We start from the raw sequence: 72,089 nt of genomic DNA, 5'->3' as shown, positions 1-72,089 counted from the left end.
ATACTGGCAAACCAGAGTAGTGGGCGGGCCTAGTGGGGGTTAACGTGGGTCGCTCTCACTAGGCTGCAGCTCCCACTTGTTTACGTGAGGGCCGAGTATGTGCTGGGCAGAGCCAGGCTGGACTACAACACCCATTGGTTCCAGTGGAAGTCGGGGCTGAAATCAGAACCAACCCAGCAATTGCAACTACCAGCTGATCGGGGTGATGGACTGTGCTGGGCCCTGTACTTGTTAGTACATACAAAAATCTGGTCTGGGAACACCTCAAAGTTTCTTTGGGGATCTCCCCAATTGAACTGCCGGACTCAGAACCCTGACCAAGAAAAGACAAAAGACAGAGCAGGTCAATCAACTACCTCAGCTATATGTTGGCAGTGAAATACTGGGCAAATGGAGACTCTATGATGGACTATGCCAAACAGTGGATTCTTCAACGACCTCATCGTGCTTGGAGTGGCGAGATTAGCAACGATTCATAACTGGTGAACTATCAAAACCACTTGAGCAAGAATCTTGGAGCATGCCCCATATCTGAGACTTGGGGTGGGTGGAAAATCGGGTGGGGCTTCTCCCTCAATATCCCTCTTTATCTCAGATACATGAAGGCAACAATATGGAAATAATAGTCTTACCCACTTTGCTGTAGCCCTTGAACCTTTTTACCCTAATTAACTATGTAAAGATTGTCAAAAATATAATAAAAAATGAAAAAAAAAGCATTTGAACACTAAAATCTTGAGCTAATGGTACTGAAGAAGGTGGGACGTTGGTCCAATTATGCCATCCTAAGGTATGTATCCAGACCCAGGCAACAGAGCTGCTCCCTCTCTCTCTCTCCTCCCTGCTAACAATGTAATTCTTTTTATGCCCTCATCCCATTATATGGCTGCCTCATCAGCTGCCAGACCAATAGAACTGGCTGTTTTGAACTGTGAACCTACAAAACTGTAGGCTGGCATGCACCTTCTTTCCTAAGTAGACTGTTTTGGGTATTTGTTTTAGGAAAGAAATGCTGATAGGACAAAGGAGATGAGCTCTGATTAGCAAAGTCACTTAAAACAGACTTCTTCCCAAAGTCCTCTTAGAAACAAAATCTACCTTCTCATTCAATCCTCTCTTTTCCCTCTAATGCCTCATTTTCTTTTCATCCAAACCTATTTGACCTTTCCCAATCTTCCCATAGCCCAGATTTCCTCAAGTCTGACGCTATTCCTAATCATTCCCTTAGAGCCTGTTTGCTTCTTGTATGCTGTACCATGGGTTCTGTTACTTGCGTTGCCTACCTATGAATAACATTATTTGTTATTTTTCCCTTGCATGCATGTAAAGAGGTATTAAGCATTTATAGCACAAGCAAGGCATTGGGCTGATTTTTCTGTGTAATGTTCTCTTTTCTCCCCTACAGTAGGGTCTGATATTTTCCTTATCTTACAAAAAAAGATAACTGAGTTGAAGTGGAAGTTACCAAACTTTACCTAGGGTCGTCTGATGTCAAAGCTCATGGCTTTAATTGTAATGCCACCCTATCTTCATGTGATTATGACACATTCCATAGCCTGTGTGAGCCCTTCATGTGGGGGGTCATTTCCAACTTAATAGTCATCATGGGAAAGTAGGCTACACCTGTCTCTAAAGAGGGCAGGTGCAGCAGCAGTGGCTGTGTTCCCTGGAAAGCAGAGTAGGTCTGAAGCAGCAGGACCATATGCTCTCCTTTGTGGGAGTGATGCCCAGATTCCTTAATACTGGATGGTGATGTGCTTCTCAAGAGGAAAGGTCAGGAACACAGCAACACTAGGGTCCCCACTGAGTGGGACAGCTTCCAGCAGAAGCGAAAGTACATGCACTGAGGAGGGGAAGATGCTCTTAGGAACAATGACAGGAGATTGGGAGCCAGAGTAGGAGGAATATACCTTAATGGGTGGGAGACTGGTGGCTCAAGCTTGGTCCAGGAGAAGGAGATAAAGGCCAAGGTGCCAAGGGGCAGTAATTGTGGCCATGCGGCTGTGCAGCCCTGCATCTCTCAGGGGGCAGTTCAGCAAGAGAACCTCTCTGGAACTAGCTTGGGTGGCAGCAGTGAGTCATGGAGGGCATCCTTTTCCTGAAAATCCATTCATTTCTATGGTCAGCACATACTTCCTCATGTTGCAGGCTCTTGTCCAAGTATCAGGCAGTCAGAGCTGAAGCAACTGACAAGTATCCCTGCCCTGATGTTTAGTTTGTGCACCTCTTATAGCAATGTGAATGAATCAATGGCCAGAATAAACCGTGTAATAATGAGATATGAATAGACCAATCTGAACAAAAGCACAGTTGAAGCTATCGAAAAAACTGAGCCGACAGAAAATATTCACTACCATAAGCCTATATGCTTTAGAGCCAACAGGTTCATCCTAAAGTCTCTTTTCAGAGAGAGCCCTGAGTATATGTGAAATGAAATCTAAGTTATCAACATGTTTCTTTTTTTTTTTTCCCAGAAATTTGCCTCATATAGAGAGCAGGGTGTTCTAGTGATACGTACTAATAAGGTGGCCTAATTTCTGAGGCTGGCAATATAATACCTGGTGGAGTTACTAATTCCACAAGGTTATGCCAAACATGGAAATCATATGAAATGAGAAAAGTTTAGCAACATTAGCCACAAATTAGAATCTCCATCACTGGCTTTGTTAGTAATCATTCCTGTCACCTTGAACGAGTCATTTCACTTCTGTGGGTTCCATTTGCCTCCTCTGGAAACAGAAAAAGATGCCCAAGTTCCATATGGCATAATCTTTCTGTAAGATTCTATGAAGGAAATCATTCCAGAGGAACAGAATGGAGAGAATGGAGCTAAATGAATGTCAGAACTGGAGGAAAACCCATCAAATTAACCAGAAGGCCCCATATCATAGAGTATCCATCACTGTTATCTTGTATCAGGAGGGTGAAATACATTCTTACATGATCCTGGAGTTATTCCATCCTGGAGAGGTAGTTCATGCTCTGCCCTCTTGGTCTGTCCAAAGATAACCTTGGCCCTAGACATCAAGACATGAGGTACTTCCCAGATTACATTGTGGCATAGTAGGTAAACCTCTCACTACCTGTAATGCTGACACCCTACATGAGAGCCAGTCCATGTCCTGCTGCTCCACTTCTAAACCAGCTCTCCACTAATGATCTTTAAAGCAGTGGAAGATGGCCCAAGTGATTTGCAATTTGCTCCTGACTCCTGCCTTCAAGCTCGCCCAGCCTACCTATTACATTCTATCTGAGGAATGAACCAGAAGATCTCACTCTATTATCCGTCTCTGGCTGGAGAGGGGTAGCCTTCTCGGTAGCTCTGACTTTCAAAAGAAAGAAATCTTAAAATCTTAAACAAACAAACAAAAAACACAAGTATCTTAAGAGCAACTTCGTGTACATGTGAATAATGTTCTTTGTGTTAATGAATTTCTAGGGAATCCAGGTTTATCTCAGTAAATATCAGCACTCTTTACAGCAGCTTCTAGTATTCATTCTTATGGTATGTTGAGCTACAGGGATGTCATGTGGCTTGTTCTAGATTGTAGATCTGACCCCAGATAACTAAGTGCTTTTATTTTTCAAACTTTTACTTATTGTTTACTTGCTTGCCTATTTGTTCATCTTTGTTCTTTCTTGTGCAATCAACTCTCATTGCCTTTGCCTTTTTGTTTTGCTCTTATTTCCTTATTCTACACATTACCACCCAGAAAAAGGATCTCAGAGAATCCCATGGTTTCCCAAATGTATATTACCTGAGCTTTTATGACTGCCTCTCAGAATGAAGGTCTCTGAATATCTTCTCAGTATGAGTCTGATCTTTACGTTGTCACTTAGTTATGAAAATCTGCATTTAGGAATGAAGAATTAGTGGGCAACCAGTGCCATGACTAAGACATTTATATTCCATATTAAATCACTGGTATCCAGTGCCTGCTCTGGCCCCTCACGCTGGCTTCCTGACAGTTCAGACCCTAGGTGGCAGTGGTAATAGCTCAGATAATTGGGTTCCTATCACCCTTGTGGGAGACCTGCATGGGCTTTTTAGTTCCTACATCCAGCTTGAGTTCATCAGTTATTGTAGAAATTCAGGGAAATAAACTAGCAAATGGGATTCTCTGTTTCCTGAAATCAAGGAAGAACTCATGAAATAATTGTTATTATCTGCCATTTTCAATCAGAAGCCATAGGCACTGTGGGGTGAGCTCTGAAGAGGAAATCTGATATTGACAAGCCACAACAAGTACTTACTCAATGAAAGAGGAAGGGACTGCTTCCTCGTGGAACTTCAGGTTTTCTTATCTGTGAAACGAGAATAATAACATGCATCTTAGACTGACTGTGAAGCTCAAATGAGATAAAGTGATTGAAAGCACAGTGAGAAACAGTTGTTATGACACAACATGGCATATGTATGTTTGGGAGCAAATCTCATCCTCTAATCTATAAGTTTTTTTTGAACAGACATTTAGCTTTACATCCAAGATGAAATTCAGAAAGCCTAGCCACTAATACGGAATTGGCCAATTTGAACTGAACACTGGAATCTACACAAAAAGATGCTTGCTGCAAATAACCAAGATGCCTAATCCAATTCTCACAGTAGCATGTTCACTCACCCCTGTGGGAATCTTTTAAAGAGACTGTTAGACAGTGTCATGTAGCCACAGGATGCTCAATGGGTTTAAAGCAGTGTCTACTGCAGAAGGACATTATGACCCAAGAAGGTCAGTGAGCACAGGATTACAATTGGTTGGAGATTGGATAATATTTCTATGAGAACAACTGAATGAATACCTTTTGTATACCTGATTGGATATCATTTGTATGAGAACAGTTGAGTAGGCAGCATGTGAATGAGAACACTTTGTGGAATATACAAAACAAAAGGAGTTCCAGACAAAAGTGTAGAAACAGTTGGTGGGTTTTGTTGATAAGCTCAATACCTCCTCCCTTATCACATATGTATAAAAAGTGTATAAGTCTGATGCCCCTAATAAACTTCGACTTTCAACCATCAGTCAGAGTCCACGTGTGTAATTATTGGCTCCGTGCACCAAGTCCATTACTGCAGGACAGCGACAGTCTGCCTTGTGTAGATTCATTTCACAGAAATTTCCACAGAAAATGAGCTGTATCTTGATTTCTCCAAGACTTTTTAGAGACACATGATCTATCTTGTCCTACTTGACTTCACTGCAGAACATTTTCTCCAAGCTTAGCTCCAGGTACTGGTCCCTAAACGCTTGAAGCCTCTTTTCTTCTACCTGAGTTACAGATTCATTAACCCAGACTTTTTCAAAATGTTATTATTAGAACTTTAATCACCCATGTCCTCCTTTTAAGTTATTTCTAAAATTACTTTCTGGCAGTAATAATTATGTCAATCAGGGGCCAGCCTAATATAGTTGTGGCCCTTGGACCAAATCAAGACGGGAGTTTCCAGTCATACTATTATTTGGCTTCAAACTGTTGTACCAATTTCCTCATCTCTACTTCCCTTCTCTGTCCTGCAGCAAGTGAGTCCTAAGGACCAGGGTAGAAGATTGAACTGAGTCTGTTTTCCCATCTGTTGCCTGTGGCTAGATTCTGCAAGTCATATCTTAAAAGGAGTGTGAAACAGAAATGAGATGGCAGTAGACTCTGAGTTGAGGGCAGAAGCCTTTAGTGGTGTTGATGACAGTATTAAGTGACAGTATAATATGAGCTGGTCTGAAAGAAAAATCATGGAATCCCAGAAACTCAGAGTAGCTGACAATGTGCCTGGGTGTTGAGACTTTCACTGTGAAAAATGAACTCACCCGTGGATGCTTTTGATGTGATCAAGGAGAGCTTACACTAATGTACCAGATTCAGTTTAAAAAGCCACACCAATGGAAGTATTTCAAGAATAGCTGACCTGACTTAGAGTTCCTGAAACCTTCCATCTGTGTTGCTAGAGGCCTGTGTCTCCATCTATAGGTAGAGTCCAGCTCCAGGACTGGAGACCACAGTCAGGAAACATTTAATGATTCCATGTTCATCAGTTATGCTCAGTATAAGGGTAATTACATTGTCCATTTCTGACTTGACTTCATTTATTCACTCAGCATGGAAGAATGGCTACTATTTCATAAGCATTTTGCTAGGCCTAGGGGTGATGAAGATTCCATTATTAGGGTTAAGGAACTGAGTCATCAGAAACATAAGCCAAAGATCACACATGAGGGGAGCAACACATATGAAAACTGAAAGATAAAAAAAGGCAAATACTACTAGTTTGGAATGTCCAGGTTGTGGGGACTAGTTGTTCTGGGGTGGTTTTTTGTTTGTTTGTTTGTTTGACTATGAAGAGCTAACTATGGGAGTGAAGTGCTAAAATTTGTTTCTTTTGTTGTTGTTGGTGGTGGTTTTTTTTGTTTTGTTTTGATTGAGAGACACAGAGAGGGGAGGAATGGTGGGAGGGGAAAAGGGATAAACTTCTATCTCCAAATGCCAAATGCCCAAAATTCCTAGAGCAGGATAGAATAAATCAGGATCCAGTAATTCAATGCAGGGCTCCACATAGAAAGGAATAACCTGGTCACTGCTGCCTTACCAGTTAGCCTTCAGTAGCAGAAAACAGGAGTCATGAATGAGGCCTGGCATTGAACACACACAGTACTGCTAGGCAGAGGGACATCTTAAGCATTAGTTCAAATGCCCACACCTAGATTTGGACTGTTGACAGTTCACAGGACAGCAGCATGGATCAGGGACTTTCTGTGGCCTGTGGCAAAATCTCTGCAAGATTTCAAAGTGGCCTAGACTCGGCTGGTGATGATGAGGATGGATAAAGGGAGTGGATTTGAAAGTATACAGTGGTGAAAAAGAAAATGGCATGGAAAGTGGAGAAGATGTCAGGTAACTATTGCAGCTTGGTTTCCAGCTTAGTGCCCTGAAGGGGAAAAGTAGCAACTCATTAACCAAGACAGGAAAGAAGCAAAAGCAAGTGGGGAGAGAGGGTGATGAGTTGGGTTAAGTAGAGATGTCTGTTGGCTATTGACATTGACATGTCAGTAGGAAATTTACCTGCTCTATACAGTGTTAAGGGGGAAGCAATTCTACCTGAAGGCGAATTAATGCTGTGCTTCCTTAAGAAACAGCAAAACATTTTTCCTGAACTGTACATAAACAGCATGCTCAGTAATATTGTTGATGTAGTTATAATCAACAGTTTATTTTGACGCAAGCTCTTTTGAATTTAAACCAAGAATTGTAGTTCCCTACTGGGCCAAAGGTCACAGCTTGTGAATTCCAGGGTTCACTTAGCAGTTCAGGAGAGGCAGAACTGGAAAGAACACTAGCATATACTGCCCTCCTCATTTCAAGACGATCTCGTCTCCTTCATCAGCTGTCTTCTGCTTTCAACACATAGCTGAATGTTTAGCCACATTTCATTTTCATCTTCAAATCATACATGCCCACTCACTACCTAAGGATAGTAAATTCCTTGCTCCTGCTGCTTTTTTTTTCCCCACCCTCCTACTTCCAGTTCTTGCTTAATGCTGTGAGCTGCCTGCACTTTACTTGCACTTTCAGTAGCTCAATTCAGCAAGCCCCTCAACTCAGCCTCCACCCTCTAAATTCTCCATGCCAAAACAAAGCAAAACAAATCAAATATCCCTAGGGTGTTAGTGCCTCCCACAGTGAGCTCTTCAGTTCACTTTCCCTTTAACCTAAAACTTCCGCAGGCAACAGTTAAACTGCACAACAGTTAAACTGGCAGTTATTCTCTGCTTAAGATCTGCTCTGTTTCTAAAGTTCTTTCTCAGTTCTCTCCACATTTCTCTGATTATCTGTCCACAAACCTTCTTTCTACAAGTGCCGGGAAGATGTGACCATTTCCTGGAGTTATTATCTGAAGTATGTTTCTTGGTAGGTCACTTCAATTATTTTTTTTTCTTCTGCAGATTGAGGTTTGAAGTAAGATACTTCAAAAGTCTGTTCCTGATATGAATTATTATCTTTATTGTATGAATTGTAAGAATTATGGATAGATTAAGGAAATATGCTCAAGAAGAACAGTTACCTCAATAGTCAAATTTCACACACTGCTTACAATCAATCATGTAACCAGCAATTGCAATCACTGTCTGGAATGAGGCAGTACATATCCAAGCAAGTAAATAAGAGTAGAGTTGTTCATTTTTGCTGGTCCAGGAACTAGTCATTTAATGCCTATTCTCTGTGTCAAAATCGTGCTCACTGTATACAGGCAATCAGTCCCAAATCCTCACAATACTCTGGGCGGAAAGATTAATGCTTTCATTTTGCTAAAAATTAAACTGACATACAGACAGGCACTCAATCGGTAGATCTTAGGCTGATACTGAAAAATCTGTGTTTCTTTCCATGCTTTGTAGTGATTTGTCCATATACTAACTTTGCCTATCTGTACCCACACTCTGCAGGCAAAGCGTGGTCTATGCATCTACTGCATGAAATCCTCTGGTGATCAACATGCTTTTACCGGAAGTAGCAGGCAAGGGGCATCCTGTGCGCTGGGAACCAGAGAGGGCATGGCAGAGAGCTATATATTCTCAGTCAGACACTTCATACAATCCCAATAAAAGGCCATGAAAACCGAAACTTCAGGCAGCCCCAAAGATGGAGGAAATTCTTATTTTTAATTTAATTTTATGGCCTGTGGCCTCTTTTTGAGAACTCCATTCCTCTGGCCCTTGTGAGGAGTTAGTGTAATAATTCAACCGTGTGTCAATTAACTTGGTAAAACAGAGGTAACAAGAAATAAATAACCATAAGATGTCAGCATAAAAAAATGGGATTTAAAATGATTTTTTAAACACATGCTATAACATTGAGAAAGCAATCTGTACTTACTATGGAAACTCCTGATGGGCCTCAAAGTCAGGCTGTTTAGATAAAGATTAGATAGGCATTTGGAGAAAAGCAAAATTATTCATATTTTCCTTCCTTCGGGCTGAATGAACACAAATCAGAGGCTCAGAAACATATTTCAGATGTATTTTTATCTTTTCAATCTGCAGATTGCTTTAGAATTCCAAAGCCAAAAGCATCCATGGTTTTTTCTCCTTTCCGTAGTGAATTGTAGGTGAGGGTGAAGTTTTGTCTAGTGGTTAAGATTCAAGTTAGAATGCCCAAGTCCTGCATTGTAGTGCCTATGCTCAACACTTGGCCCCAGGTCCTCATTCCAGCTTCCTACTAATGCAAACCCTGGAGGCAGTGATGATGGCTTAAGTAATTGGGTTCCTGCCACCCACTTAAAAGATCTGGATTGAATTGCTTGCTCCTGACTTTGTCTGCCTCCTAGCTGTTGTGAGCATCTGGTGGAATTAACTAGCACTCTTTCTCTCTTTCTCTCATGCAAACACACACACACACACACACACACACACACACACATCTCTGTGTGTGAGACATTGTCTCATAGTAAAACAAACTATTAGGGGGAGGTGCCTTTTCATTTTTTATAAAGATTTATTTATTTATTGCTTGAATTACAGAGAGAGAGAAAGGCAGAGAGAGAGAGGTTTTTTATCCACTGGTTCACTCCCTAAATGATTACAATAGCCACAGCTGAGCCAGCCTGAAGCTGGGAACCAGGAGTTCTTTCCAAGTGTCCCATATAGGTACAGGAGCCCAATCACTTGGCCATCCTCCACTGCTTTTCCAAGCCAAAAGCAGAGCTTGATAAAAAATGGACCAGCCAGGGCCCCAGAATGATAGCATAATGGTTAAGGTCCTCACCTTGAACATGCCAGGATCCCATATGTGTGCCGGTTCTAATCCCAGCAGCTCCAGCTCCCTGCTTGTCACCTGGGAAAGTAATTGAGGACACCCCAAAGCCTTGGGACCCTGCACTCACGTGGGAGACCTGGAAAGAAGTTCCTTGGCTCCTGGCTTTGAATCGTCACAGCATCAGCCGCTGCGACCACTTGGGGAGTGAATCATTGGACGGAAGATCTTCCTCTCTGTCCCTCCTCCTCTCTGTACATCTGTCTTTCCAATAAAATAAATAAATCTTTAAAAAAATGGAGCAGCCAGGACACAAACCAGTGCCCAGATAGGATGCCAACATAGGTAGATAGAGGATTCGTGTTCTATGCCACCTAGCTGGCACCAACAAACTTGTAGGGCAAAGTTTATTTCCCTTTTGCATCAATAATCCTTAGGTTAGTTTTGTTCAATGTATCCTCATCATCCTGCCAGTATAGCTTTAAACTCTTAGAAACATATGTATTCAAAGATGAGGAGGAATGAATTCAATACTTATTTAGTCATTTATGAAACTTAATACATGGTTGATCTCTCAGTCTTTGTTTTGCTCTAAGAAAGAAAGGAAAGGGAATAGTGTGGTTCCTCAGAGAATTATACCCCAAAGGATGTGTCTACATCTCTATTTCTCCATCTTCTTATTTATCTATGTGAAGGCACTTAAAAAGTTCGTGAAAGATGAAATTAAAGCATTTGTTTTGCTACAAAAATGTTTGACATCCATGCCTAGTTTGCATTTTGACCTTCTGGAAGGCCTCTGTTTACCATTCTGCAGCAATGGACTTGGTGCATGGAGCCGGTTATCACACGTGCGGACTATTGACTGATGGTCAATAGCTGAAGTTTATTAGTGGCATCAGGCTTTTATAGACTGAGGGTCACATAGGATAAGGCTTTAGGAGTTTACGTATCAATAGGGAGTTGACTTGAGACTATGGGAGTTCCCATAAGCCTGTCTATGGAACCCATCAATTGTTTCCATACCCTTGCCTGTAAGTACCTCTCTGTTTTATATATCCAATCAGTTGTCCTTATACGGATATCCAATCAATTGATTGTCCTCCCTCAAACGATATCCAATCAGCTGTCCTATACTCTTCTATGTGTGCAGCTCTGACCATCCCTTCCTTCCCGTCCCTGCTGTTGGAACCCAGTGTCTGCTGAACTCAATAGGACTGTGCTTCAGAGATCCAACACTTTTTGTTACACAGTACTCAACATTCTCCACTCTGTTGCTAGATCCCATGCTAATATATTACACATCTGAAATTGGAGATTTCTGGAGCTGTCACCATTTTTTCCCTTAGTTTCTCTATTCTTTGATTTTTCTTTCGCCAAATAAATACAATAAAAACAAAATGGAGGGGAAGGACCCCGAAAAAACCCTGTCATCTTAGTGTTCCTTCTGCCTTCCTGCCTTTTCTTTCACTTGCTATTTCTTCCTGACAGTTGTGGGATGGGAAGTGGAAAAAAGAAGCTTGACCTTTAGAGAAAGCAGTCATCTGCCAGAAAGGATTAAAACATTCACTGGTACAATATATTGGGCAGCCCTGATGTATAGAATACCTAGGCTTCAACTTCCCTGGCCCATAGTCTGGAGACTCAAGAATTTTGTAAGAATTCAGATTGGGTTAAAGCAACTCTAAAGCTATTCTGTTCTCTATAAAATATAGAAAAGATACTGGTTGCTGTTATAAAGCCGATTTAAAGTTGAGAATGGTACCTCACAGAGTCCTATCTGTTTTCGTACTTCCTGGGAACAGGAATTGCAAATGAAGGTGGCTGGGAATTCCCTGTGGATTAGTGTGTTCCTGTGAAAGGTGACACGTTTACTCCCTCACCCACTCTTGATGCCCTGTGCATTCGCAGGTGAACGAAATACAGCTATTGCTCTCTGGTGGATTACTTCCTAATTCCATCTGTTTCTCTGCATTCTAATTTTTTGTGAGCTGGAAATGTGTGTCATCAATAACATTCCTACCAGAACTAAGATTTTTACTCAATTCTTTTAGGGATTTTTGTCTTATTTGATGAACATCTTGAACTAAATTGATCTCTTTTGACCTGACTTGAATGCATTTGAGCACCTACTGTGTGCCAGAGTGGTATTATGGGCTTAACATTTATCATCTGCAAAGATCAAGAATGTACAACTACAGTGAAATACTCAGCATGGACACTTAAAATAACCCAGAGATAGTCTGCCCAGCCAAGAATGAATGATTGCTTCCATGGTGTCTCTAGTTCAGTGAGCATGTGAGCATGAACTAGAGACACCATGGAAAACACTCCCAAAGCGAGAAATCTGAGAAGACTCCGGCTGCTCTCACAGAGCACCTGCAGAGAGGTGCGCTCTGACTGCTGCTCCCCATCCAAGCGAGAATCAGGACAACAGTTCCTTTTGGAGCACATCCACCAAGAGCATGAACTCATTGACTTTGAGGTGGAAGTATTTGATAATATGCCTTTCTGAAGACAATTGATTATCAGCATCAGTCACATGCTAGGAAACAAACACTGACAGCCTGCCTGTCAGGGAGATTAACACAAGGAAATGCATGAGTCTTTCAGCATTAGGAGGAAAAAGCCAGAAGAAAAAGGAAGATATTCTGTTGGAAGTAAATAAGGAGACAAAGTTTCCTAAACATGGAAAATAATCTTGCATGTGATTTTTCTCTAAGTTTTTAAAAATTATTCTACTTGAGAGAGAGAGAGAAGTATTCTACTGGTCTACTTCCTAAATACCTAGGGACCAGGAACTCAATCCATTTTTATTTTTTTCTTTACAGTGCCCAGAACAAAGACATTAAGTTTAAGAAAAGTGTTAATTCATCCATTCAGTCATCCATCCACCCAAATGAAGCTCACTAAGCTCACACTAAAGGCTAGCTCCTGGGCCAGGAGCTAGGGGTAGAAAAAGCAAGTAAGACACTACCTTGATAATAGAAGTGTCAGTGACTTTTCCTGGAATTCTTTGTTCCACCCCACAGCAACTACTGAACTACTGACACAATTGAGAGTATTATTTAGGATGGTTCTGAAAATATTGTTATGGTTTTCACTTGGTGCCTGATATAGAGGAAGCAGGTATGAGAGTGAAAAGGTTTGCAGACATGATAGACTTGGAGAAATTCAGGAGAAACAGGGGAAGAAGGTGCAAATTCTTATGAAAATGCAATTAAAAATATCCTGAGTGTCTGGAGCCTGAGGGGATGTGATAGAAATTTATAAAATCACGAAGAAGGCAAATCAAATAACCCACAATAGTTAAAAGCAGATGCTCTGGCACCAGATTGTCTGGGTCCAAAGGCTGACAGGGCTGCTTCTGACTGTGTGATCTTGGGCAAATTCCTGAACCTGTCTGTATTGCTGCTGTTCCTTCATCTTTAAATTCCTGCTAATAAAAGTGCATAGTTACAGCTTCCATATGCATGTGAAAGTTCAAATGATTTTATGCATGCAGATCATAGCAATGCTAAGGCCAGAGCAGTGCATGGTACCTATAACCTCCATCCCCCAATTTTAGATTTTTAAACTCAGCTCAAAAAGTATTGAATCATTAAGACCAAAAAAAAAAAAAAGGCACGTTATGAAGCCATTGGTTTGCTGAGAACTTGTTTAAATAGGAGCAGCACAGTGTGAACCAATTAGGAGCGACTGAGGTTTGGTGGATGGCTTAGTGTTAGAATGAAGCAAGGCTTGAGAAGCGTCTGCCTTCCTCGCAGCGTTGCATCCCTCACGCACCTGGATAACACAGCCTCTGAGGTTGAGAGACTGTGGCCCTGCGTGATTCCTTGGTGGCAGAAAACGATGGCTCATCTTGGCTAATGGGAAAATGTTAACAGTGTCCGACATAGACACACATGATAAGAATAGACATCTGTCACACTGGAGGGTGTAGTTGGAGACACAGGCCAGTGAGTTTCCTTTTTGTTGTTTTTGTAAGAAAATGAGTCTATGTCCACATGCATGGAACTGGTTAGAATCTTCATATGACAAGGAGAGTTATGTGTTTGTGAGGGCACAATGGGAAGGGGGCAGAAGTTTGGTTGCATGGAAATGAAGTTTTTCATCCCTTCCTTGGGAAAAGGAGCATATTTGTTCCCTTAGCCAGTCCATTACTTCTGTGTGGCCAGGGAGAAGTAGCATGAAGTTGGAAAGAATGGCACATTATGGCACAGTAGCCTAAGCTACTGATTATAGCACCTTCATTTCATAGCAGAGTGCTGGGTTGAGTGTATCAGCTAATGCACCTTGGAAAGCAACAGAAGTGACCCAAATACTTGGTCCCCAACTACTCATTTGGGAAACCTGGGTGGAGTTCCTGGCTCCTGGTTTCAGCCTATCCCAACCCTAAATGTTGAGGTAATTTGGGCAGTAAACCAATGCATAGAAGATCTCTTTCTCTGTTTTTCCTCCATTCTGTCACTCTGCCTTTTCAAATAAATTCAAATAAATATTAAAACACAAAAGCTCTGATGGGCCCGGCGCAGTGGTCTAGCGGCTGAAGTCCTCGCCTTGAACGCACTGGGATCCCATATGGGTGCCGGGTCTAATTCCAGTGGCGCTGCTTCCCATCCACCTCCCTGCTGTGGCCTGGGAAAGTAATCAAGGATGGCCCAAAGCCTTAGGACCCTGCACCCGTGTGGGAGACCCGGAAGAAGCTCCTGGTTCCTAGCTTTGGATTGACTCAGCACCGGCTGTTGCGGTCACTTGGGGAGTGAATCATTGAATGGAAGATCTTTCTCGCTGTGTCTCCTCCTCTCTGTATATCTAACTTTCCAATTAAAAATAAATAAATCTTAAAAATAAATAAATAAATGAAAGCTCTAAGGCCCAGTTCTGAGGCCAAGTATGGCTTTGCCCTTACCATTGTGATTGTGGTAAGATAACGAACCAGGATTTAAAAAAAAAAAAAAAAATTCCCAAACAGAATAACAGAAACTTAGACAAGAAACAGAAAACTTAGATCTTTCTATAAGGGACGTTTTACTTTGGCTTCTCATAAGCAAAATATGACATATGTGTACATTCATCAGGTGCAGATGGTAGGAGGGGGTGGAAATGTGGCTACAGAGCTCTGTCCCCTTATCCCTGCTCTACCTCAGTCACTCCCAGTTACTCTGCTATTCTGCATTCCTCTGTGTCACCCTAACAATATAACAACTGGCCTAGAAAGGCTCCTTTTTTTTTTTTTTTTCATTTTCTTTGAGAGGTGGAGAGGCAACAATGCATAGACTGAAATCCTTTATCTGTCCACCTGCTCCACAAATGCTTGTAACACCCAGGGCTGTGCTAGGCCATTGCCAGGAGCCACAAATTCAGTATGGGTCTCCTATGTGTGTGACAAGGGCCGAGGCATTCGAACCATCATCCATTGCCTCTTTGGGTCAGAAGCAGAGGAGCTGACACTTGAACCATCCTGAGTCGATTAAAGTTATCTAATAGCCATATTCTAACTAAAAGTAGGTAAATTAACTTGATAACACTTGAGTTAACCTAAAATATGAGCCAGTCAAAATGTAACTAATATGAAAGTAAAACTGTAGTGGAATAGTTCTTCATCCCTAGTTTCACTTTCTGCGGTTTCAGTTAACGGTGGTCAACCATGGTATAAAAATATTAAATGGAAAATTCCAGAAATAAATAGTTCGTAACTTTTAAATAACTTCTGTTACAGTAACTTGTTGTAATTGTTCTTTGTTCTTTTTGATAATTAATCTTTATATGAGGCATGCATGTGTGGAGAAAAATGTGTGGGTAGCGTACATGATTTCTGCTGGTTGCAGAACATCTTGAAACATCCCCTATGAATAAGGGAGGAATGGGGACTGAATTTTATATCTTTATATTAATTTTTCAAAGCTCGATTTGAACTTTCAGCATATAGCACCTCTTAGTTCAGACTGGCACATGTCAAGTATTCAATAGCTACATGTCATAAATGGCCCCATAGAGAAAACAGAGAGAAGAGCAAGTGACTCAGGACTGCTCCCTGGGTCCCAGATGCACTCTATAGTGAAAGCCTCGTAGACTCAAGAAGCGTGACATCATATCGCATTGCTGTCTCCACCACTGCAATGCTCACCATCTTCATCCATTTGTGTTGCTATAACCCTGTGCATGAGACGAGGTAATTGATAAAGAATAGAAATTTCACACAGATCTGAAGGTTGAGACGTTCAAGATCAAAGCACCAGTGGACTTGGTGTCTGTCGAGGGCTCAGTCTCTGCTTCCAAAATGGCATTTTATTCTGTGTTCTCTGGGGTGAGAGGGAGGGGGTCCCCGATCCCTGAGGCTTCACATGGTGGAAGGACTGGAAGGCAACATGTGCACCTCCTCAGGTCCTTGGATCAGGGCCTCACCCTAGGGTTCCACCCTGGTGACTTAGTCACTCCTTAAGAGCCCCATGTCTAATACTGTCACATTGACAATCTTCAGCATGTGAGTCTTAGGGGACACATTTAGGTCACAGCTGCCACCTCCTGCAGATCACCTCAGGTGTTCCCTGGGCCTGGATGGCATATTGCAAAATATTCCATTCAGCTGGCCCTGAAGACCTCTGTTGTTTAACACCCCACTTTTTTATTCCTTAGCTCATTCCCCACTTTTCCACTCATAATTATGCTGCCATTTGTTATAATTTTATCCTGTGCTTTCATTCAAGGACCTTCAGGACCTTTTCCTTAAAGATTATTATGGAAGATTCTACCTCGTCTGCCATTATCCCACATGCTTAGCCGAATGATTGCACAAAAAATAACTTCTTGAGTCCAGTTGTGCATACAGCCCATCTCTTATGTTGGCATAAATTTCATGTTTTATGTTTGAATGCGTAGCACTGAAACACGCAATGCTTTAATATTTATAGGAACAAAGTTCTGACTAGCTCGATAGGATGAAGATACCTCACTCTGAATTCACTACCATTGAACATGAAGGTTCCAGCTGGTGGGTAAGGGTCAGACACACAGCTGCTGGTGGACTGGCATTACAAATTCCAGTCTCAGGGGAGTGTTCAGGTGACATTTTCACATCATTACTCAAAGACAGGAACAAAATCATGTCTACATAGAAGTAACTGGAAGCAGCTCTGTACTGAGATTTTTTTTTCTACTGTTATGGGTGAGATAACACCAGACATGTTTAAGGTTGATTAAGGAGTCTTTATTAACCAAACTTGGTGATAATAGAGCATACTAGAAATACCAGATCACAAGTCCATATGGCAATCCAATCAAACATAACCAACCAAACATAATCCCAAGAGGAACAAATGGTCATTATCCTTAAGTCCATCCGTTAAGCTAAAGACCTATGTCCCACCTTCCCCAACAATATAAGCTATCCTAAGAGACATGCACCAAATAACCTGGACACACTTACAAAGCTGCAGACATTCACTTTTCCCTGACTTCTCTGCCCGCATTTCATCACTGCTAGGCCTCACCTCTCCTGGAACTTCTGACAGCACACAGACCAGAAACAACATTATTATATCCATTGTCCCATCTAAGCACTGCACAGGGACCATGCTCAGGGGATTACCTGTCCTGGGTCAGACAAGAGTCAAGGTGCCAGAGTAACGGAAACACCTGACCAAAAAGAGAGAGAACCCCTGCTTCATGGGCCTTTTAAAGGGGCTTGTGAGAGGAGTGGTTACAAGACAATACAATACTGTCCCCTCTCAGATGATAGGTGAGTCACAGGTGGGCAGGAGCGAAAAGCTAGGTGGTGGTGGTGGAAGTGGTTGAGGATGGAATTAACACTCCATTGCTGTTAGGCCCCACCTTCAGGGCAGAGTGGGCACAAACACATTTCATTTGCCCGCTGTCAATGGGTGCTAGCTATCATTGGCTGCACCCTACAACATTCTTCACTGCTCGTCTAACACCTGAGTCAAATCTTTGACTTGGTCACGTACAACACTACTGCTCTATATTCTGAATATAAATTCTTAGAAGTGCTTAATTTTAGAAAAATACAACTGGTTAATGATTTGGTCATTATCCCATGTTTTAGATTTAAAAACGGGAAATTTTGCAATCTTAATTTTCATCTGGATGGTTTCTTGGATTCTTAAGTCAACTGGATTATAATAATTCACTGATTTGAAGCTGTAATCATCATCTCGTGAAGGGAATTGTCTCTTTTTGTGGTTACTTTTTTCTTTTGGGTCTGTGGGAAAGCTATTAGCTTTTTTTTTTTCCCGTGAAATCGTATAAATCCCCATGTTGGACTCAGAGGTTGAGGTGTTAGCAATGAATTCATAATACACAAATCCTAAGCGCCGTTAGAGGCGCGCCATCCCCCAAAGCCAGTGCAGTGCTTTCCTCCTGAGTGCCTTTTGTAGCAACTGTTCTTCACCCAGGTACTTGCAAGGGGTACCTTTCTGCTTCACTTCTGCACTAAGGTATTGCTGTGCATGATAAACAAATGAGCACAATGATCTCCAGTGAGAACCAAGAAGAGGGAAGATCCAATTTCTATGAAGATTGCTTACAAACCATCTTTCCTGGCTGTCGCTGTCCCGCAGCGATGGACTTGGTGCACGGAGCCGATAACACACGTGGATCCTGACTAATGGTCAAAGCCGAAGTTTATTAGTGGTATCAGACTTTATACACTGAGGGTCCTATGGGATAAGGAAGGAAGTATTGAGCTGATCAACAAAACCCAGTAACAGTTTCTATGCTTTTGTTTGGAACTCCTTTTGTCTTGCATATTCCACGTACTGTCCATTCAACTGTTCTTATACAAATGATATCCAATCAGGTATACAAAAGGTAGCCATTCGGTTGTTCTCATGCAAATATTAGCCAATCAAGTGTAATCCTGTGCTCGCTGACCTTCTAGGGTCACTATGTCCTCCTACACCTGGCCACGATCTGCTGATCTTCAAGGCTCAGAACCCAAGGGGACGGATGCCTTAAGCACTCCTGCGTCAACAAGGGGGCGAGTGCATGCAGTGTGCACGTCTGAGTACAGGGGTGGCCTACACACGACCCCTTCCTGTTGAAGAGGACTGAACCCTGGGGGAGTGATGCTTGTTGAAACTTCAGGGTGAGAAGTTGGACTGTGGAAGGCAGAAAAACTTAAGTGTGAGAAGTTGGACTATTTCAGGGAAATGGGCAGGGGGAAGCTTCTCAACAGTGTATTGGCATGGTTGGTCAGCCAGCTAGCTGTACCTAGCCCCCTGCTGGGTTCAGACCTGCACTGGAAGCAGTATGCCTCACTACTTAGTTTATTTATTATGGTTAATAAATAAATAAATATCTGGGGTCTGACGTTGGCCTCCAGACACGTCCAGGCTGGCAAGGGGGGGGGGAGAAAGAATATGAAAATCTATCAATCACAGGCAAACATTCCAAAGTGTTCTTAGCGCTTTACTCCATTGTGGTTATTGCCCTTCCTCCCCAGGAGAGGGGAGGGCAAAAAAGCCCCATTTCTCTAGGATTCTTTGTTGTAGTATCTCCACAGTTCCTCTGGGCTTTTCCAGTCCTTTTTGTCAGCCAGGGCAACTTTCCTGAAATTTTCTTGACATTTTCCCGAGGCGGCGACCAGCGGTTTGCCCCGGCCCCTACTCTTCTCCCCGGGACCCCCGCACCGGCCAGCCACTCTCCTGCCAGCGGTCAAAGCTGGGGGCACCGGCGGGGGCAGCGCGGGTTCTAGGGCGCTCCTCCGGCTGCATTCCGCCAGCCTAGCGAAGCCGGGCTCTGGTTCCTTTCGGCCGGCGGCCGTTGTTCCAGGAGCGCCGGGCTGGCGGTCCTCGGCTTGCCGGGGACCGTGTAGGATGGAGGGACGGCGGCCGAGGCCCGCGCCGCGGACGGGCTGCGGGGATCCGGCGCGCCGCGTGGGTCTCGGCGTGGCAGGCGCCTGCGGCGGTGTACCGGGCCGGGAGCCGGAGTGCCGCGGGCCCCGGGACGGCTGACCCTGAGGGTCGGCACCGGTGTCGCGGCTCCGAGGTGCCAGCGCCCGATCGTACCAGGCGTGGCCCCAGGCCCCCGCCTCCTCCGAGGCGCCACCTGTGTACTCAGGGTCCAGCCCGGGGACCCAGGCCGGCGACGGTGGGGGCGTGACCGGGTCGCGGACAGGGGAGAACAGGAGGGCAGCGCGTTGCCTCTGCGCGGGGTGCCAGTGGGGCCTCCGGTGGGGCAGCGACATCTGCGGGCGGGCGGCCGGTGCTCGCCGGCGGCGCGGGGCCGAGCGGGGCTGCCGGGCCGGCCTCCCAGCCGGGGGGTTCCAGGGGGAGGCTGACGGCTCCTGAGCCCCGGGGGGAGCCCCTCGCTGGCCGCCGGGCCGGACGGGCTCTGAGGGAGGCTGGGCGTCGTCGGTGAAGGCCGGGGAGGGTCTGTCAGGTCACCTCCAGCGGCTCCCTGTCTCAGGTAGAGACGCAGATGGGTGGTGGTCCCAGACCTTTTTTTAAGAAAGTTCCTTGGGCACTTTGGAGCGTCGGTCCGGAGGGGGCGGAAGGGAGCGGCCGGTGGGTCGTGCCTCAGCCCGAGGGGCGCTTGGCCGGAGGCTCCCGTCCGAGGCGAAGAGCCAGCCGGGCTCAGCGCGAGCGGCCTGAGCGGCTCATTGACAATTCGGTCCCGGAAAGGGTTAAAGGCGGCCGGCCCGGCCGGTTTACATGTAAATAGAGAGCAGCTGCTCCGCGCGGGCCCCGGCCGGCTCTTTGAAGTTTTTGATTGGTTGCCAATGACATCACCGCCCGTGTTGGATCACAGAGGCCCGGGAGCCAGGCCGGAGAAACCCGCCCTGACGAGGCAGGGCCCCGCCTCCGGCCCCGCCCCCGGCGGCCGCCCATTGGCCGCCGACCCCTGTGAGGTAGCGGTCGGCTTTCTCCGGGTGTCGATTGGTCCCGGGCGCCGTCGGTCGCAGGACGGCCCGCCCCCTCAGAATCTTACATTTACTGTGTAGCAAAAAAGAAAGTAACTATGTTGCTGCTGGAGATCAATGAAGCCGAGTGAATGGGGGCTGAAGGCGCCAGTCGGTAGCTGAAGCCGAGCGCCAGAGGGGAGAGGGCTACACTTATTGATGAAGTAAGTGGAAAGTCCCGGTGGGACTGAGAGCCCGGGAGCGGAGGTTGGAGCGTGTGCGTGCGTGCTGTGTGTGAGAGAGACAGAGAGAGAGTGAGAGGCGCGATGCTGACCACCGAGCCCCGGCAGGTAGGCTCCCAGGCGCGGAGCTCTTGGCCCCGCTGCCCGGCGCGACGGCTCGCTCCGCAGTCTACTTGGCCCGGGAGCCAAACAGAAGCGAGGTGTGTTGGGATGCTTTGCGGCAGTTTTAAATGCCCGGGGCTTCTCGGTGCGCTGTGTGGCGAAGGCAAGGGAGTAGTAGGTGTTCAGTGCCCCAGCAGTGGGAAAGGAGCCTTCGCACAGCTCTGGGTTTTTCTCTCCAATCCCTTGCCTAGTGGCGCAAAGGGGCGACTGACCAGGGAAGAGGTGGGGAAGGGACGAGGTGGTGGTGGCGTGGGGAGGATGCACACAGCTCCGAAGGTTTCCTGGGCCGGGCAGGATGGTCAGACGCCCGGCCGTCTGCTGCAGGGCTGCAGGGAGGTCTGCGCGCCCCGTGCGTGTGTGCGAGCCTCGCACCCCGGGTGCAGGCGGGGGTCCCGGCGCCGTGGTCCGTGGCCGCGCTTAGGTACCTCAGTCAGAGGAAGCGCACCGTGGATCCTGGGCATGTCCCCGCCAGGTAACAAGATAGGCAAGACTTTGGTGCGCTCGGTCCCTCTGGGAGACAGTTACAGCTTCTGGAATAGTACTCGCTCCTGGGGGGAGGGAGGAATACTACGCCAGGGAGCGCGTTGTGGGGGTGGGGGAGAGCGGGTGGCTCCTAAGCTCCCATCCAAAGGTGCGTTAAGAGAACCCCCCCCGAGGCGGTGGGGCCTGCGGACGTGGTGGGTGCGTGCCCCTGTGTGCGTGCCTGTGTGTGGATCCCGCCTGTGCCTCTCTGGCTCTGTTGCTAGAGAAGGGTGACGGTCCTGTGTAGACCGATGGTAGATGACATTTTTTTCTCCCCCGACAGCTCTTAAAGTTCGTTTGCCTGAGCTGCTCTGGCTGGCGGGTTAGTTTCTCTGCTGCGTGCGTGTCTCATAGACAGGAGTCAGCAGGGCCCAGTTGTAGGGTGCCCACCAGCCCGCAGAGAGGAAGGCACCCGCCCTCTTGAGGTGGCCTTTAAGGGCACACCAGAGGCCAACTCCGGGGCTACACTTAATGGCTCCCTTCAACAGGCACAACAGGCTAGAGGGAAAGTGGTTTTTATCTCAGTCTTACCCTGTAAGGGATTAAAATCCTAGGCAAAGCAGCTGCTGCCCATTGAGATAAGCTCTAGGATGCATAGAAGCGGAGCTGAAGAGGGCAGGGGTACAGAACTGGGGTTTCCAGAGATGACTGTGTGGTTGGCGATTTTGTTTGGGGGGAAACGAGGAGCAATTGATGAGGCTACCAGAAGGAACCTGAGGTTTTAATATGAGTACATTATGCTTTTCAAAGGACCGCAGATGAGCTCCTGAAGGAAGAGATTCACCTGGGCGGGGGTGGAGGGCGTGCGGGATACTTTCCTCCTCCAGGGTAGAAGGCTGATGTCCACCCTGATGTATATTTAGCTGCTGTATATATCTGGTGAGCCATGCCAACGCTCTTGTTCATCCCTCTGCCTTTGCAGGAAGTGAAGGAATGGAACAGGAAGCTGGCAAGGGAGGGGAAATGGGTTCTTCTCAGTTGCAGGCTCTTCTGCTCAAGGCATGAGGCTCAAACAGATGCCCCTTAAGAACCGGACCTTCCTCCATGTCTTTGGCTTTCCCATTTCCTCCTGCTTGTACCTTCTAGAAGGCTGAACCTTGACGTGAGTCCGTGAAAGGCTGTGCATTAACGATGACAGCATAAAGTCTAAATTGAACCCCAGACTTCACAGCAACGCTGATGGGGCTCCTCAGGTTTGCATCCTCCTCTGAATCCATCCAGCTTTGCTAGCAGCAATCAGAAAAAAAAGGGCACTTAAGAGGACTCAACTTGGAGGGATGCAAAAGCCTTTCCTAGGGACTGGATGAGACTGCCTTTTGTATCATGTGTTTTTATTCTTTCTTTCCCCTCCCCCTTCTTTACAGACTATCTTGAGTTCTTCTTGAATTGCCAGTTTTCAGCCTCCTCATGCCTCCGTCTCCTTTAGACGACAGGGTAGTAGTGGCACTGTCTAGGCCCGTCCGACCTCAGGATCTCAACCTTTGTTTAGACTCTAGCTACCTTGGCTCTGCCATTCCGGGCAGTAACAGCCACCCTCCTGTCATTGCCACCACCGTTGTGTCCCTCAAGGCTGCGAATCTGACGTATATGCCCTCATCCAGCGGCTCTGCCCGCTCCCTGAATTGTGGATGCAGCAGTGCCAGCTGCTGCACTGTGGCAACCTACGACAAGGACAATCAGGCCCAAACCCAAGCCATCGCCTCAGGCACTGCCACCACCGCCATCGGAACCTCTACCACCTGCCCTGTTAACCAGATGGTCAGCAACAATGAGAATACAGGCTGTTTAAGTCCATCAGGTGGGGTGGGCAGTCCTGTGTCAGGGACCCCCAAACAGCTAGCCAGCATCAAAATAATCTACCCTAATGACTTGGCAAAGAAGATGACCAAATGCAGCAAGAGTCACCTGCCGAGCCAGGGCCCTGTCATCATTGACTGCAGGCCCTTCATGGAGTACAACAAGAGTCACATCCAAGGAGCTGTCCACATTAACTGTGCCGATAAGATCAGCCGGCGAAGACTGCAGCAGGGCAAGATCACGGTTCTAGACTTGATCTCCTGTAGAGAAGGCAAGGACTCCTTCAAGAGGATCTTTTCCAAAGAAATTATAGTTTATGATGAGAATACCAATGAGCCAAGCCGAGTGATGCCCTCCCAGCCACTTCATATAGTCCTCGAGTCCCTGAAGAGAGAAGGCAAGGAACCTCTGGTGTTGAAAGGTAATGACTGCCCCATTCCCCTCACTAGCACAGTCCTGCTTAACTGAGCTCTCTTGGGCTTATCTCTTAGAGGTGACTGTATTCTCTCTACGCTGACTGCTAAAGGCTGACAGAAACCTGCTTGTCTTCCCTTCTTGCTCTTTGTGAAATATTTGTTTTCTGTGGTGCGATTTAGCAGCATTGAACTGGAAGCTAAAGGTCTGTCTGAGCGCTAGCCTTTGCTTGGCTTCTGATTTGCATTCTGCAAGTCATTTCACCTCAGACTGCTTCCTCATCTTTCTAAAAGGGGGCTTGAGATCACCAATGGTGTCTCTAGTCATGCCTGCTCTGATTGCTCATTATTCCAATCACAAACTAGTTGGGAAGTTATTGCCTCTCAGGCTTAACTTGTGCTGCTAAAGAATAGATAAAGCAGCCTAAATGGTGAATTACATGGCAGCCTACAGGCACCAGTTCTCTTCATGGGAAGTGCTTCCTTTTTCTCACCTCTTGGATCGGTTTGAGTTTTAGAAAGTGACCATCCAGCAGGGCAGGGATCTTTTTATAAAGTCCCATGAAAAATGAAATTGATCTGTAGACATACAAAGAGATGGAGAATGTTCTACGAGACCCTCCCCAACCCATTGTTCTTTCTGGCCTCACTTGGAGTCGGCTGGCATTATGGTTCCTCCCAGGATGCAGTATAGGTCACTTTACCCATTACTCAGATGGAAAAGGTTAGTACAACTGAACCCTGGGAGGAGGAACTAATTGCTGGCTTCTCATAGTTTTGAGCCCGCCCCTTGCATTCAATTTTGCCAGCAGGTTAGGCAACTGTTGTGTCCAATCCAATCTTGTGCCTTCTGATTCTGTGCTTTAGGACTCTGCACATCACTCCTCTCTGACATCTTCTATTTGGTAGTGGGAACGAAAGGGAGCCATCTTTTTTCTCCTCTCCTCCTGTATTTGGAGGCCATGTACACAGTATCTGGGTCATGTCTTAAAGTAATTTCTGAAAATATGTTTGAAAACTTCAAATGTGCACATTGCAACAGGCTGTTTAGGTTAGACAAGTTAGCGGCTTGGTTTTTGTGTGACAGCTCTGCCATTCTACCTGTTTTTCAAATGATCTTCCTGCCTCGCATTAATCAGTGTTCTGGATGGCACAGCTCTGGTTTCCTGTGATACAATCTTTCTCATCCACTCTTTAAGCTGGCCCTCACCACACCTATCACAAAGGCAGTTCTTTCTTTAGGGATGGAGGACTCTGACAAGGAGAGCATCACAGAATTCTTTGCAGAGAATTATGGGTGATTTTTGGTGGTGATGGGTTTTCTTGAAGTTATAAGTGTGTTCAGATTTCCTCCATGTCGTATAATATTTTTGTTTATGTATTCCTGTTGGGTTGACTTATACTAATTCCCAGTAGGTGTACTCAACTATTGTTCTCTCATCATAATTTTAGCTTGTTTTTTTCAGATGAGAAAATACCACCTTCAGCTTTCCATTTTCTAATAGTTTGCCTTTGGGAGCAGAGATGGTTGCTCATCATTTTGTCAATGTTCCCTCTTCTCACATAGATATTCTTGGTAAAAATTGGATCTTTTGTTTCTGTGTGGTCTTCGGAGTAGTATCATATCAGACAATGTGTGAACTTGAACATGGGGCTGGAGGAGTTGGAGAGCCTTCCCTCTCTTTGGCAGTGGGTATTGTTGTATCTAGAGGTGGCCCTGTGGATCACTGAGGAATGAGTTTCTGGGTGCTACGAATGAAAGTGGGTTTTCTCTCACCTCCTGTGGATGCAGTTGGAATTGCGGGGCAACTGGGCCTTGCTTGTTTGGGGCAGGGAGTAAGATTGCCTCAGTGGGGCGGGGCCTTTCGTGCTGCTGACCTCACCACTGGGCGCCCTGGGCGGCCGCAGTGAGCCTTCCTCATTTTCCGAGTTGGTGAGACAGCGGCGGAGGTAGGGCTCAGAAGACGCGCTGGTGGTAGAGGTTGGCTTATTTGTAGTTTGGATGCTTTTTCTTCTAATATCTGAGAATTCAGTTGAAACTGTGTAGTCGGGCAAAAAAAAAAAAAATTATGTGTAACCTGTTTTATTTACTATTATTGTATCTTTCGGGAGCATGGCCTAAAGTTGGAACCAAGATGGGAAAGGTATAGATCTATGTGGGAATGTCCCTCCATCTGCTTTCGTTAGGATAAAGGAGAAGTGTAAGCACATGGAGGTGAAGGATGAGGTGGGCATCTCTTGAAAGCCATAGTCAGCAACTTCTCCCAGGTTCTTGAGTGGGTCAAGCAGACCGTGTTGGTTTGGCTCCTCCCTTGAGGGTTATTTTGGTCTTCCCTCCCTTTAAAACCTAAGATTGTATTCCAGCCAGAGTTGTAGTGGTACCATTTTGGAAGGATAGGTCTTGCAAGAGAGAGATGGTGGTGGTGATTGTGTGTGTTGGGGAGGGGGTGACGGCCAGTTTAAATATAAAATAGAAACTTCTAAGGCCTTGGCAATTTATTTTCAGAGATTTCAGCTCAGTCTTGGGTAGGTCATGGCTGAACCTCTGGCTTTTGTTTGTAAACACTGGTTGCTACCCTCCCTGTCCAGGTTTTACGCTCCTGTTTCACTGTCACGCTCTCCATTTTTGGTGCCGCCTGTCAAGTTGTGTGGCTGCTGGGTTGCCATTTTAGTAATGCTGTGTCAGGCTGGGAAGAAACTGATCGGAGGCACAGAAGCCCCTGGGATTAAGTTACTGTTCTAATTTACAGTCTCCTCCCCGTTCTGACCCAGGTCTGAAAGTGTGTTTTACCCCCCTCCTCGGAACAGTAAATGGCCATCAGACCGGTGCCTCTGTTCAGCCTACCCGCAGTGACCCCAGCAAATAAATATTTAGAGATTTGCAAAGTCTTTAAAAGATTTACAATCTATTTTACCCAGTTTATTTTTAACCAACTAAATCTTGGGTTTCTAGCCAAAAGGAGTAAAGGAGTTAGACTATTCTCCTTCTTCCTTAATGAAAGCTGCTACCTTTGCATAATGCTTGTAAGATTCCCTTCTTTTTGGCAGAGTTGAGATCACTGAAATGTTTTATTTCCCTGTGGTGGAAGGGGCTGTCTACTACCACCTCCTTCCTAAAGATGGGATATCCCTTGAAACGTTTTAGTATAAACATTTCAAACTACCTAAATACCCACATATTCTCCAACCAGATTAAATAAGTATCAATACTTTACATGTTTGCTCTCTCTTCCTTTCTGTTAAAATGTTTTTGTTTTTGTGTTTTATAGTACAGAGAAATTAGTCAAAATGGAGAATACTTTATGGTATAATATAGAATGACCTTTTCCCTCTTAAATACTTAAGCATGAAGTACCCATTTTTGAGTGTTTTTCAAACTTAGAATCCCTTTGAGACTATCTGGCTGAGGGGCCTGTCCCTCAGAGTGGGTGGGCTGAAGGGCCCTTGGAACCTCTTGCACAGCCTCTCCTATGTCTCTGTCTTCCCCTCCCACGGTGGGATGGTGGAGCCCAGGTCTGTACTTGCTTGGCACTTTTTTTAACCTGATGACTGACTGACAGACCAACTGTTACAATCTTTGGCCTGCTCTGCACCAAAGGTGCTTTCAATGGAACAAGGGAAGAAGGTGAAGGCAGTCGTTTCAGAGACTGATATGTAGGGGAAATTGATCACAGAGGAAGTCAGTTTTTTTTTTTTTAATTAAAGATGTATTTGTCATCATTTGAATGGCCGTATTAGAAATAGGGGGGAGAGAGAATATTTCGTCTAGGGTTCACTTCCCAAATGGCTGTAACAGCCAGGAACTAGTCCAGGCCAAAACCAGGAGCCTAAAATGCCTTCTGAGTTTCCTCTGTGAGTGGCAGGAGCTCAAGTGCTTGGGCCATTTTCTCGCACTTTCTCAGGTACATTAGCAGGGAGCTGTATTGGAAGTGAAGCACCTGGGATTCCAGTGGCACTCGTGGGGATTGTGTTGCTACAATGCTGTCCTCAGGAGTTAGCTTTTTGTGCCATAGAACTTTGTTCTCAACTCTAGGGCAATGAGCAGCATAGAGTATGCTCTGAAGAATTCTGAATTAGAAATTTGTAAGCAATATTTAGTTAAGGGACAAGGTAGATGGTCATGCTCAGAGACCTTGGGAGTTTACGTTTTCCATTCCTGTTCTACTTTGTCTCTCAAAGGTTTGGAAATACATGAAATACACATCTATCTACATTCACAAACTCACTGTTGCTATTCTGAGCCTTTGATTAACATCCAAGATTGAATGCCAAATGCTGGCCTTGTAGTAACAGTGAGAAATTAAGGCAGAAGTCTAGATCTGGTGGTTCCCTTTCCCAGCATAGACCTTGGGCAAGTTGCTTCATATTTTAGTCCCTAAATTTTGTTTGCCAATAATAGGATGTATCCGTAGCAATTTTATAGTGTTAGTGTAGGAACTAAATGAATTAATGTGTATAAAGTGTTTAGTGTGGTTTCTTGTACATGGTAAACAGTTCGAAAATGTAGCTCATTATTACTACTAATTAAATGGAAGTGATAGTGCCTATGAAAAGATATTTTTGGCTACTCTTTTAAAGGAGTACAAACAACAAGTGAGGTATAGCAGAGCGTGTATGTGTGTCTGTGTGTATGTGTTGCTATGGCCTAAAAATAACCTGGTGACTGTTACTTAATTTAAGTAGCATACAGTTGGTGGTGCCAAGTAATTGCAAAAGCATGTTCATGTTGGGTCAAGAGTCCAGAGTCATTTGGGCATACTCTGGAATTATTTATTTGTGGGGGAATTTGTAAAAAAAAAAACGTGATGACCAATCTGTCCAAGTAGCATTCCCCCATCTGAATGATGCAAGTATAAAATACCCAGGCTGTTTTTCCTGGCCACTCTCTATGCCAGTTTATTTTTGGAATGAGGGTTGTAGTCTGACTCTAAAAGGGTGGGAGGAGTGGGAGTGGGTTCCAGAAGCCTTGGTGGTGATGAGACAGGGTGTGAAGGAGTGGGAGGAAGGGAAGTGACAGGCTTGCTCACCTGTTTCATCTAGTCCTGAAGCTCTTTCCTCAACCGCTATACAGTTGCCTGAACTCACTCTGAGCTTGCTTCCTCATTAAAATAGACATAAAGACAGAAGAAAAATGAGCTGTCTCCCTCCCTGTGCAGGTCCTTGCACCAAAGGCCTCTTACTCAATATGCACTAAGTAGAGGAGTCTTCATTGGTCTACACCTGGGTTCAGATCTATCAACTTTGTGTGTGTGTGTGTCCTTAGGCAACTCATGTGACCTCTTGGTAGTGTAGATGTTCTCCATTGTGAACTAGGAGCAATTACATCATGACATAATGAAAGGAGATGAGGAAAATAAAGTGCCTGGCACATAGAAGGCCTCAGTATGTCAGGTCCCTGGACCCTGCTCTACTATTCAGGCATTTGAAGAACTTTCTGGTAAAAGGAGGAGATGGCAAGTTGTTCTAAGTCCAGAAGATGGAAGTGAACTAACCCTAAAAACTCCTTTCCTCAACAATTAGGATCCTTTAACCTTTATCTGCTGACTTGCCAATGACAGCTACGAGAAACAACTCTGCCATGATGGATGCCTGTTTTAGATTAGAAGAACTTGGATTGGGAAAGAAGCTAGATATAACAGTTGGCCTAATTTTGTTTTCAAATCATCTATGCAGAGGAGAAAGTAGAGGGAAAATGGGAAATATGTGGAATTGTCTACTTGTTCTGTAGACAGGGGTATCTGAAGGTGCGACAGGATCATGGGCACAGAACCTTTCACAGTCCAATACCATCAAGGCAGGAGGCCATGGCCGGCTGCAGACCTCCTTGCCTTGAAGCCGTGTTTGCAGGAACATGGGTCTCCATGCCTCAGCACTGCCGGAGAGCAGCCCCGGTGTATAAATGGGTTCTATTGCAGTGCCTGATCAATTACATCCAAGCTGAGAGAGAAAGATACATGCTAAGAGCAGAAATTCTCCCAGGAGAATGCATCTCATCTTTTTTGAATTGTAGAATCCCAGCATGTTAAACAAGAAAAAAGAAAATTAGAGGGGCCCTAATCCAGTAATTTTTCACTTTAAGTTGCTCATTGGTATCTTCTGGGGAGAAATTTAAACTCTATGAGGCTCAGTTGCACCTCCAGAGATTCTGATTAAATTGGTCTGGGGTTCAGGCTGCATGTCAAGAGGCTGAGAAGCTCTCCAGGTGGTTCTAATGTGCAGCCAAATATAAGAACCACCGATCTAGTCCAGTCTTCTCATTATGCAGTTACAGAAGTAAGGCTTGTCAAAAGGTCACATACATGATTCATTTTAGAGCCTTGGTCTCTGATGTAAGAACTGTCTTGCCAGCTTGATGGATTTATGTATGATGTATATGTGCATATTTTTAAAGACATTTATTTATTAAACAGGTAGAGACACAGAGACAAAGATCTTCAACTGTCTAGCACACTCCACAAATGGCCATTCCAGCTTGGGCTGGGTCAGGCAGGACCCAGAAATGCTGTCAGGCAGGAACTCCATCTGGGTCCTCCACGTGGGATAGGGGCCCAATTACTTCTGTTGATTTTCCAGATTGTATTAGCAGGGAGGTAGGCTGTAAATGGAACAGCCAGGACTCGCCCTAGCTCATAAGGGATCCCAGGCAGCAGTTTGTCTTGCTGTGCATGTATATTGAGACTTAATAATTATGGTTCCTGATGTACAATATAACACATAATGCTTTAATAATTTTGAGTACTGCTACCTTCCCCCCCCCCCCCTTGAATTTTAAGGTGCTGGCCTGAAACTGGAATCTAAGACTTTGATCCAGCAGCGCACATGCCAATTATTTTCTTAGAGCCTACTGTTATGGGCCACATAGTAACATTAGGTTAAACCTCATCTTCTAAGGAATTTAATTCTTTAGGAATAGTTGAAACATATCCATCAAAATGTATGTTCCTGTCTCGGGCATCTAGAGACTTCTAGGTAGATTGTCGTTATAGCTGTCCAATCCTCTGGGTAGAGGAAATTCACTCATTTGTTCTATAAACTGAATGAATGACTTCTGTGTGCTAGGACTGTGCCTGTGGGCTGGGGAACTGTCGTGGTAATGCTGACAATGTAAATGCTGGAATGAGAGCATGAGCAGATGAAGCTGTGTTTCTGTTCTTTTCTGCCTTACAAGTGTGGTGGATGTGGTGGTGGTGGTGTGTGTGTGTCTGTCTGTGTCCTCCATGTTATTCTGCCACATGATCTTGGGTATGGAGCAGTACATCTTCAAGAAGTGTACTCTTGAGAATCACAAGTGGGGGCTTTTTTTTTTTTTCTCTTTTCTTTCAAGAAAGAGCCTAGCCTTTTCCAAGTACATTGTGTGCCAACAGGATTTCTTTCCAGTGTGTTGGTCCAAAAAGAAATGTTTTGCTGGTTTTTAATGGAAAAAGAATGTATGTGCTCTCACTGGCTTGGAGATTCAGGGCTGACAAGCCTCTGCTGTTCAGCAGAGTGGAATTCTATCATTTGGACCTCAGTCACTCAGGACAAAAAATAAGGTGTGTTTATTGTCCCTGAATGCTACCAATGGGAAGAGGATGCTCTTGGCAAAGAAGCACTGTAAACAATATTTTAGGTTTTTGGCCTACTTTTTAAAACAAATATTTTTATTCATTTGAGAGGCGGTTACAGAGATCAAAGGGAGAGCTGGAGAGAGACAGGCCCTCAGTCTGCTGGTTCGCTTCCCAAATGGCTGCAATGGCTGCATTTGAACCCTTCCAAAGCCAAGAGCCAGGAGCTTGTTCTGGTTCTCCCACATGGATACAGGGGTCCAAGAATATGAGTCAACCTCCACTGCTTTCCCAGGCCATTAGCAGGGAGCTGGGTGGGTAGTGGAGCAGCTGAGATTCTAAATGGTGCTGCACGGGATACCAACATTGCAGGCAACGACTTAATACACTATGACAACAGGCTGGTCCCTTGGTATGCTTTAAAAAGAAGTTTGTAAGTACAACTAAAAACTGCTCTAAGAAATTGAGTTCAGATAAAAACACACATCTTTATGAATTCAAAAGCTGTATGGATTCCCTAAATTATCTGAACCCCTCTTCAGCAAATTTTTATTGGTTAAGTTTTTATTTACTGTATATTCTACACTTGTAGAATGTATTTCTATTAGTTTAAAAAAACTAGAAGGAAGGGAAAAAATGATGGCCTGAAGTTCTTTACAAAATCTTTTTAAAAAATATGATATTCAAGTTGTAATCTCCTAAGTATTAGATTTTTTTGACTCCCTAGACATTTTCATCCATAACAAATGAGCAAGGTCTTAGCATCATTATTTTCCAAATTATGTTTGTATTATCTGTTATTACCATTGTTACTTAAATGTTTAAGAACATGAGGATATTTCATGAAGCTTTAGGAAAATGGAAATGAGAAAAGTGTGTTTTGGTATAAAACCAGTGTGGCAGCTATACAAATTATGCATAGTTTTTTCATCAAATGATTTTCTATGAACTTTTTGGAAAGCCTTTATAGGGACACAATTAAAAAAAAAAAAAAGCTTTGCTTATATTTGAAAGGTAGATTTAGAGAGAGAGGGAGAGAGAGATCTTTCATTTTCTGGTTCACTCTCTCCCATAAACAGATTTGAGCCAATCTGAAGCCATGAGCCAGGAGCTTCTTCCAGGTCCCATGTTAGATGCAGGGGTGCACACACTTGGACCATCCTCTACTGCTTTCCCAGGCCGTAAGCAAGGATCTATTACAGAAGTGAAGCAGTGGGGGGCATGAACCGACACCCATATGGGATGCTGATACCATAGGTGAAGGACTAGCCTACTATGTGACATGGGGCCTGAAGCACCAATCTTTGCAGGAACCATCTTTTGTGTAACTTGTATGCACAAGTTCCCTTTTCAAGGGAAAAGGAACCTTGAACTGCTGCTTTTGGATAAGGGAATGAGCTATGCAAGGCTGGTACTTTGATTTAAGATAAAGGTTGTTACCCCATGCTCGGGTTCTGGCCAAGTGGAAGATCATTAACAGGAAGGAAAGGATTTGCCCAGTCATCACATTATCTGTCTTACCCTTACTGCTTCATTTGTGATGAAGGCTTACATAGGTTCCCCATCCCAAAATTTTAAATTCTGGAAAACAAAACAAAGCCCAGTCCTTTTGGGCTTAAAGGCTCACCCTGATCACTTTAGTGAAGGGAGCAATTGGGCATTTTTGCCCATTTTTGCTGTCTGGTATAAAGATGAAATTGCCTGATTCCAGAATAGCGTCAGGTCAGTCCTCCCTATGAGGAGCCTACATCTCTCTTAAGACGAGGTTAACTGGATGTCATAAGCATCACTGTTTTGGTTCTTCACTGCCTTCTATGTGTTCTACCAGAGAAATCATCTCACATTCTTTGAATGACAGCCCTCTGATCCACTACCACTAAGGCAAATATTAGCAGCTGTTTCTCCTGGCAAAAGAGAAGAATAAACAGATTGGGAAGCAAGAGAGGACAAGCAGAGGGAATAAAGAGGCCCAAGAGGCAAGGTGACTCTGATAGAGTTCCCAGCTACTCAAATTTTGGGCTCTAGGTTTCAAGACTGTGTTATTATCATAGGCATTGCATCACCTCTGCTTCTTCCTTAAAATAATCAATCCAGGCCCGAGCTTCTCAGAAGTCCACCCTGGAGGCTTTGGGGAGATTTTCTTGGGTCTTATATGTCTTCTTACTGAAATTCTACATTTTTGTTTTAGACATCTGGTGCAATGATTGGAACAGCATTTGGGATGACCACATTGCATACTAGAGTGTCTGCTTTGGTTCCCAGTTCTGTTGCTGCTGCCTTTTTTTTTTTTCTAAGATTTATTTTTATTGGAAAGAAAGATGTACAGAGAGAAGGAATCAGAAAGATCTTCCATCCACTGGTTTACTCTCCAAGTGGCTGCAATGGCTGGAGCTGAGCCAATCTGAAACCTGGAGCCAGGAGCCTTCTCTTGGTCTCCCAAGAGGGTACAGGCTCTCTTCTGCCAGCCTTATCTGCAAGGGAGCTGTAGATCTCATCCTGAAAATGCTTTGGTTGTGCTTTAGTTTAACACCATCTTCCTTTCTTCATTATCTTATAGATCTTCATGTGAAAATTCCAAGGGTAAGAAGCAAAGCCTACTATGTGCTCCTAGAGGAGAGCTAGTCACCCAGTGACTTAACCCTAAGTTTTATCCCAGTTTTTGAAAAATCTAAATCTTAGTCATGGCAGATTTTTTTTTTAAAGGAGTAACAAGTTAATTAAAAAAAATTAGAAACCTGCCATAATCATCTCTACCATTTCTGCAGATTCATATATACAAGATTCAGAACTAGGATATCTCATGATATCACTCCAATGTACATATGAATGTCAGAAACCCATGCAGATCCAACACTTATCCAAGATAGCTCAATTGGCACATGGGAGAGTTGGGTGGATGTGCTTATAATTGTGGATGATATGTCTTCAATGCCAGGAGCCTTTACGTGCATGGTCATCTGAGTGCAGGGATGACGTGTCTGTCTGTGTTCACATATTCCTTCATCTTCTAAAGTAGCAAGGAGGGGAGTGGATGGAGAAGAGGGATAGTTACAAAGTTAGAGATGTTAAATAAGGAAATGCATATGAGTACACCCATTATGCTTTATTTTTCTCATTAATGTGATTAATAATATAAACCATAGGTGTTTTTCCCCTTCATATACCCGAAGCAAGACTCTCTAGTACATTTATATTACCCTTTGGGAAAGTGAGTTCTCTGGAATCACTGAACAGAGATCCTATTGGACCACTGACTACTGTTTTTGTTTTCCTTGCCGTTCTTAGCTCTGTTCTTCCCTTTGACTGCTAGCTGAAGCCTACAAATCTAGCTCAGGCAATCTGGGGTATGGCAGGGCAGCTCCTGGAAAACAGTAAAATGAATGCCTCCAAAGGGGCAGGGACCAGAGCCCTGGGAATGCTGCTTCAGAAGCTGTATTTGTTCAGGCAAATTTTGTCTCCTGTGGGGGCACCCAGCTTCATCCTGTGAAAAGCTGTGACTGTCCTCAGAAGCCAACTGAAAAGTTAGACCACTTCCTTAAGGCACTACAGGCCCTCTGGTAGTGGGGTGGGGGAAGACTTGCCTGTGAACAAAGTGGTAGAATCATTATCTGGAGAAGACAGTGTAGAACAGTAGACTTCCTTAGTCTGAAAAATAAAAGCAATTGATTTTAGGGAAGTTTTTTTTACAAATTTATTATCCCATGATACAGTTGCATAGAACCTGGGATTTCCCATACCCCCTCCCAAATCCCCACACTGCCTCCCTCCCCTCAATTTCCTCCATGTCATTATAATAGGGTAGTCCTTCACAATCAGTCATACACCCATCATTTTGTAATTTAAGTCTATCCTAACATTGCAGGCATGGACAGTGGCAGATAGTCTAGCATCCTTTTGTCAAGATGCATTCAACAGTTTCATTGGGAGTCCATCTTTAATTTGGAAGTAGAGATGCACATTGCATTGTATCTTCACATCTGTATGTGTTAATCTTATTACGTAGTTATTATACATCCCCTAAATGAAAAGCCATAAAACAAAATCAACAGAGAGAAAATAGAAAATTTATAACAACAGGAAATAAATAACATGTTACAGAATGACCATTGTGAGAAGAGCAAAGCCTTCCTAAAGCAAATGATGCAATTGTTGGGGAAGTTTTAGGCCTATTAACTTTGGTGGCCATAAATTCTTATATTTACATGATGAGGTGGATTTTTGGAATTCCAACCCCTTCAGGATGACTTCGTAGAGACTGAAAGGTCTTACTGATTTTAGTTCCTTGAATTTGTTTTTAAGAAGGAAATTTTTTTTTTCATGAAACATACTGTCATACATTTTGAAGAGACCACTGAGCATTTGGTACAACTGTTCCGTTTTTGTAGATAATGGAAGCTGATTGCTTTCTCTAGGGGGAGACTGGCCTTGAATTTAGGTTTACTAACCCTCTCCTGTTCATCTTTTGGTTTGTGTCTTCATTCTACCATTACTTTCTCTCTGCCTTTTTGATGGGCTTAAGTGACATACTGGATAAACCTACAATGTTCCTTTCCATTTGTACTCAGCCTTTCTAGTAGGAATTTGTATCTTGCCCAGATACTACATTTCAGTAGTCAGATTTCTTCATTTGAATTTGGACAAATCAGCTTTTTTGTCTATAAAATGAAGAGAGTCATATCAGGATTTTTAATGTGATCTTTTGAGAATTGGTTAATATATGTATAAGTATTAAAAACATAACATAAGGTATCTAACATTTGTCTAAAGTTTAACACAATTCTAATATTGGATATCTACCATAATAATTACTGGTTATCTCCAGGGGCTAGGTAAATAACATAGGCCAGGATTGATCTCTTTATTAGTATAGTGTAAGGCAAGATTTTTTTGGTGCTTGATAGACATTGGAAAAATCCAGTGTTTCTAGTGGGGCAGATAGATAACAACATTAGTACCTGCCTTTCTGAATCAGCATCATACTAGAAAATTGTATACAATTTTTAGGTAAAAAGGATTTTATAAAATTAAGTTTTGGCAAAAACTCTTTATGCAGATATATTATTGGAATGTGAAGGAAATTTCAGAAAGAAAAAAAATAGCATGTTCATTCTTTCCTGACTGGCCTGGTTTCATTTTTACATGCTTGCTTGACTCTTTAGCCATATTTGTGCAGGTTTTGCAGAGTTTCTCATATGGAAACTAAAACTCCTTTTTACCTTACACTGCATGTACTTTTGCTTCCTCTGTTATCATTCTAGGGTTTTCTTCTTTAACCCTGTACTTGTTTCATTACCACAATTCCACTTGACTAATTTACCTATTAGTGAAATAGTGAGTGTTTTCTGGTTTTTGATAAGAAAAATCCTCTGGAGGGAAGCCTAATCCTTCAGAAGAGTGGTTGCCAGCTGCCAGCCACTTCAGGTTTATTTATTTATTTTTTTCCCTAGGCTTTTTTTCATTGCTGCTTTTCTCCCTGCGATAGAAGAGCCAACTACCTACCTGTTCACATTGTCAGTTTTCCTGGGCCAATATCTGGCCTAGCAGTTAACATGCAGATTGAGACAGCGGATATAGAATTCTGGTTCACTGTGGATATTAGAGGATGGGATGTTTCTCTGTGTCTGCTCTAAAATAAATACTGGTTTTTAGGGCAGTCTAACTTTGAGTGCATATTCATGTACTATCAAACACATCTCGAGTGTGTCATGTGTGTGCATGTGTCCATGCCATACGTTCTTTAAGGTATATGCTGCAAACCTTGGACTGCTCCTTTGGAGGGCATGGAGAGGAAGTTAGAAGGTGCTGCTCTGTGCTGCTACAAGCCACAAGCCAGTGTGGAAGTCAAGTTTCATAAATACAGCTACTTCCAGTTTTCAGCTGTTGATAAAACACTTTAAATGGGACAATAAAAGCAGAAAGTCAGATGTTGCAAAATGCTTCGTGACTTCCGTACAACTTGACATCTTCCACTCTGTTCGGCCCTTGGGTAGTAGTGCAGTCCCAAAGTGTAATGTGTGAGTAAGAAAGGATGTAACTGAATGGAAAGATAATGTCCATCTTTTTTCTTTTCTTTTTTTTTTTTTTTTCATCAAATTGAGGTAAAAATGCCTTAATAATAGGAGATAATTCTCTGACAGATAATTGGCTTGTCTTCCTTGATAAAATACATAATTAGATTGGGTTTACTGTAATCAATCTTACACATTCCATACACTGCACGTTTGTCTGCCCTGATGAAGTGAATGTCTTCATTCCTACGTTGAGAGTGACTGGCAAGGCCTGCCCCACTTGAGTGAGAATCCAAGGTACATGAGAGCTGATGTCCTGTGGCTTTCTTAGAAAGACTGGGAGAAACTGTGTGTAAGACGCTGCTGCTAAAAGCTACAGATTTGTGGGCATTTGGCACTGCCATTAGCTTGCACTTAGGATGCTCACAGTGCCTAGTTCAAGTGCCACATGCTTATCGTTCCAGCTCTTTAGCTTCTTGCTAATGTACACCTAGGGAAGTACAAGATGATGGCTCAGGTACCTCATCCCCTGTTACCCACGTGGGAGACCCAGGTGGAATTCCTGGCTTCATTTGCCCTGGCAGGCCAGTTCTGGCTATTATAGACATTTTGGAGAATGAACCACTCTTTCTCCCTTCCCCTCTCCTCATTGTTTCTGTCTCTCTGGCTTTCAAATAAAATGATTATAAGTGAGTAAATATTTTTAAAAGGCACAGATTTCATATTGATATCTTCATCTTTTTTTTTTTTTAAAGATTTATTTTTATTATTTTTTCATTGGAAAGGCGGATATACAGAGAGGAGAGACAGAGAGGAAGATCTTCCGTCCGATGATTCACTCCCCAAGTGAGCGCGATACTATGCCGATCCGAAGCCAGGAGCCCCTTCCGGGTCTCCCACGCGGGTGCAGGTTCCCAAAGCTTTGGGCTGTCCTCGACTGCTTTCCCAGGCCACAGGCAGGGAGCTGGAAGGGAAGCGGGGCTGCCGGGATTAGAACCGGCGCCCATATGGGATCCTGGGCGTGCAAGGTGAGGACCTTTAACCACTTGCGCCACCGCGCCGGGCCCGATATCTTCATCTTAAAAAAAGAAGAAGAAGAGTGTGTTTGAGCCTGAGAATCAAACTCTATAAAGCTGCCTGAATAAAACCTTGAAATCAGTCTTCTCCTAGCAACACACTTGTGAGTTCATGGTGCGGAACCTTTCCCGTGAAGTAAGGGTGATTGATTGGTGGTTTTGCGGGAGCCTGGGGGAGTGGCCTAAGCAGGAAGAATGCTGCTCAGTGATTTGGGAGCCCAAGTTCCTGCTTGAAATTTTTGTTCTGAGTCTCCAGCCGTCCAGAGCTCTTGGGGACATGCCTTCCCAGCTGCAGGCTGCTTTCCGCCTGCCTTTTCCCATCGAGAGCTCCCATCTATGGCTGCTAGATTTTGCTGCTATTAAAAGGTGCCAGGGTGAAATGAACGTATGGGAACAAAAGAGGAGGCTCTGAATTGAAGTTCTTTTCTTCCTGATAGTGGCTATCTGATGTCTGGTGGAAGCTGACTTCCTGGTGCGGGATGGCTGACAGCACCTGAGGTTTTAGTCATTGATCCTTATCATCCATATGTGTGTGCATACACACACAAACACAGACACATCCACACTTGCAGATGATCATGACATCAGCATGAGCTCATTTAACACTCTATTACTTCTTATCTTTGCTGTCTCATATGGCTGCCACATGCCTGCGGTGACTGTTTAGCCCTTGAATTGGAGCTAGTCCAAACTGAGATGTTCTGCTTGTATACAAACATTCCTATATTTCATAGGCTTCACAGAAATAATGTGAATGTTTTTATTAATAGTTGTTGTAATTGCATACTAAAATGGTATTTTAGATAAAATTATATTTAATATATTAAGGGACACATGTTTATCAGCTTTTTTTGAATGCAGCTACTAGAAAAAAATTGGGACGTGGTAGCTTGTTTGACATTATCAGCTGATGCTGACCTCTGTAGAATGATCACAATGGTAGTACCCCCCCCCTTTTAGATGTGGAAACTGAGGCTGCGGTAAGAAAGTTGCCCAAAGTCAAAGCAAACAGCTAAACCCTTGGTCTCTGGATCCCATATTCTTCATCACTATGGAATTGTATAATAGAGGGTTTGTCTAGCCTTTGTCCTCCAGGGTGTGGAGGGGAACTCCTGGAGAGCACTAGTGTCGTCGTTACCTGGGATCCCACATAGTTGGTACTCGCGAGCAAACTCAGGCTAGGAACTAATCATCAGGCTGACCAAATATCTGTCAGCTCAGGGTCGAGACTGTGTGTTAGGACTAAAGTGAGGTTAGATAATATAACCAGTAACTTAATCAGTTGTGCATTAGGAATGAGGCCCTTATAAAAACTCTGGCTGATGAAGCCCAGTTGTGTTTCCTGGTTGATGAGCATATGGCTGTGCCAGCAGAGTGATGTGTCCCAATTCCACGGAGAGGCAATGTGAAGCTCCATGTTCCAGACCTCCACCCACAGCCCCGTCCTTATCCTATGTCTCTTGATTTTTCTGGTCCTGGTTTGTATCCTTGTTGATAAAACTGTCGTCACAACCAATATGCTTTTCTGAGTTTGATGAGTCACTCTAGAAAATTCTTAAACCTGAAGGGTTGTGGAAACCACAAGGTTTTTAAACAGTTAGTCAGAACTGTGGGTGGTCTGGGAACCCCTGAACTTGTGGCCTGTGCCTGGAGGTGAGGGGAATCATGTTGGGGACTACGGCCCTAATTTATGGAGTCAACCTTGGCTTAGGTCAGTTAGAATTGTTAAAATTGTGCTGCAGCATTGCAGGTTAGATTGACTGCCTTTTACCCCAGTGTTTGTGTTACGGGATTGTTGTTTGAGAGAGCTTCATACTTGCTGGTTTCTCTAACCACATTTCCTTAGTGACAATGGCCAGCTAGTTACATTCTAGACTTGTAAAATGATTCACTGTTTGAGCAATTGTTTTTGACCACTAGGCTCAGCCTGGAGGCAGACAGACCACTGACAATACATGCCTAGTCCCTCCTGGCTACAACCTTTCAGGCCACTTCTATTTCATCACCCAGATGACCTCATGCGGGTGATTGCAACATATACATGTGTAGTTCCTCTTTGATTCCAAGGATTCTTAATTATTGATGTTGGGATTGGATTTCTTAAGGTGAATCAATGTAGAATAACTGTATGGGCTTAGAGGCATTCTACTTTTTTGTTTTAATCATTTGAATTTCTGGAATCATATTCCATATATCTCATAGCAAAGGAGTTTGAATCAATGGCTGACTTTTCTTTGGACCTTTTTGCTTGCAATTTTTAGCTAAAATCTTGCATGTCTTACTGTTCTTCGTTGGTTTGGTTTTCCCCTTTCCACTTCCATGTCTCTTGGCTGTGGTCCTACTGACCATTTTAATCTTCCATTCCTGCCCAGGCCCAGCACTTACCCTATAAGGCCCTCATATCAGCTGCTAGAAAGTTCACTCATAAGTGCATCATGGGGCCATACTGTACCTACTGGGAGGGAAGTTTCCTTCACCAGGAAAATGAGACAAACAAAAGTTGTGGACTTATGAAATGAGCTTCTGGAAACACCAGTGATGACTTGATTCCTTTCTAAGGAGGGCTGGCCCCCAGCACTTTTCACCCTGTCACACTGGCAGGCTGGCTCTGTGTAGAGATGTTTAGTTTAGCTTGGGCACAGGCCACATTAGGCTACTATGGGTCAGCTCTGCCTGTCATTGTCATGTGTGGTGGGGAGAGTCAGGCCAGATTTGCAAGAGGAGTATAGCAGACTGATCTAAATCAACTAAAGAGGTATAGAGCATTAGGCACACTGCTTTGGCCAAGTATGCCAGATGTCTCCCCCTTGATAGGAACAGAGGCTTTGGGGCTCCTAGTCTACCCTTCAATAGCACCAAAATGTGTTCTGCCTGAGGAGAGAGCCAGGGCTATAGCACCTCTTCATCACAGAGATGAGGGAATGCTTATAATTTTTTTTTCTTCAGCTCTTATGATTTGATGTGAACCTTAAGATTTAAAAAAAAAATTGCCCAAAGGCACACAGTTAATCAGATAAGAGAAACCCCCAATTTTTTATCTTAGATACAACAGGAGAAGCAGGGCCACCAAAGAGTGGAGAACACAGGGACTCATCCTGTCACTGCTGCCCAGAAGAAACCTGCCTCTTAGAGGGTCCACCGAGATCGCGTGCAGCTTTGTACCCCATTGTTGAAAGCACTATGCTCAGTCCATTGTTGGTGCTTAATAAGTGTGTGTTAAACAGGACTAACCTCTTACTGATCCCTGACATCTCTTGGGCTGCATGTTTTCACTTAACACCACCACCATTTGCTTGTGTTGCGAATCCAACAGTATAGGCCCAAGGAAGGGGAGAGAGGGCTAGAGGACAGCAGGTATAATTTTTCTTGGATTACAGCATTCCCCAGGGGTACCCACCTGTTACATTTGTTTATTTTTAAATATCTTATTTTTATTGGAAAGACAGATTTACAGAGATGGAGAGAAAGATCTTCCATCCACTGGTTTACTTCCCAGGTGGTTGAAATAGTAGGAGCTGAGACAATCTGAAGCCAGGAGCCAGAAGCTTTTTCTGAGTTACCCATGTGAGTTCAGAGGCCCGAAGACTTTCGGCCATCTTCTGCTGTTTTTACAGACCAATAGCGGGAAACTGAATGGGAAGTGGAAGAGCCGGGATGGGAACTGGAGCCCATAAGTGATGCAGGCATTTGAATGTAGACTGTTAGTCAATTGAGCCATTGTACCAGCCTTAACTGCTTGTCACATTTAACACACAGTACTCCTATGGCTTGCCTCTTCCTTTTCCTCTTGCACCTGAAAAACTTTCCCTCTAGCCTGGGGTATGTCAGGATGTAAAGTGTTGTGCTGAACTTACCTGACTGGTCCTGCACCTGCTTCCATGAGTCATGGGAAGATAGCATCAATCCGTTTAGTCTTCAGTGTGTTCTTAAAGTTTTCCTGTGACTGAATTTCCTCTAATGTCCCTTTATCCTTTCTATCATTAGAATTATGTATGTTTTTTGGTTTTTCATCTTCAAGTCCCGCAAATCCCTAGGATAATGCTGGATAGCACATACTAGGTACTTTACAATGAAACGGTCTTATCATAGCCCAATATTCATATGGTTTAAAGATATTTAATAGTGTCAACACTGAATACTCACAATTTTCATTAGTAATTTTTTTTTAAGATTTATTTATTTTTATTACAAAGTCAGATATATGGAGAGGAGCAGAGACAGAGAGGAAGATCTTCCATCCAATGATTCACTCCCCAAGTGAGCCGCAACAGCCGGTGTTGCGTCGATCTGAAGCTGGGAACCAGGAACTTCCTCCAGGTCTCCCACACGGCTGCAGGGTCTCAAAGCTTTTGGGCCATCCTCGACTGCTTTCCCAGGCCACAAGCAGGGAGCTGGATGGGAAGTGGAGCTGCCGGGATTAGAACTAGCGCCCATATGTGATCCTGATGTGTTCAAGGTGAGGACTTTAGCTGCTAGGCCACCACGCTGGGCCCTCATTAATAACTTCTTATAGTGGCTAATGTATTTCAGCCAATCCACTGTGGCCTGCTGATACTACTAACAATTTGATTTTATAAGACAAAGAAAATAGTTTATAAAAGGTTAAGCAACTTTTAAATATTATCAGACAATTGCCAAAGCAACCAGCCCCTTGTGTCCTGAACATTTATGCTATGTTTCCTCTAAGACAACATCCGGGCTTTCTTGGGAGCCATGCTCTAAAAATACTAAGTAAGGAAGAAATAAATGATGTCAGAATTTGATAAGTGTTCTGGAAACAGACTTAATGTTAGAATAAGAGAATGAAAGAGATGAGAGGATGGCTATCAATTGGGTGACGGGGAAGAATTTTCTGGGAAGACCGCTTTGCTCTGAGCTCTGAGTTAGCTGCATGAGTGTAAAGGCTTCTAAGTGAGCTTTTCTCCTGGATGCGCTCACAGCGCAGAGCACTTAGCCTGTGTTTCCCCTGTACGCCAAGCAGTTTCCCAACTGACACTAAATGTCCTAACAGCGTAATTCAGGTCTGACATTGTAATCAGAACCCAGATCGAGGCTCAGTCCAAGGCTATCCCCATGTCAGAAGCCAGGCTGTGTGTGACCTGAAGGACCAGCAGTAAATCAGGGTTTATACAACCCCATCTTTGGCTTTGATTACTTGGCTAAGACAGCCTTCACAACTTGAGGAAACAGTTGGACTTATCTCTTTATTAGAAAGTCTGTACAGATGAGCAGCCAGATGGAAGAGGCACTTAGGGCAAGGTTCAGGGAAGGGGCACACAGGTCCTGTGTCCTCTTGAGTCATCTGCCTGTGGTCAGCACCCAGGGAACTAACTTCCTAGATTCTCCTCTTGTGGGTTTCTAAAAATGCTTCATTATGTGGGCATGATCACGTAGATTATTGATCGTCAGCCCCTCTGCCTCTGTGGAGGTTAAGAAGTCAGCTAAAAGTTCAAACCCCGGAAGTATGACTTGGTCTTCGCTGTGACAAGCACCCCCCTCTGATGCTGTCTAGGAGCTTCCCGTTTCTAGTTAGCTTGTATACCAAGGACACTCTTACCCCCCTGGAGCCCCTGTGGATATTATGGTGGGTGTGCCTGGGAGCAGGGGTGGAGACCAAGCATGTATTTATTTTTGTTGCAACATCACAGTGAGGAGCTATGGGAAGAGAGTTCCAGGAAGAGGAAGCAGCAGGCGCAAAGGCACTGAAGATGGACTCGGATTACTCAGGCCTCATGCATCCACCCGCCCACCCCCCCAAGCTGATCTCATTCTTGCCATTGTTCATCCACATCTGGTTAAGCAGCGTTGCATTGCTGTTACTGAATGCTACAGTTTAGAGAAACGTTAAGGCGATGCAGTGTCCTGATTTGATTTATAGAGGTCATAGAGCTAGAGGCTAGTACCACATCATTTCAACTTAAAAAGAAGTTAAAATCTCTGTTTTTCAGTTGTGAAAACTCTGCCTTCAGAGTTTTTGTCGTCAACGCTTTGTGGCCCAGTGCACCATTAAGCTTGGGTTCATTGTACTAGAAATGAGGAACGTTCTCTGCTTCCCACTCTACACACCCATGCCGTCAGCTCTTACATGAGATTAAGTCCTTACATGCAGCTAATTTCCCACAGTCAATTCCTTTTCCAGGGTAAATTTGCCGCAAGTCAAAATCCCAGATGCAGTGAGGTACCTAGCAGGTCTTTAATCCCAGCAGGATAGGGAAGGGAGCGGATGCGAGAGACAGAGAAAGAGAAAGAGAGAGAGAGTGTGTAGGGAAACGTCTCTTGTCATGGTAGCTGGAGGGGGATTCAAGGGCGGAGGCGTGGGTGCAAGATGAAGGAAGACTGAGGAATGGTGGGGTGGGGAAACTGCATCATGCACATGGTGGGGAGAGAGAAAGTAAGGAAAGAAAAGAAAGTGGATGGGAGGGTGGCCATGAGCGATTGGCGGATAGGATTGTCCAAGACATGAGGGATTGGTAGGTGGGCTGGGATTTAGGGGAGGGGCCGTGAGAGATTGGTGGATGGTGTTGTCAGGTCAGGTGCCAGGAAGTTACAGCAGATTGATTGGGGGCAGTGGTGGGCTTAAGAAGTTACAATGGATTGGTAGACAACAAAATTAAAACCTGAAGGTGCAGGAATCTTAAGGAAGCTGAACTTAGGGGAAGGAGATATTTAAAATAGTACCGAGTTCACAACGTCTGGTGACCTTCAGAGCCAATGTTTGAGTGTTCTCCTTCCTCTTGCTCCCTCCAGCAACCATGGCAGGAGACATTTCTCTTCTCCCCTCTTTCTGTCTCCATTTGCGTCTCTATGTTGCTGGAATAAAACACCTCCTAGGTGCCTCACTATGTCTTGTGTTTTGGCTTGCGGTAAACTGATCCTGGAAAAGGACTTGGCTGTGGGAAATTAGCTGCATGTAAGGACTTAATTGCGTGCAAGAGCTAACCCATGCTTGTTGAACTGACCATGCTTTATCCCTTAGCCTCAAATCCATGTTGCCAGTAGATAATTCTAGCCACCTCTTCAAAGAGTGAGCTCTTTGGTTGTTTTCCCTTAACTTCATTTTAAGAACTGGTCCATTCAAGTTGAGATGTTGCAGGAACACGAAACACGGCAACTACCTTGTCTCACAGGACAGAACTTTAATGCAGATGGCTAGTTTGCAAAGCAGGATTTATTTAGGAAAATGGAGAAAGGTTCCTGTCGTAGTGACAGGAGGGGCCTCCAAGGGAGGAAATGTCCGAATAAATCAAAGAGAGAAAGAGAGATCTCTTGCCATTGTGACAGGAGGGAGCTGCAAGAAAGGAAAAAAACCTGAGGAAATCTAAGATAGATCTGCCAGAGTGGCAGGAGGGGGTTCCAAGAAAGGGAAAATACCTCAGGAAAGGGTGGAAATGGTGTCTTTTCTGTACCATCTTGGGGAGGGAAGCTCCCATGGGTCACCCAAAGGGCAGAAAATGGGGGTGGAAGATTCTTTAGCAGCAAGGCCTGTCGCCTTGCCCAAAACAAAAGGGTGAGACTTCCTCTTTCCATTCCTGATAATAAGCTGGAAACAAGGCACTATCCCGTTGACAGTGATCTAGAGATGAAATTAGGGCTAGGTCTCCTTGATTTTGTTATGACAAAAAAATCTAGTAGATGGGGATTGATAAGTTGATTTTGTCCCTTTGTTCTCCCTCAAGGGGAGACCATGCCCTAGCAAGGGCAAGAAAGAAGTGTGTAGCTTTACCAGGGACCACAGCCCTGACTCTTTATTATCCTACTGACTCACAGGGACATTCTAGCTCTTCACATGGTACAGACTTATACATCTCCTGCTGTGCAGAGACTTCTTGGAAAGTTGAGTTTTCTAAGCTGGGCCCTTGCGGGGTGGTCTGACTGATGGACATGACTTGCTAAGTGTCTCTGGCAGTTGGTTGTTAATGCTCAGTCTTATTTAGTTGTCTTGCCAAATATAGAATTCAGTTCAGTGATGTGAGGAAGTTGTTGCTATGTTTTTGGTGAACGACAAACATTGGTTCAGCAAAACACTTTAAATTTGGATGCTGACATTTGATTCCATCATCTGTCACTTCCTGAATTCCCCCAGCCACAGCCCTCAGACCACCAGATCTTATTAAAATCAACAGGGTCATAAAAGGAGTTCCTTTGGCAGAGAGGCTGTATTCGAAGGTAAGATGTACACGTTTTTGACTTCAGTGTACAATGTTTGTGATAGAACCAGCCTCAGCTTCACTTATGTAACTTTGCCTTGTCCCCTGATTTTCCTCCCCAAACTTCTGCCCTGGAAGTTTCTGGATACCCTTTTATGAGTGTAATTTTCAATGTGACATGCTTCAAAGTGGAAGTATGCATTCCCTTGAGTCTTGCTCTTAACATTTCTAGAGATTTATTCAATTGGACTTTACTTAAATCCCATGTAGAAACATACTTTTGCCATGAAATTGTGATAGTATTTGACTTGAGGTCTAAGATAAATGTAGTTCCTAGGGAGGTGGTGACTTGTTGAAAACAATTATTTTCCTTGTTTACTGGGGGCTAGTTTAGTGAATAGTTTTACTGGGCTTTCCTTTGTTTAGTGATGCTTGATTACTTAAACTTCTTCTGCACTGAAAAGCCAAGAATGCTTTCCTTCTCTTCAGGGCATTAAACAATAATGCAGAGTATCTGGTGGCGCTCTTGGGGAAAAATATGGCTTTGTGTTTTATAGGACTTTAGTTCTGTTAACATTCTTCCCTCTTCAGCCTTCCAGCATGATCTCATGGATTTTTTTTCCCTGTCCTTTAACCCATCTTGGTGGATTAACAAACGTTAAGCTTCTTAATAAGCAGAGAAGGTGGAGCCCTAACATGATATAGAATAGCCTTCCAAAGATTTGGAAAACTTCCGGCTAAACCAGTCTTAAACTTAGAAGCGTGCTACAGGGACAGCTTGGCTAGTGCTCACCCAGTTGGAGGGTGTATCTTAGGAGAAGTGTTTCTTTGGGGAGGATTGGGATTCTAATAAAATTGGATTCTAATGGAAATGGATTGGAACTAAGGTTCTGGAAGGTTCTCCTAGGAGCATGGTGGTCCTGTAGAGAACACCACTATCCTAACCTTGGACCATCTCTAACCTGACATTAAGGTATGGTACCAGCTGGGGGTGGCTTCCCGGGGCTTTGCCTACAGGCAGCTCACAGAGTTGGTGAGGATTCTTCACAATATTAGAGTTTATCTTTCTGTTTTTAAAAATGATTTGTGTGTTTTACTTGAAAGAGTTAGAGTAGGAGATACAGAGATCTCCTGTCTGCTGAATCACTCCCTGATATGGCCAAAATGGCTAGAATTGGGGCTATCTGAAGCCAGGAGCCAGGAACTTCTTCCAAATCTCTTATGTGGGTGCAGGGGCTCAAGGCCTTGGGGTATCCTCCAGTGATTTCCCAGTCCATTAGCAAGTAGAAGCAGCAGGGACTCAAATTGGTCCCTACCTGGGATGCTGGCACCACAGGTTATTTTAGCCTGCTACTCCATTGCACTGGAATATTACGGCATGGACCCGATTTTATGTTTCTAAAAAGTGAAGTATACTGGAAATTATGGTAGCAAGTGGTTCTGTTTTAGTTAGCTGAGGCCACTTTGACAAAATACCATAGACTTAGTAGTTTGCCAGAAATTTAATTTCTCAGAATCCTGGAGCCTAGAAAATGAGGAAACAGGGAGTCAGTGTGGCGAGAGCCCTTTCTCAGCCTGCCTGCCTTGTATCCTCACATAGCACAGTGAGACAGAATACTGTTGTCTCTGCTTTGAAGCCACTGCTCCCACTGTGAGACCCCCACCCTCCTGACTTCCTCTAAACCTGTCTCCCCAAGGCTGGATACCCAAGTACCAAGTACTCACACCAAGAACGGGGTACTCAGCATAGGAACCTGCGGGAAGCACAGTTAGTTTGTAGCAGGAACAATAGGAAAGCAACATAATCAGGAAAAGAAAGAGCTAGGGTTGGAGCTAGGTTTTTTTTTTTAAAGATTTATTTTTATTTTCATTATGAAGTCAGATATACAGAGAGGAGGAGAGACAGAGAGGAAGATCTTCCGTCCGATGATTCACTCCCCAAGTGAGTGAAATGGCCAGTGCTGTGCCAATCCAAAGCCAGGAGCCAGGAGCTCTTTCAGGTATCCCACACAGGTGCAGGGTCTCAAGGCTTTGGGCTGTCCTCGACTGCTTTCCCAGATCACAAGCAGGGAGCTGGATGGGAAGTGGAGCTGCCGGGATTAGATCCAGCACCCATATGTGATCCCGGCGCATTCAAGGTGAGGACTTTAGCTGCTAGACCACTGCGCCAGGCCCATGGGGCCAGGTTTTGGAGTACATGTTAACTTGTACCATCTGGTAAATCAATGCATTCTCTTCCTTTCCTCCTCCCTCCTGCCTCTTTCAAACACTTATTGATCACCAGTTGTAGATTTTGGGATGTTTCTGGGATTTCTTACTAAACTTGGAGGTCTGCCTGTGAGGCCCTGTGCAGATAGAGCCTGCAGACTTGACTACTCAGATCTCTCCCAGTTATTCTGATTCTTGAGTCTTCCTTGTGCTTCCCCACATTGGGCAACCTTGAGTCACTCACTAGCCCTTAAGTCCTTTGCTTTTTTCCCCATGGGCAATGGTGCCACCTTCTGTTGTTCCCACACTACCCCTTTCTAAAAAAGACTCCTCATCCCTCAGGGTGGACTTTCACGAACCCCTCCTATAACTTCCTCTCCCAGCAACCAGAAATTGGAGGGCAGCGTCACAGCTCCTCTTGAAATTTCTGTATCTGAATGTTTATGGTCGGCCTCCTCCCACTGAACCTCCTGACTGGTGTGAGGTGCAGAAGGAGAAGGGGATGAACATCTTCAGCAAGTTGCTCACCTAGACGAGCTCTACAATGCTTGGGCAAGAGTTTCATCTTGGATATAAAGGATTATGTGAATGAAAGTGATGACTAGGTTAATATTATTGGCAGTGGGCCTGTTAAGAAAACCGAAAGATGGAGTTGTGTGCCCTTCTCCTTGGGAATTGACCTGTTTGTTCTAACATAGAGAAGAGTGAAAAACCTGAGAGGAAACCTAAATTTGCAAGTTTTCAGGAACATACAGCATTGGGCTTGGCTGTCCTTGAAACCCCACTCTTCCATCTGGACAGCTGGCTTGCATTCATATAGAGAAAGTTCTCAACAGATAGTCATTCATTTACTGAATCCTAAAGCCCTATCTTGAATGTGTAATTACTTTTCCTTTCATTTGTTGGCATTTGTATTGGTGAGGGTGGAAAAACGCTCAGACAGTGAGACTGCAGTGTGGGCTGAGTGAGAAACAGGCAGGTGGAGGGGACAGCAGGAGCCACCAGCATATGTTCTGACTCTTCCATCCTAGTCCTCAGGGAGAGCAGAAATCCACCTTTCTGTTCCTCTGGCAGAACAAGTGCCTTGGGAAGTTAGTTACACCCATTGGGTTATGGGTGGTTCTTGCTGAAACTTTTTGAGACAGAATGGAGAGCATTGCTGTAAGGATGGGATTCTTTGCCCCGATGTGCCTCTCTCCCTCTTTCTCCCTGTATGAGATGGGATGGAGCCTCAGTCAGCTGTTTTTTTCCACCCCATTTTCAAGTTCTAAAAACTTTTGAACAGATACTCTGTGGATTAATTGGATATCCGCTCATCAAAATATATTCCAGGAAGAATCCCTCCTTCTCCTGTTTTTTTTTTTTTTTTCTTTGACTGCTGTTGGGTTTCAGGGAGTAGGAATGGGAGTGGAGAGAGAGAGAGAAGGGGAGCCAGTAAGAAAAGAGGAAAAATGGAGAGGGGAGAGCTAAGGGGGTGTTCTTCTTAGTGTTTTAGTGACTTGTGCAAAAGTCTGAGGGGGCTCCTGGCTAGGAGAGCTCCAGGATCTCACAGTTTGAATCCTGTTCACTCAAAAGTCATCTGCTCATTAAAGTAACACAGAGCTGTTTAATTGTTGTCTTTGTGGAAAATTATATGACTGTCCTCAGCTGTTGCTTCTGGCAGTGCTGTCTGTTCTAATGTAAATACATGAAGTAACAGATTTAAAGAAACAGGCTGTATTTACATACTTATGAAGGATCCTCTTAAACAATCTGCCCATGTTTTTCAAATACACACAAATTAAACTTGTGGTATCCCAAACACTACTGACTCTTAAAAAGCCTGACAGTGGAGAGGAGAAGGAAGCTGCCATATGGCCAGTCCTGAGCTGCTTTCAGCAAGCTCCCATGTAATCCTCAGCCCTTTTTGCACAAATTCCTTAGAAGAAAGAACTGGGACTCTAGGCAGTTCTGAGCTGTGTGAGTTGGTGGGTGAAGCAGAAGAAGACAGAAGCATTTAAACTGTGACAGAGCATTCTGGAGTTAGAATTGCTTGTGAGGCTTCCAAATAAAGTGTCATCTGCAACTTTTGTAAACCACAGTTCCTAAATCATTGGGTCTTTTGGACTCCGCTCTGCTTTAAAAACAAGAACAGCAGCAACAACAAAAGATTGAGAGGCAATGAGAAATATACAGAAAAGAGGGAGACCAAGGAGTGAACTTCTATCTGCCTGTTTACTTCCCAAATGGTTGCAGTGCCTCAGGTGCTTGTGATTAGTAGGGACTCAACTAAGACTGTGTAACTGATGCCTTTCAGGGTCTACACTGGCAGGAAACTGGAATCAGGAGATGGAGATGGGGATTGAACAGAACACAAGCATCCAAGTGTGGGATGGGAGTATCCCAAAGAGGGTCTTTACTGATATCTCAGTGGGTGAGCCAGATCCCACCCCTGGTTCTCCTTATGGACGTTAAGATTTAAGCAAGGATTTGAAAAACATTTTCTGTATTGAGGACATGGAGAAAATGCCATCAATCAAAAAAAAAAAAAAAAAAGGAAAACAATGTATTTGAAAACATAAGAGAAATTACAGGAGGCATGCAAATAAGTTAATGATTGAAAATAGTTGTAGAAGTATAGGAACTAAAAATTTTGAAGAAAGCACGTTGCTAATTATATGAAGATTAGGAAAAAGTGAAAATGGTAGTTTTAGTTCTTCCCAAATGTTGTTGAAGTGGGTAAGAGACTGCGCACAATTGAGGCAAACAGAGGTCATTGCAATATACTACGGTAACTACCCAACAAGGCTTGTTTTCTGTATCAGCCTATGTTCTGTTTTTGAGTCCAACAGAAGGTTGAAAGGCAGAACTATCTATCTGAAAATTCAGACCCTTGTATATATTGCAGGACCTTCTTTTTTTTTTTTTTTTGCTTTAAATCATCACTCCGAATACTCATTGTTTGGTTGACTTTTAGATCAAGAGGAACTTTCTGAGACGATAGTTTTGTGCATTATTGGAGTGACTTCTAGCTATCATTTGTCATTAAGCAGCCTAGAGATCATGAAGATCGTTGTACATTGTTATTTTCTTTCCTAGGTAGTATGATAAGTGACTGGCTGCCTAGCTCAATAACTTTTCTTGATAACATCTGTTGGTATCTGCCATATTGGCAGATGATTTATCTTTATGGGAAAGCTTTCTAATTCCTATATATAAAAGGGATTGAAATAAGAGTAGGCCTGCCTGTCAAGAGCCTATTAAAGCTGTTATTTTGAATATGCATTGAAAAATACAAAAATAGGAATTAGTGCTATTAGGTATTTATATATTAACTTACTAAGACTATTTTACAGAGTGATGCTAAGAAATGTGAACACGTAAAACTTACTGAAGGTAGTGCTATAGGAAGTTCATTTAAATATATGTAAATAAAAATACAAAAAGTATATATTTTATGTCATATTTATATGTTTATAAAGCTTTTCTATACCCTTATTTCTTCAATAATCTGATCTATTCATATAATCATGCAATATTTTGTATATGTAAGTTTTCTGTACCTCTATTTTGTGTATATAATGTTTATGCCTCTATTTTTTAAAAAGTGTGCATATATATTTATGTGTTGTGTATGTCAAAGAATGCATTTTTGTGTTCTCCCCTCAATTTGACTGAAATCTTAAGATCTGAAGAAGTAAATGTCACTAGGTTTCCAACCACCAACCACAAAGACCCAGCCCCTGCTCTGTGAGCCACATCCTCCGCATTTAGGGGAGTTCAAACATGACCCAACAGCACTTAGTACAGCCTGCAGTGAAGCAGAGCTGCAGTGAGCTGCCATAAAGGTCTCTACATTGGCACCCCTTCCCTGGTTAGACTTTGCTTGGAACTCTCTCTGGCAGCTGGTCTACCTTCATCCATGTCTCTTCTAGCAATATCATCCTTCAAATTCTTTCTCTGTTGAAGGCTATGATGAGCACTCCATAGCAACATACCTGCAGCCAGCCACTTTCAGTGTTTGTTAGTTTCTCCCTCCATTGCTTTGCTTTGCTTTTCTGTTCTTTTCTTTTTTTTCTAAGATTATTTATTTTGGGCCTGGAGCGATAGCATAACGATTGAAGTCTTCACCTTGAATGCGCTGGGATCCCATTAGGATGTCAGTTCTAATCCCAGCGGCCCGGCTTCCAGTCCACCTCCCTGCCTGTGGCCTGGGAAAGCAGTTGAGGATGGGCCAAAGCCTTGGGACCCTGCACCTGTGTGGGACACCTGGAGGAGGTTCCTGGCTCCTGGCTTCTGCCTTTGCATTGGCTCAGCTCCAGCCGTTGCCGAGTGAACCATCAGATGGAAGAGCTTCCTCTCTGTCTCTCCTCCTCTCTGTATATCTGCCTTTCCAACAATAATAATAATAATAAGTTACTTATTTTTATTGCAAAGGCAGATATATAGAGAGGAGGAGAGACAGAGAAATATCTTCCATCTGATGACTCACTCCCCAAGTGAGTATAACGGCCGGTGCTGCGCCAATCCAAAGCCAGGAGCCAGGAGCTCTTTCAGGTCTCCCACACAGGTGCAGGGTCCCAAGGCGTTGGGCCGTCCTCGACTGCTTTCCCAGGCCACAGGCAGGGAGCTGGATGGGAAGCAGGGCCACCAGAATTAGATCCAGCACCCATATGTGATCCCGGCGCATTCAAGGCAAGGACTTTAGCCGCTAAGTCATGGTGCCGGGCCCTCTCCCTCCTTTTCTTATAAAGATTTATGTATTTCAAAAGGCACAGTTACAAAGGGAGGTGGATGCAGGGCGGGGGGACAGATTTTCCATGTGCTGATTCACTCTCCCAATGACTGCAATGATCAGGACTGGGATTGGTCAAAACTGGGATTAGGAGCTTCTTCCAGGGCTCCCACATGGCTGACAGTGCCCCAGGGATTGGGGCCATTTTATGGTGCTTTCCCAGGGACATTGGCAGGGAGCTAGGCCAGAAGCAGAGCAGAGGATTCAAACAGGCACTGAAATGGATGCCAGTGTAGTAAGTTGGTCATCTACCCCTACTGTACATGGTGCCAGTGCCTGCTTGTTAACCTTTTCTATTCCGTTGGTAGCATTTTTCTGAGTGAATGGCTTATTAAATATATCAGGATAAGTGGTTTATGCCCAGTCTTTTAAAATAATTGCAATAGACCTGTGCAGTATTATTTTCATTAGTTAAGGAAAGCTAGCCCAGAACACTGCAATATTTTCAGCAAGTCACCCACCTAGCAAAGTGGCAGGCCCACTGTTTTAAATCCTGGGTAGGCTTTTTCATAGACTGCCTTCTAGAGGAGGCATTTGAGATATAGCTAGAGATAATTTATTTCTACTACCAGGGAAACCAGAGAGAAGTTCATGAAAACTTACATACCTGTGGGTTGAGCATTCTACAAGATTTACTAAAATACTTTATCAAATAACATACCTACATATTGAGAGGAAGATTCTAAGGACTTTTTTGCTTTGTTTTTAGAAGGTTGTGTGCTTGCGATCCCTTCTTGCTTATATCGCGTCACACATCGGCTGTTTCACGCGTGAGTCAGCCACACGGGCTTGTGGGAAGCCATCAAGCAACCATGTTACAGGCGTCCTCCCTTGACTCACAGTCACCCCCAGTAGAACTGCTGCATCCCCCCAACTAGCCCCAGTCTGTCTCTTCCTTGGGTGGCAAAAACATTCCTTTGTTCCTGAAATTCAGTCGCTCTGCCTTTGGAGAGGGCAGTCTCACACAACTCATTTGCTCTGGTGCAGAATCACTTCACTCTCCCTGGGGAAAAAAAAAGATATACAAGTTCCACAGGGACAGGATCCTAAGTAGCTTACGTGAATTGACATCACTTTGACATCACTCACATTATAAAATACCCAGTCACATGTGTGAAGTAGAAAGAAATGTACAGAAAAGGAGAACTAGAAATAATCATTGTGGATTTAGCAGGAACTTCCAATATCTTTATCTGTTAACATGGAAAATATTCTTCCTGGAAAATTATTCTGTGACTCTGCCTCTGTCTTTGAAGATTTGGGCATTGGAAGCCTGCCCTTGGCTACAGTGTATCCTGGCTTTGCACTGGCATGAGGATCCTTGTGCCTTTAGAATCCAGAAGTCCATGCTGACATGTAGTCATTTTCTTGGAGGACGTCCTCCCTCCCCTCAGTACAGTTTGTGTGACACCAATGTCACAGTGCACAATTTCATAGCAATGATATGTTTTATGCAGCATTAAGAACCCTACATAATAGGTATATCCAAATGTCAGATGTGTCTTAAGCAGATGGTTCATATTCCCCACCACTATCATCAAAATGCTGTTTTACTTTAAAAATCTGGTTACCAGGTTAGAAAAACCAGGCTACAAACAGGGATGATCAACATGCCTGCAGCAAACCTGCAGAAGGATCCAGTATGAGTGTGCATGTGTGTACACACAGATACCTTCCTTAGACATTAGTTTTGTCTGTTGCCCTTTAGTGAAAATTTACTTAAGTTTCTAAGAAATGCTCTCTTGGCAGCTTAGCAGAAAAGCAAAAGCCTTTTGTGTGAGAGTGCTGTCTGGCTTTATAATGTGGAAATATCTTGCTTGTAAATTCTGCATTTGGATGTTGCTTCTTTAACTCCATCCCAGCACACTGCTGCTGAATCACATTATAGTGACCTCTTTGGTTTCTAGGACTGCAAGAGACAAAACAGCCATGGGAATTGAAATGCAATTATAAAGGGAGGCTTTCCACTGAAATTGGAATCCAAAGCTTCAGCAAGACTGTCACTTACCTGAACTTTCCTGGGGAAAGAACAGTGGGTGGCATTCCCACATATTTTACTTTTGGAGGTGTTGGATATTCTTTGCTGTTGCCATTCAGAATCTGGGCACCTACCAGTCTTGCTTTGCTGGAGAACCTAGTTTGGAGATAAGGTTTGAAAATGTTTGCCTCTCAACCTTGTGCTCATGCCTTGAAAACTATTTGCACCGATAGCTACAAGCTTTTGGGAGGTTAGCTAGTTTGGTAGAGAGGTAGAGATCATGGTGATCAGGAAGGGAGTGGAGAACAGTAATTTTTAAAAAAGATTTATGTATTTATTTATTTGAAGGCATAATGATAAAATGGGAAAGGAAAATCTTCCATTCTCTGGTTCAATTTGCAAATGCCCAAAACAGCTGGAGGTGGACCAGACTGAAGCCAGGAACCTGGACATTCATCTACATTCTTCCATGGTGGGTGGCAGCCAGTTGAACCATCATCTGTTGATTCATAAAGACATGGGCAGGAAGCTGAATTGGAAGGGATGGCAGAACTCAATTCTAGGTACTCCCATATGGTGCATGAATGTGAAAAGCAGTAGTTAATGTCTGCTTCAGCATATTCTCCACCCTGCACACTTTCATTGGAAAAGTCCTGTCCACCTCTGGAAAACCAAGTATCCCGACATTTAGATGAGATCAGATGTTTGTTCAGCAGGAATACCAAGCTGTTGTTTTCCATATGATGAAAGTGTATTATTCAGACTTTAAAATTACTTAAATTTTGTTCCCAATTTTTTAAAAACTAGAATTTTCAACAAAAACTCCTAAATATTAGCTTTATTACTTAGTCTTTGCATCAAGCAATATTTTTTAAATCTTTAAAATGATAATTTCTCAAAGTAGTTTTTTTTTTTAAAGTACATATTATGTGCTAGACATTGCTTCAAAGTACTTTATGAACCCATTTAATGTCCACAACAGTACTGGGAGGTAACCTGTTATTTGTTTTATTAAGCACAAGAGCCTAGTGAGAGAAAGAAAGACCTAAAGATTATATCCTGCTATCCACTTGTTTGCTCCCTAAACACAATGACTGGAACTGGGTTGAGCTGCAGGTGGATTCAGGAACTCAGTCCAGTTCTCCTGTATGGAAGATAGGAACTCAACTACTACTACTTCCTTCAGCTTCAACTGCTACTTCCTTTGTCTGCTGCTTGAGCAGGGAGATGACATGGGGAGCTAGAGCCACAACAAACCAGCAAACTCTCAAATGGGTCTCAAATGACGCATTCAGCAGCTGAGCCGCTAGGCCAAACACTCGTCTCATTGATTCCTGTTTTAGACTAGGAGAATCTGAGGAACAGAGAGCTGAAAACCCTGGCCTGGGTCTGATCTTTAGGGTTTACTGTTGTAAGGATTCTGACTCAAGTAGTCTGGCCTCTCTGCTCTGCACTGCGAGATCTCAGACTGTAGACATCATAGAGGTGAGGGTAACAGGATGCTGGGGATCTTAAGACATTCTATTTCAAATACCTGGTCTAGATCAAAGTTCTTATGAGGTTTCCTATGCTACTACCCTGTATGTAGATCATGTTAGACTGGTATGCTGAGGCCTCCCGGACGACAGTGATCTGTATACCCTGTCTCACATCTTCTAGAAAGGGCAGAATCATAATTATGCCCTGAAATTATATCTTGAACCCCTGATTTCAAACACCATTCCACGCTGCCTCCACATTTTTTGGTGAATTATCATATTGTAATATTCTTACCCAGTCATAGCAAATGTCATAAAAGCTCCTCATTGAATGGTTGGTAGATTGACCCCTGGTACTATTTGATGGGGTGGGAGAGGGTTAAAGGGAAGGGACTGGGAGAGAAAGCCCTGCTAGCCTTATTCTTGCCCATCCCATACAGTCTTCAGTTTCAAATACATCCCTTCCCCAAAAGAACACACTGCTTCCTGCGCATTTCACTCTGAGAAGCCTCCACTGTGAGCTCCTACTGGTTCATTTGGCTTTAAGCACCAGGCACAGAGGGAGTTTTTAACTGCAGTATATAGATGTGCGTAACCCTTAATGAGAACGGATGCCCAAGTTGATCAGCCGACTGGCAATTGAACAGACTGTTTCCTCGGATCCTCCGTAACAATTTGCTTGTCTGGCTAATGTATTTGAATTATAATAACTCCCTTTCTAGCCTCTCCTCCCAATATTGTATGAGCAGAGTTCCCACATGATTTACACATCCAATACAGACATAAATTTGCACATAAGTGCACCCTGGGATTCAGAGCATTCTGTGTGTTTGTCTCAAATTCCCTCCTTGGCCCCCACCCCCAAGGGTTTTTTCCCCCATTAGGCAAATGGAAGGCCCATGCCACCTGTTAGCATTACATCATTGGCTCCCCAGAACACAGTTGCACCAAAGGCCTTAAACAAAGTAGTTCTTCTTGTATTGTTTGCACTCAAAGAGCTGATATCATGCCAACTGATGTCATTGTATGTCTTTGTATAACTGCTATGGCAACTGGGCAGGTGGGGAGCCTCCAGCTGATGTCATTGGCAAAGGAGGTGTAGAGGCAGAATTTTAAAAAGCTCTAGGCTGCTTTTTGCTGTGTGGGGAGTTTTCTGGCTTGCTTTTTTTTTTTTTTTTTTTTTTTTTATAAAATAGTTGCTTTTAAGGCAAGTTACAGCTTGAGTACCCTAAATAAGAACCAAAAGCCCCTCCACCCAAGTCACTTCTCTAGAGTTTGCTGTTTTGTTCTGTCCTCTCATCTCTTACGGAAAAACGAAACAACTGCCTTTTATTTATTTATTTATTTATTTTTTAAGAAAAAAGGGAATTAGTTTCCCATCACAGAATCTGTGTGAAACCGTTTCCTTGGACTTCCGTGTAGGCAAAGCCAAGCAGCTTTTCAGCAGTTCTTTAGAGTCCCTGTGATGGTGACAATTTTTTTTTTTTTTTGCAAGTATTCACTGGTAAAGGGTAAAGCTTTTGTGGTTATTTTTATTTTTATTTTTTTCTACTTTGAAAAAAATGTTACTTTGGGCCTAAACTTTATTGTCAGGATTTTGTGGAAGAGTAGATTCACAGTATATAAGGTATAAGGGTTTAATTCTGGGGTTTAATTAACATGAGTTGAGGATTTTTTTTTCTCTCTCTTTAAGAAACAAAGGTTTTGCCTTGACTCATTTCTAATGGGTGGAGTGGTCCTAGTATTACCCCTTTGAATTTTCCGGATCATCACCTTATGTTAATAAAAATGTGATTTTGTGATGTCTCTGTTTCTCGTGACTGATTTTATGTCTGTCAGCTGTAAAGTGCCGGAGACTCAGTTTGGGTTCTAGTCTGGAATGTTCTGCTGTGGTTAGCAAAGATGAGAACTGGAATGGATAAGAGACTCGGGAACTAGTGGCTAGGGGGAACTTGGTGTCTGACTTCAGTGTGACCATATCCTGTTCACGCACTGCCTTCTGCCTTACCTTCTGGGCCGGATGTGTTCTGTGGTTTTCAACTGAAAAGCATCTTCCATGTTCTCCCTCTTTTCAAGTCAAAGACCAGAGAAGGTCAGATGTGCTTTATTAGACGTAGAGGTGAGCTGCTGGTGATGGCAACCCAGATTTCAGTCTTTACATGTCTTCCTGTCTTGTATGTTTGGCGCCTCAGAAGAACGCTTTGGGATTATCTGTGTGTGAAATAACGTGTGACAAATCTTAAAGGATTATGTGTATAGCCAACATTGAACCCTACATGTCCTAACTGAACTGCTTTCTTTTTTGCAAAGTCCTTTAACTTTTGGGTAAATATTAAATATCTGTTTTTCATTAACTATTAAACGGAAGTATTGTCATTATTTTCATATAATTTTCACAGCTCTTTTGATGACCGTATAATTTTCCATGGAATGAATGTGATGACTTTTGCTTTGTTTTGTTTTTTAAGTTATTTCTGTTTTTAAGTTGGTCTTTCCAATAAAACGATGTTGCTCTGAGCACCTTTATGTACCTATCTGAATATCTTTAATTACACGAGGTGGCTGAGATACAGCCCCATCAGTGCAACTACTTGGTTAGGGGAATTTTGTATTTTAAAGATGGACACAATTTAAACTTTTGGTGTGAGACCTGTGATGCTTGAGAAGCAGAGCAGGCCCTCCAACTGAAATCTGTGTTTTCATGGACCCATTGGAGGTTCCCTAGTGGGTTTGTGTACATAAAAGTCTCTCTGAGTTCGGTACAAAAGGACCAAGCTGCTCTCGGATTCCATTCTGCCAGAAGTCAGAGTTGATATGTCAGGAACCTACGTGGAAAATATCCCAAAAGGGTCATTAGAATGTCTCATGCCGCCCTACCTGTGTTGTCTATTTTCAGCATTTCTCTACTTCCATGTCCCAGTCATGCGAACAGACTTCATAACAACAGCTAATACTTGCTGAGCAATAACATATACCAGGGCAATGTGCCAATCCCTTTACACAGTCATTCATCTCATAGTCTCCTCCTCAGAGCTGGAAGTCCTTGTCCTCCTTTTACACATTGGGGCACCGAAGCAGAGGCAACGGACAAGGCTGGCCATGTCACAGGGCCAGGAAGCATTGGTAGCAGGATCCTAGCCAAGGTCCTTGGGCTTTTCCAAGGGTTCTGCTCAAAACTACTCTGCTGTACCGGGAGCACAGTTGGCCTTTTGGGTTAGATGAGCAGTGAAGGTGCTAGGGAAATGCAAGACTAAGCTGGAGTTCTCTGCCAGAGGGGGCCACATCTTCCTCCTGTAGCTCCCTAATAGACCACTAAATACAGATGCCGATCAAATTTGCAACAGGTAAAATCGCCTGTGCTGTACAGAATCTCTTCTTTTGTCTATCTCCCTCTCTCCCTTCCCATCAATTTCCCTATGCAGTCACCTACCTACTCAGTCTATACAAAATGCACTTGACCTGCAGAAAAGGTATCCTTCTGTGCCAGCTCTGGTGACTTAAAGATGGTCACTCTGGCTTTCTGTGTTTGTCTTCCAGGTGGACTCAGTAGTTTTAAGCAGAACCACGAGAACCTCTGTGACAACTCCCTCCAGCTCCAGGAATGCCGGGAGGTGGGGGGCGGCGCGTCTGCGGCCTCCAGCGTGCTACCTCAGTCCCTCCCCTCCACCCCCGACATCGAGAACGCAGAGCTCACGCCCATCCTGCCCTTCCTCTTCCTCGGCAACGAGCAGGACGCTCAGGACCTGGACACCATGCAGCGGCTGAACATCGGCTATGTCATGAACGTCACCACTCACCTTCCCCTCTACCATTACGAGAAAGGCCTCTTCAACTACAAGCGGCTGCCGGCCACCGACAGCAACAAGCAGAACCTGCGGCAGTACTTTGAAGAGGCTTTTGAGTTCATTGGTAACTATCCCTGGTGGAGCTTTTCATCTGTTGCTTTCCTTTCCCTCTGGCTGCTGTTTGACTATCATCTGCAAGGTTTATTGCTGTTTTACAAAACGAAATGCTATCTTGTCCCCGCAGTGCAACCCAATCACGTTGTAGCTTGGGAAATGCATTGGAGCTACCAAGATGGATACAGAACAAACCATTCCATTGGTTTCGGATCTGTCCAACTTGAGAGTTTCATTGCTCAGGTTCTGAATGTGTGTGTGTGTGTGTGTGTGTGTGTGTGTGTGTAGGGCGGAAGTGGTGCTTAGCTCTGCATGCTCTGTAACCAGGGGAACCAATTGATGGAAAATCAGAAATTGGAGGTAAGAGCTGGGCCTGCTGTTGCCCTCACAGCTTTGCAGGGACTAAATACAAAGTTATATCAAAGGGTCATGTCAAGGTACAATTAACAGTATAAGAAGTTTGAAATCTGATGCATCATTTTTCTTCATAATATACATAATATGCATTTTCCATGATCTCTCACATGACAGCATTTTCAAACACATCTGTATCTTTCTATTGCCCTACTAAGATTTTATTCATCCAGCCTAGGCGGTGGCATCATTTCAAGTTTAAGTTGCAGTTGGCATGACTTCCTGATATGACGTTGGGGTAAAGGTGGTGTTTGCTGAAGGCTTGGTTCTGAAGAAGCTTTTGGTGATACTGTATGGGGCATCTTTCTGCAATGAATCTTCGAAGAGGAAAGAGGAGTAGGGTAGAGTGGGGATTTGTTTCTCCTTACTTGACTTGTCCCAGCTTTCAAACGATGAGAAGCCAAAGCTTATAAATACTTGTGCCAGTGAGATGGTCTAGAAATCTCTATTAGTTTGCCCCAAATTCACACAAGGAAGAAAGACCAGGTTGTATAGCCTGAGTAGTTCTCAAGAAGGAAAATTCTAGCAATAGCAGACTTTAACCCCAAAAGAAATTTGTTATCAGTTCAATCCTGATTTTAATCCAAGTGTTTGTTGCTTCTATAGTTTCAAAATATTTTAAGGCTCAAAGTATGATTTGGGAAAACCAGAACTTAACAGACACTTCACATTTTTCAAATGGCTCCAATCTTTATTACTATAAAGGCATGAGCTGATACTTGCACTAAATCTTGCAACAGATTATTAGGGGCCTCTGTTACAGGAGGAAAACACTCTTTTTTCACCAGGAAAATCCTTAGGTTTAGCAGCCATTGAATCTGATGGGCTTGTCATAGATTAGGCAGTTCTGGTCAGTTTTTCCAGCTGCTTTCTTTGCAATTTGTAGCTTTGTGTGTGTGTGTGTGTGATCATAGGATATTCAGTCTGAGAAGAAATTATGAGTGAGCACTGAACCTACTGCAGTAAAAGTGACTTCCCCAAGGTGGTAGGGATTCTAGTGTCAGCAAAATGACCAGTATGCAGGTTTCTTGACTCCATCTTGACTTCCTAGAATGTCTCAGTTGGCAGCTGGAGATAACGCCACCTCAACTTCTTGATTAACAAAAATCTGAGCCAAAATCTGGGCCCTGAGGAAGTAATATTTGTCAGCAAGTACATGAGGAACTTCCTGGTTGATATGTGATACTGTGACTGGGATTCCATCTGACTCAATCCAGTTGGGGAAGTAAGGAAATTGTTTCACATTTAGTAAGTAGCATTAGATAAGCTCGTTCTAAGAGGATTTCAACTGAAGCACTCACATTCCTTTTGGATTATTCAGGCTTACTTTTTTTTTTTTTTTTTTTTTTTAGACAGACAACAAAACCAATAACAAGCAACATTTGGCCTAAAGAACAATTCAGAGCCATATACTACTTGGGGGAAAATTTCTTATTATATAAACTGAAATCTTATAGTCTTGCTTTAGGGATACCAAGAGTATAGTATAAATTAAGCAGAGCTTAGGTTTAAGGTTTAACTGGCTAGTTGATTTTTTTTTTTGTATCAGTGCTAATACTCAGCCACAAGGATTAAGATTCTATGCATTTATATATCAAAAAATTATACTCCACCAAGTTATACTCATACAAGGTGACTATATGTGCAGTGGGACCAGTGATCAAATTTACCACTTAGCACTTCACTCTCCCATCACCTTCTTTTCCTGCCTGGACTGGTTAATTAATCATATATGATGAAGAGAAGAAATTTTACATGGAAAATGCTTTTTTGTATAACACTTAAATTTTCTTTTAAAAGCTCAGATTTTTAATTTTTTTATTAAAAACTTAGATTTTTTTCAGACAGAAGAAGAGACAGAGTGAAAGATCTTCTGTCTGCTGATTCACTACCCAAGTGGCCACAATGGCCAGAGCTGAGCCAATCCAAAGTCAGGAGCCAGAAGCCTCTTCCGGGTCTCCCACATGGGTGTATTGTCCCAAGGCTTTGGACCATCCTCTACTGCTTTCCCAGGTCACAAGGAGGGTTCTGGATGGGAACTGGATCAGGTGGGATACAAACTGGTGCCCATATGGGATCCTGGGCAAAAGCAAGGCAAGGACTTTAGCCACTAGGCTACTGTGCTGGGCTCTCATGAAACACTTTTATTCTACTTTTGGGAAAGCCTGGAAAACAGTTTGTGTTAATTCCCTACTATTATCATATTGTCCTTTCTTGGATAAGTTTACTCTGTTCAGGAAATGCCCACAAGCTATTCTCCTGAGCTTTGAGTATATCTGACTACTTAGAAGATCTTCCACATCATGGCCATGTGGGAGCTTCATACAATAGAGCCATAGGGATTGAACTTGGCCTTCTTAGGACACACTAAACATAATAACTTTCCAGATTTTTTAAAAATTATTTTTATTGGAAAGGCAGATTTAGAGAGGAGAGATAGAGAGATCTTCCATCTGCAGTTTCACTCCCCAAATGGCTGCAACAAGCAGAACTTAGCCCATCTAAACCCAGGAGCTTCTTCTGGTCTCCAATGTGGATTCAGGGACTAAGGACTTGGGCCATCTCCTGCTGCTTTGCCAGGCCTTGAGCAGGAAGCTAGACGAGAAGTGGGGCAACCAGGATATAAATTGTTGCCCATATGGTATGTTGCCCATATCATATGCCAGCGCTTGAAGGTGGAAGATAAGCCTATTGAATCATGACTTTAGCCCTTGAATGTTTTAATCTTTTAGCCTTGGATCAGGATTTGATAAGACTTTTGTGTATTTATTGCCAGTTCCTGTATAGAATAATGTAAAAGAATTTTTTTTCTCAATCCAAAACAGAAGTTTTATTAATAGCACTAGTTTGAATGAGTCACAGAACTTGGTAACTGAAGTTAGCTTCGTTAACCAGACCATTAACTACATTATATTGGCATTTATGAGAATACTTCAGAAAGTTTATGGAAAATGCATATTATGAAAAAAGTATGCATGGGTTACAAATATGGCACCCAAATGACTTATTCTTTAATCCCACTTTCCATGTAATTTTTGGAATAAGTGGGTGTATGTGGGATCATATGCTCCTTCTCCCTCCATTTTTTCAATGGCATTGATTCCAAGGGGGAAAAAAATAGAGAAAGATAAAGACATTTGAGAGAGTGGTTCAATGACTGTTAAGGTCTACTAAATCCAAAGGTTTCCCAATATGTAAGTGAATTATTGTAGGTATGGTCAGTGCACTGCTATCACTTGTAAGTAAAACATGCCTGTGAGTGATTCCTTCCTTCGCGTTGTTTTCTCTTCAAATGTAGACATCTGCCTTGCTGTTTATAGTTATCCTGATTGTAGCCAGCCAGAGAAGCTGTGGCATGAACATGAGTAATTAGCTAGTAGACTGTACTTGTTTATGAAATAATTTTAACTCATTCTTTCTGTATCCATCTCTCTTGGTTCCCCTTTCACCTCCTGTCTCTGTCTTGGTTTTTCCAGAGGAAGCTCACCAGTGTGGCAAAGGACTTCTCATCCACTGCCAGGCTGGGGTGTCTCGCTCTGCCACCATCGTCATCGCTTACTTGATGAAGCACACTCGGATGACCATGACTGACGCTTATAAATTTGTCAAAGGCAAACGACCAATTATTTCCCCAAACCTTAACTTCATGGGGCAGTTGCTGGAGTTTGAGGAAGATCTGAACAACGGTGTGACACCGCGAATCCTTACACCAAAGCTAATGGGCGTGGAGACGGTTGTGTGACGGGGTTGGATGGATGCTCTTCCTTAGGAGAGGAAGAGAATGGATTCTTTTTTTGTTTTTTAATTTAGTTGGGGATAAAGTTTGTGAATGAAAACAAATGACTTGTTTAAAGACTTTTTATTTTTAACAAGTGTGAGAAGACTAGAACTTTTGATGCCCTGGAGACTAAAAGTAGGGAGGCTTCCGAGGTCATTTTTTTAAAGCCAACAATAAAAATATGAGAAAAATTGTTCCCTCCCTTTCCTTTTAAGCTATTTGTAGAGTTTATGACTAAATAGTCTGTGCAGGCTCATAGACCTAAGATACTATACTTTAAACCAATGAAAAGAACCAAAAGTCAGTAACAAAGACATTTAATGCTGGAAGCCCCAGATGTACCTGGGCCATCCATACGGAGAACAAAAACGCAACCAAACCAAGCACTGTGGTGTTCACTGGTGCAAGGAAAGGATCAGGGCAGCCCACGTGGCCTAAGAACCCTTCACACATTCTTGATGAGACAAAGGACATTGTTGATTTTGTGAGTTTCATGCTCTGGATTTATTTTTCCTTTGTCTGGGTTTAAGAGATTTTTGAAATAGTAAGGAACTGACCATCATGCCACATGCCTTCTACTGGCAGTTTGTGCAATAATATGGTGTTTTGAGTGTGCAAACAATTTAGAGCTGGCAGCTCAGCAATAGAAAAATAGTGCAGATTTGCCAGCTTGGAGATAGAAAGGAATTTAATAATACCAATTAATTTCCTCCCCATCTCCCCTTCCACCCAACTTTTTTTTTTTATTTGATTCTGGTTACAGTGCCATAAACCTTGTTACATATGTATATCAGAATGTTAAAAAAGAAGAAAAATTTATTTAAAAATATTTTTCGCAAAAAAACTTGGCGTGTTTCTGTTGATTGTGTAAAAATTTATTTTCATTATATAAAAAATTAATTTTGGGATGTGTGTTTTATTCCCCTTTTTACGTCAACTTACATTTACATCTCTTACCTTGGTAATGTATACAGATTACATAATTGGAAATGAAGAATATACCTACATATACAGGAAGAAAGATGAGGAAGAGAAAATATATATATTCTCAATATGAAGCAGAGAAAGCTGTAGTATTGGCGCGTGCTGTCATGGTTTCACAATCCTGTCCTCCTCCTTGGAGAGTCTCAGCTAGAGGACAGCCCAAAGCTGTGGGGGAGGGGTGTGTAGCAGGTGGGGAGGGGTTCCCGTGAGCCTTTGAGACCTAGCAAACAAATGGCTACAATTCAGCCACCTTCCCGAAGACTATTTGATACCCACTATTTGATGGCATTCTGGCATGTAGGGGTCTAAATGGTTCTCCCTTGCCTCCAGTGCTGCTTGCTCACTCCACAGCTTTGGTGACATTAACCCAGTCATGAGTGCTTTGCCACCAACTGTAATTTCTTTCTTCCAGTATACTCAGTTCAGTTCCACAAGTACAACTTATTTGCGATAATTCTTGGTTAATATGTAGGTAAGTTCCCTATCCACAAATAATTGAGGTTGCAGCAGGAAAGAGTAAAATTCAAATATTTTCTATGTTTTATTAACACACACACAGATGTTTATAGGTACTTGGCCATCAAGAAGATGTAACAGAAAAACATCTGTTTATCTGGTGTAAGAGTTGAAGAATTCTGGCTTGTCTGAAGATATGTGACTATATTTGATTAATACTTTTGTAAACATTTGCTTACCAGTGGTAAGGAAAAAATTTTTTTTAAGATTTATTTATTTTTTATTGCAAAATCTGATACACAGAGAGGAGAGACAGAGGAAGACCTTCTGCAATGACTGGAGCTGAGCTGATCCAAAGCCAGGAGCCAGGAGCTTCTTCCCGGTCTCCCACATGGGTGCAGGGTCCCAAGGCTTTGGGTCATCCTTAATTGCTTTCCCAGGCCACAAGCAGGGAGCTAGGTGGGAAGTGGGACCCCTGGGACACAAACTGGCACCCCTATGGGATCTCAGCCCTACAGATTGAGGACTTTAACTACTAGGCTACTGCACTGGGGCCAAAACAAAACTTTTTGGTTTTCTTTCCCAAAGTTATTTGTATTTTCTTTTGTGAGAAAAGTGGAGATTGAATTTAACATGGATGAACAGAGCTGTTTGGGTTATTTTAGTTTAGCACAAAGTGCCAAGGAGATAAACGATAAATCTCTCTTATGGTACTTTATACCACGAAAACTAAACATTTCCTAGAAACCAAAGCCTATTTAAGGAGTTAGATTGCTATATAATTGATGGCTTAAAATATATAACAATTTGCTAAACATTTCTTTTTTAAGTCCAAATGTTAAATTTCCAAGTGTGGAAATATTCCTACTCCCCTTTCTTCCTTATCAAATCAAGAAGAATCAACCCAGTTTTACTTCTTTAGTTATACAGGAAAGATTTATGCTTTTGGACATGTATGATGTTCAGAGAAAGTCTGTCTTGGGGCAGACAGGAATCCTGCCAGCCAGCATACCAAGACCTGTGAGAGGGACCCAGGCCTTTCTCACTAACCTGCTTTAAGTTACCCCGCCTCCATTTCTTGGAGGAATGTTAACCACTTCATGAGAATAATATTGATTAACCAAATCATTCCTCTACAACAGATTCCCCCTTGGGTTTGGGGCCTCATTGGATGCCTGGGAGCTTTCAGGCAGAACTAGGGAATAATTGTGTGTCTTTCTAAAAAAGCAGAGTTTCTGACCAATGCATGGATTATTCTTGGAATTTAGTAAGGAATTATTTATGCTGAAATAATTTAATGCCTTGACAAAATGACTCTGTACTATATCAACTTAAAAGACACACAGCGGGCATTTATTACCTTTTAACAGAACAACAGCTCCCAGCCTGTCTGTATACATTCATTTCAATAGCTGATACTTTTTCCATTCACTGCATGCGAAGCAGGATGGAGGGTTCATAGTTCATGGACAAGCTTACACTGGCTGCTTTTGGACAAGAGCAGGCAAGGTGAGAAGTAGGGCAGGGAAGCTGGCAAGTGGAGCTAATGCAACAAAGGGAGATAAAAATAAGAAATGTGTACAATGTAGTAGTCTTAGGGATAAATGAGAAAGAATGACTTTAAAAGGCTAATGAAGTTCAAGCAGGAGGTTAGAGTAAAACAGAAGGGGGAAGTACAGAGCTTCGACTGGGCTGGAACAGTTGACTAAGTATTGCTAAGTTACAAGCTAAACTGAATAAAGATGAAACAATAGTGGCCTTCACACTGCTTGCAGATGGACTCCTGTAAATAAGCCATGGACACTTTTATTTTTTTCCTAAATGTGTAACATGCATTCTAAGGAAATATGGGTGGTTTAATTTTAAGCCCCAAACAGAAACAGTTATCATATGTGGATGTTAGGGTAAGGGGAAGAATGAGGCAAACAATGAATATAAAGTTATTGCCAGAAGATGGGCAATACTGAAGACCAGTCAGGACTAAAGACTAAAGTCAGGACTTGATCAGAGGAGGAAGCTGCTGTGATACCAAATGAGGAGTATTCCAGAGATTAGATTTTAGGCAATCATAACTTTTGTCAATGTTTGGTGTAAGATCTATGAAGCAAGACTTGATCAGAGGCACAGAGAGTGGCCCATGGAGCATGAAAGGTTTATTCTGGGAATTATACTGCAAGCAATTACTAGACCTTGAGATGTCAAAGCAATTACTAGACCTTGAGATGTCTCGCGACGGTCAGAGTCCGTGTGAATCTGCAAGACCATCAGAGAGAAAATCTAGACATGAGCTAGAAAATGGCTGAGAAGCAAGAACTAGGACAAATTAGGACCCACAAGCATCCTTTCGCCAATCTCAAGAAGAGTCTAGGGTCCTCAGCATGGAGTTACCTGTGTCCATAGTATAAGATTTGGAAAAGTGAAGGCCGAGATCTGGAGAATTTTCTGAGCTACAAACCACAGCCACTAAAGTCAAGGTGAGTCACTGGCTCATTGAAAACAGGCTAACTGCCAACAGCGGCCTAGTGTCTGCTTCAAGTTGGGTGGGTTCTGCTTCACTTGCTCTTCTTCAACTCTGAAAACAGAAATGGGAATCTTGGGAAACACACTTGCAGGTTTAGCTAAATGGATAATACAGAAGCTCACTGTAGCTGTTTGCTCACCAACAGGGCATCAATGTATTTCAACAATATATAGCTTCAGAGTAAAAGCATTAGCAAATGACACTGGTAGTTAACAAGATTTCATGTCTATAGTAGAAATCACACTCTTTCCCTCAAGGAAGACATTAAGTTCCTGTTTATTTTCTTCTAGTTGATGACAACATCTTAGTTGATGTTTTGCAATTTAAAATCTTGCGATAGAGATTTTTGTGGGTTGAGTTATATCTGCCAAAAAGATGTGTTGAAATCCTCAACCCGGAACTTTTTAAACACAGTCTTATTTGGAAATAGGCATTTGCAGATGCATTAAAGTTTAGAATAGGTCATACAGTCACCAGACATTGGGAAAGAGGCATGAGACATATTCTCCCTCTGTTACAGCATTCTTAAGGAGTTAAACATGATAATCACTTTTATTGCATAATATATTAGAAGATAGGAAAAATTGGGTATTGTAAAATCAAATATTTGTACGAATAACACTAATTTCTATCACTGCTCCTGTGCTCAAATGTACATGATTTGTGTTTATAACAGCCTTAATTCATTGTCCATTCCTCAAACCCTTTTTCCTTAGCAATTATCTCAATTTGTTAATTATGGTCCCTTGTCTTTCTGAAGCACCTGAAGTCTATTAGCTTTCTGCCATTATGGCAAAATACCCGAGACAGTATAACACTATAAAAGAGAGGCTGATACTGGCTCGCAGTTTGATCTCTGATGAAGGTGGTGGAAAAGAATGGGGGAGCATGGGCATAGGGAGAATCCCAGGATGAGCCAGGAAGCATAGGGAGTGTGGGCCCCACTCAGGCCCAACCCTTTATGGGAATTGCCTTTCTAGGACACCCACGATGACCTAAGGATCTCTACATGGTCCCAACTCCTAAACATCATTTATTAGATTAAGCATTCAACTTCTTAGTTCCATTTATATATGACTGAAGTGTAAACATCTGTATCAATGGTAGCACAAGCCTCGGCCTACATTAGATTGCTTTCCATTCACTGTATAATGATAACAGAAATAATTACAGGACATGACAATGTAGGAGATGTCCTTGAATTCCAGGTATACTTTATTCCCCCTAGGAATCCAATTTTGTTCTAACATTTCAATAGTTCTGAGATGCTGTTGATATCGCCACTCCAAGGATGAGGAAGTCCTTCCAAGGTCAATTGGCAGACAAAGTCCACATCATAGTTTCCATTTAGCCAGAAATTTGTAGTCAAACTTCACTGGGGTAGTTGATCAATTTGTTCTGCCCTCCTTCTGCAATCCAATGGGTGCTGTGGTCCAGCCCAGCCCTGCTCACCACATGCTCAGTCCTCAAGTACACCAGGGGGAGCTGCAACCCAGTCAGAGTGACCCCCAATAACCCCCACTGAACTGACTCCGAGCTTTGGTACCTGTTCCTGCCAGCATGTGCAGTGGATTGGTCCAGTCTGTCCCACATTCTATTCAGATCTCACACGTGATTGGGCATTGAAGCCTAACTTGACACAACTGACTCCACCCTCCAACCCATACTCATGCTAACAGGTGCCACTGCCTGTCCAGCCAGGACTGCCCTCGTACTCACCGGTGGGTGTTGCAACCCATCAGGGAGATGCCCACAGCCTCCTCACTGGACCTACTTCCTATGCTGCATCTTGCACTCTACAGATGGTTCTATGTTCTAGCTCCATAGGATTTGTCCCAGTCCCAGCACTTGCCAACTGATGCTACAGCAAAGCCCAACCAGCCTGAACTTATTTGGGCTTGTATATGCACCAGTGGATACAGTTAGCCCTCTTCCCTTAACCCTTCCAGTTGGCTCTTCCCTTAACCCAGTTCACAGGTGTTATAGCCCTGTCTAACCTGGTCTGTCTTCATCCACAGCTCTCATGTTCACCAGCAGCAGCAGTGGCACAGCAGGGGAGTCCCCACCACTCCCATGCCAGGCTCACATGTCACCCTCCCAACCACCCCTAGGTCTCATGTGTGTTGGTGGGAGCTGCAGCTCAGTCTTGTATGGCCCATCTCACTTCAGCATTTGTCAGCAGGTGTTGTAGCCTGGACCGGCTCAGTCTGTCCCTGTTCCAGCTAGTGCCAGGTGATGGTGCTGCCCAACCTGGCACAGTCAGCCCTTAGTCCTGGCCCTAATATGAACTGGCTGGTGATGTGGCCAGATCCAGCCTCACTCCATCCTAGTTCTCAGATCTGCCAGTGGTTGTTATGGACTGATCCAGCTTGGCCTGCCCCCAGACCTGTGCCACACACATACTGGCAGGTATCATTGATAGCTAGGCATGAAGAATCAAAAGTCTTTGGAGGCAGTAATAAATTCCAGCTTAATGGAATCATTGTGATATTTCCTAGTAGACATATCTTTAAGAATTTTAATCTGAAAGCGACGAAAGTTGCTGGTTAAAAACAAGTCTTGCAGTTCAATCACTAAGGGTAATAGGGGAAGATTCTCCTTCCATTTTTCTTGATTCCTGGGTCTATGGATTCTAGAAATTGGAGCAACAGCAACGTATATTTGTCAATGGTTTAGAGAATATAGTGAATCTTACAAAACATTATAACAGCTCTACAAAGTATTTCCAGACAGCCAGGTCAGTAACTGGGTTGTTCAAACAGCCTTTGCACCTTTCTGCTGCTTCTGACTGACAGATAATATGGTAAGAATAACAAATGTCATGACCAAGGGCTTCTTCCCCAAGTTCAAGTTCCTTGTTAAAAGTTAAAGTGAATGAGGCATATGAAAAATCGGTAAGTCCACAGATGCTGATTTTGCAAAATTAATGCAGATGAGGATGGCAGATACATCTAAACACTAAGTAATAAGAACAGTTTTATGACCATTGTAGAAGTGGTCCAAGGTAAAATAAATAAATAAATAAAATAAAATAAATCCTGTTACGTAGCTGAATGATTCCCCCACTGGATGGTTGATATTTGGTTTCA

General features: G+C 43.4%; 1 protein-coding gene across 1 annotated transcript; it reads left to right on the top strand.

The window, feature by feature from the left end:
- The first annotated feature begins 20,646 nt into the window (after positions 1–20,646).
- Positions 20,647–65,320, top strand: DUSP10 (dual specificity phosphatase 10). The gene is made up of 4 exons (XM_040985708.1): positions 20,647–20,823; positions 22,890–23,743; positions 60,486–60,857; positions 64,738–65,320. Exons 2-4 carry the CDS (start codon positions 22,933–22,935, stop codon positions 65,001–65,003), a joined length of 1,449 nt encoding a protein of 482 aa, XP_040841642.1. The 5' UTR covers positions 20,647–20,823; positions 22,890–22,932; the 3' UTR covers positions 65,004–65,320.
- The last annotated feature ends 6,769 nt before the right edge of the window (positions 65,321–72,089 follow it).

Source organism: Ochotona curzoniae, unplaced genomic scaffold (assembly GCF_017591425.1).
Source record: "Ochotona curzoniae isolate NIBS_2020 unplaced genomic scaffold, NIBS_Ocur_1.0 contig_430, whole genome shotgun sequence".
In the NCBI taxonomy this organism is placed as follows: Eukaryota; Metazoa; Chordata; class Mammalia; order Lagomorpha; family Ochotonidae; genus Ochotona; species Ochotona curzoniae.
Note: the sequence above shows the minus strand (reverse complement) of the source record. Positions and strands in the feature narration are given on the sequence as shown.

Excerpts from the sequence above, each read along its gene's own strand:
- DUSP10 (XM_040985708.1), top strand. The coding sequence starts at position 22,933 with ATGCCTCCGTCTCCTTTAGACGACAGGGTAGTAGTGGCACTGTCTAGG. Across the intron at positions 23,744-60,485 it reads GGAACCTCTGGTGTTGAAAG|GTGGACTCAGTAGTTTTAAG; the intron begins GTAATGACTGCC and ends TTTGTCTTCCAG. Across the intron at positions 60,858-64,737 it reads AGAGGCTTTTGAGTTCATTG|AGGAAGCTCACCAGTGTGGC; the intron begins GTAACTATCCCT and ends TGGTTTTTCCAG.